We start from the raw sequence: 62,050 nt of genomic DNA, 5'->3' as shown, positions 1-62,050 counted from the left end.
GGATCTCCCCGTCAGTCCAAGCAGCCATCTGAGGTTTCACACCCCCAAGATCTCTTGATTGTTGCCACAGCGCAGCCTGTGTGTGAAACCGAAACAAAGTCCCAGCAGCCTCTTGCTCTGGCCCCTGTCTCCCTGAGTGCTGTCCTGTGAGACGCGGGGTGATCTGTTGTTCATTCTCTCCCTGTGGGGAGCTGCCTGAGATGCAGGCATCCCCACCCCACCCCCCACCCCCACCCCGGTACTCACGTTGGAGACGGAGCTTCAGAAGGTGAAGGAACTTGTCCCCGCTTCCGTGGCTCGGGAGTGGCAACTCGTACTGGGCCTTCTGCATCAGGCTTTGTGGCCACTCCCCACCTGCCTTAAAAAGCCATGCCCCCGACTTGCACGTTCATACAGTGATTCCCCATCATGGCCTTCGAACTCGGGCTCCATCCCTGCTACATACACACTCCCTTGTCATCAGCACCCACACCGTATCCGGGCTGCTCCTGTGTACCCAGCCCCGTGCAGGGGGCTGGAGGGGCGGGGGGCCGGGCGTCTGCCCTCCAGGGCGCACGTTGCTGCAGCAGATGGGATATGTGTGCAGGTGCAGGTGGCGGGGGTCAGGAGAAACCCAGGCTTGCTGTGACAAGGCCTGGGTGCCTGTCCCAGCTCTCTGCGGCCAGGTCCTCTGACCTGTGGCCCGACTGGGTGGAGCCTGCTTTCTCTCTCGTGAGCTGGACCTAATACCGTTCCACTTCTCTACTTCTGGAAGTTGTTCTGAAATGACGGCCAGGTAATGACCATGTAAGTGCTGTAACAAAATGCCACAGAGGGGGCCTTTATCACTCTCAGGTGACAGTCACTTACCTGGCTGCCCAAACCACCCAGGATAAAGCAAAAGAAAGCCCTGGCAGAGGCTGGGGTGTCCCAGGAAGGCTTCCTGCAGGAGGTGAGGCTCAGGCTGGGCCCAGTGAGGTCTGGAGACCTGAAGGTCTGAGTTATGGATGGCCTTGGGCAGGCCTGCTGGATCGTGAGGAAGTGGGTGGGTTTAATGGGCTTGCTAAATTTAAAATAGGGTGGGGCTGCCGCTGACAATAGAATGGATACATACATGGGTCCATTCATGCGATGCGCCACCACCCAGAAGGTCCCTTCGTTCAAGGGCCACCACTTAGAAACGAGGAGGGAGAATCCCTACTCACACTCAACCCCGAGGATGACCCCCACAAACACAGAGTTGTGTGAAAGAAGCCAGACGTGAAAGACACATACTTGTATAATTTCCTTTAGGGGAAGACGCCAGATGGGCAAAAGGTAATCCACATGGTTAGAAGTCAGGATAGCGTTCCTCTGCGGTGAGTAGTGGCTGGGAGGGGGCACGAGGAGGGGGTGTCTAGGTCCCAGCAATGTCTCGTTGCTCCCAGCGACGATTCCGGTGCTGGTTACACAAGTATGTTCAGTGTGTGAGAATTCACTGAAGGGTACGCCTAAAACGTGTGCGCTTTTCTGTAAGTTTATAATAGCCAGTGTTCTGGAAGTTGAACAGGAAGCATTTTGTTTATTTATTTATTTTTATATTTATTTATTTTTGAGAGAGAGAGAGAGAGAGAACAAGCGGGAAAGAGGCAGAGACAGAGGGAGACACAGAATCCGAAGCAGGCTCCAGGCTCCGAGCTGCCAGCACAGAGCCCGACGCTCAAACCCACGAGCCGTGAGATCATGACCTGAGCCGAAGTCGGACACTTAGCTGACCGAGCCACCCAGACGCCCCATAAGCAGTGTTTTAAAAAGGGCAAAGGGCTGGATTAATTGTGTCTGCTTGCCCTCCCCCTGGGGTGCCTCGACTAGGCCTAGGGGTGTACCCAGCTCTGACGCGGCACCGAGCCCTGGGCCAGCATGCCAGGTGCTCAGCAGGAGTCCTTAGTCCTTGTGGGTCCTGAGCTCACTGAATGCAGGGCCCTAGACTACAAGCTGTATGTGGTATACACTTTGCCCACCGGGGCGTGAATCTAATACCCCAAAGCAGCATGCCCCTGGACCTCATGCTCCCCAAAGGCAGGGACACGTCTGCCACGGGTGCACCCAGCCCAGGGCGCGACTCAGAGCATACCCTCAACACAGCATCATCAAGCGAGAAAACGGATGCTCTAGAAAGGCGGATCCCTCATGAGGTGCTGACTTCAGAGGCGGGGGGGGGGGGGGGGGTGGTATTCACGGTGGGAGACGTGGCTCCCAAGCCGGGCCCACCGGGTGGAGGGTGGAAGAGACAGAAAGCAGGTTGAGCAAAAGCGTAGCGGTGGGACCCTCAGAGCACATTTAGAACGAAGTGAGCTGGCAGCAGGGGAAAGGGGCAGCGGGGAAGAGAGGGCTGCAGGGTGCGTGGGCGCCCCATGAGCAGCAGGAGGCAATGTAGGTTCATGGCCCTGAAGCAAGGGGGCACAAAGCCGCATTTCAGGAAGAGCTCTGGGGCAGGGGCATCAGAGGGCAGAGGGCTGACCCAGATGGAAGTAAAGAGTAGAAGCTGAGGAAAGGGAGGCAGGGTGTGCAAACCACTCTGTGAGTATTTTAAGATGGGAGAACGCAACTGGGCGCCTGGGTGGCTCCACTGGTTAAGCGTCATGATCTCGCGGTTCGTGAGTTCGAGCCCCGCGTCGGGCTCTGGGTTGACAGCCTGGAGCCTGCTTTGGATTCTGGGTCTCCCTCTCTCTCTGCCCCTCCCCCCACTCACACTGTGTGTGTGTCTCTCTCTCTTTCTCAAAAATAAATAAACATTTAAAAAAATTTTTTTAAAAAGATGGGAGAACTCAAGCATGTGGATAGTTCAGTAGTTCCCAGGATCAGATGATTCAGGACCAGCTGGAAATTTCGAATGCCGTAGTAATATGCTTGGACTTTGTCTTCTAGGCTTTAGGGCACCGCTGAAGGTTTAAGGGGAAAGTATAAAATTATTTTATTCATTCATTTATTTAACAAATATTTCATTTAAGTTATGTAACCACATTCCCCGCCACCCCCGCTATGTGCTTGGCATTGTTCTAAGTACTTAAAACACATCAATAAATGAAATAAAAATGGCACCCCAGCAGGAAAAGATGAGAGAAAACACAATAAGCCAGTGACTTATATAGCATGTTAGAAGGTGACAGGTGCTATAAAGAAAAGGAAGATGGGGCGCCTGGGTGGCTCAGGCGGTTAAGCGACTGACTTTGGCTCAGGTCATGATCTCGCAGTTCATGGGTTCGAACCCCGCATTGGGCTCTGTGCTGACGGCTCAGAGTGAGGATCCTGCTTTGGATTCTGTGTCTTCCTCTCTCTCTCTGCCCCTTCCCCGCTTGCGCTCAAAAATAAACATTAAAAAAACAAAAAGAGCAGAGAAGGCAAGGAGAAGGTAAGGAGAGTCACTGGTGTGTAGAAGGAGCTGGATGGGCCCCCGGGACACTGCCATGCCAAGAGAGGGAACCGGCCAGGAGACTTAGAAGGAAAGACCAGGGAGGAAGGGAGAGGTCTGTCTGGGCAGGGATCTGGGCACCTAGGGGATGGAAGGGAAAAGATCAGAACCTTATGGAAATTACTCAGGGGGGAAGTGAGGGCCTGGACTAGTATGACAGCTGAGGAGCCAGAGGGGAGGGGGTTGGGGAGATGTTATTCCCAACATTACCTTCAAAGAAACCAAGGCCCAGAGAGGCAAAGGTTAAGCATGTTGCTCAACATCACACAGCTTGAAAAACATAGAGCCCACTGTAGTGGACCTTGACAGAGTCAAGTAAGTGTAAACTCTGAATATTTGTATGGCAAAAGCCATTCTATACTGGAAGGGTGAGGACACTCAAATGGGAAGGACAAGACAGGTGCAGCCTCATTATCAAATAATAATAAATCGAACAATAAAGGTAAGAACAAATTGCTTTAACATGTAGAAGTAGATAGAAGTTAGCATATTTGAACGTATTTGCCCCCAGAAAATGGAACTAGGGAGGCACTTGTGTGGCTCAGTCCACTAAGCATCCAACTTGCGCTCAGGTCATGATCTCGAAGTTCATGAGTTCAAGCCCTGCCGTTGGGCTCTGTGTTGACAGCTCTTTAAAAAAAAAGTTATGTGAAAGTATAACTTGGACAAAAACAAAAATGATCATTATTTAAATGGCCAGTTGGGAAGTAAGGAGTTTTATATCCTCTGGTGTTAGCAGTTGTCTCTAGATGGATGAGATTGGGGATGGGTTTTTTGGTTTTTGGTTTTTTGGTTTTTTTGTTACCTGCTTATATTTTCTGAGCTTTCTGGAAAGAACATCTAATGCTTTGTGGAGGTTGGAAGATCAGTTCATTTGTGGCCTTGGAAGAAACAGTCTCACTAAAATATGTGTTTGAATGTATTCCCCCACCTCTTTCCAAAAAGCTTGGTGGGTGGAGTTGTATTCAAAGACTGGACCCGGTCTTGTCGTGAGTCAGTGGCTCCCCACCAATACCAGACTTCTAGTGCTAGGACCGGGGCAGTCCCAAATGGGGATGGTTGGTCACCCAGGCTTTGTAACGTACAAAGGTGTCTCTTCATTCCCTTGCTCCTTTGAGCCTACCCAGTCAGTGAGGTAGGTGGGGTGATGGATCACTTTCCTGAATCCAAAGGAGAAGCAAATTAATCTCAGAGAAGCTCCCAGTCCCTTCCCTGGGAGAGGCATGGAGAGGAAGTGGGCTCTTCAACCACGCGCATATATCGCGTTGATAAAATAAAACACATGGAGCGCCTGGGTGACTCAGTGGCTCAGGTCATGATCTCGAGGTTCGTGAGTTCGAGCCCCGCCTCGGGCTCTGTGCTGACAGCTCAGAGCCTGGAGCCTGCTTCGGATTCTGTGTCTCCCTCACTCTCTGCCCCTCCCCCGCTCACACTCTGTCTCTCTGTCTCTCAAAAATGAATAAAAAATAAAACACTGATTTTTTTTTTTTTTAGAAGAGTGGAAATCTAGAATAGTGGAAAGGAGAGCAGTGGTTGCCTGCGAGGGATGGGCTGCAGAGGGGCCCAAGGGAGGTTGTGGAATGACGGAAATACCCTGTATCTTTCCCGCGGCAGTGGTTTTGCTGGTGTGTATGACAACCAAGCCCACTGGGTTGTGCACTTTGCACGGGCACAGTTTATCGTGCTTTAACGATACCTCAATTAGAGAGAGAGGGAAATGAGAAAAGAGGGGGCGACCATGGCCTCCTGGGAGAGCGCACACTCCTCCCGGGGCTTGCTCGCTTGCACGCCCACCTGGTGTCATCTCCACGTGCCCTCTGACGCCCGGAGCAGGTGGAGTGCCTCTCTGGCCCAGCCACCTTCCTCGAGGGGGAGCCCCGTTCTGCGGCAGGCCGCCACAGCACCGAATTGTTCCCTCTGCCCCCAGGACGCCAATCTGTCCGTGTACAGCGACGACCCGGACCTCACTCCCTGTTTCCAGAACTCCGTGCTGGCCTGGGTCCCCTGCATCTACCTGTAGGCCTCCCTGCCCTGCTACCTCTTCCATCTGCGGCACCATCACCGAGGCTATGTTATCCTCTCCCACCTCTCCAGGCTCAAGACGGTCAGGGGGTCAGGGATCTCTCGCGGGTGGGGCTGGGACCCGGAAGGTTCTGCTCATCACGATTCTCCCCCCCCTCCCATCCCCCACCCTCGGTGGCTGAACGCTTTCCCAGCTACACCTGCCCCGCAGCTCAGGCCACGACAGCCTGCCAGCTGAGTCTGCGGTCAAACGAGATAGTCCCTGCTTGCGAAAGTTCAAGAAAGTTCTCTGGCAACACTCTCCCCGCTCCCGGGGCGCTTCTGGCCAGTGCACCACCTAGCCTCCGGGGCCAGACCCTGGGTAGGATAAAAGGACATCCTCCAGGGGCGCCTGGGTGGTTTAGCCAGTTAAGCGCCAGACTTTGGCTCAGGTCATGAACTCACAGTCCATGGGTTCGAGCCCCGCATCGGGCTCTATACTGACAGCTCAGAGCCTAGAGCCTGCTTCAGGTTCCGTGTCTCCCTTTCTCACTCTCTGCCCCTCCCCTGCTTGTGTGTGCTCTCTGCCTCTGTCTCTGTCTCCCTCTCAAAAACAAAAAATAAACATAAAAAAAAAGATTGAAAAAAAAGGACATCCTCCAGTGGGAACCGTCCCTACTTTTGAAGGTGGGGTTTCCACCCTGTGCCCTGTTTGTAGGCCTTGGGCATCCTGCTGTGGTGCATCTCCTGGGCTGACCTCTTCTACGCCTTCCATGGCCTGGTCCACGGCTGGGCCCCCGCCCCCATCTTCTTTGTCACCCCGTTGCTGGTGGGGGTCACCGTGGTCAGTGCGGGGCCCTGGAAGTTGATGGGGGAGGGTCTCCAGTGAGTTGTGGGACCGTGATAGGGGAGCCATGGGCTCCTTGGAGAGGGCCGGACACCTTAGCAGTGGGAAGAGGAAGGAGTGACCCCCCAAAACATCTGGCCATGTGGGGTGGGGAGGACAGAGAAGGTCCAGATATCTGTGTACTCCGGCCCAGCCTTCCTTGCCCTCTCGGCACAGCTGCTGGCCACTCTGCTAATCCAGCATGAGCGGCTGCAAGGGGTACAGTCCCCAGGAGTCCTCATCATCTTCTGGTTCCCGTGCATGGTCTGTGCCATTGTCCCCTTCTGCTCCAAGATCCTGTCGGCTGTGGCAAAAGGGGAACCTGCCAGGTGCAGCCCTATCTAGGGGATGGCCTCAGGGCTCAAGGTCACCGCCGGGTCCCAAGCTGCCCCTCCCCTGCTCCCAGGACCTCCCCTGCTGTTCAGTCCTTTCTACGTTGTCCCCTACTTGCTGTATCTGTGCTGGGAAGCAGACCAGGGAGCCGGGGGAGAGGGCTGGTGTCACACAAGGGAATGAGGCGGGACACGGCCATTGTGGGGCGTTCACCGGATACAGGGGGCCGTTCTGCCGCCACCACGGGCACCGCCACGTGCAGGGTCTGCCAGGGGCCTGTCAGCGTCTGCGTATTGGACACGTGTGTGCGGACGCGCACGGGTAGTCTGTCCTACCAGGAAGTCCTGTTGTCCTGCTCTCCCCTTTTCTTCCCATCCCCCTCACTTCTCTGGTCTTCGTCTTGACCTTTCCTGCGGTGGTGGGGTGCAAGATTCCTCCGTTTCCAGGGTGGGGGGCAGTCGAACGTGGTAGTGAAAGTGCAGGCTCAGAACATTCTACTCGCCCTCTCTGTGATCCTGGGCCAGTTGCTTTGCGATCATTTCCTCGATTGCAAACTGGATATCCTGAGATTTCCTACCCTGTGGGGAGGGTCAGACAAGGTGACTTCGGTGGGGTGCTTGGCGAGCCCTCACCGAACAGCGGCCCCCTCGTGACCTCGCCCCATCTCTCGGAACCTTCTGGGTCCTGCATCCCACCCCGAGGGAGCCTGGCACCCCAAAGGACCCCGTGGGGGGGCAGGACTGCAGGTCCAGGGTTGCCTGTGTCTGACGTCCCTCCCCACTCTCCCCTGCAGGGCAAGACCTCAGACCCCTTCCGCTTCGCCACCTTCTACATCTACTTCGCCCTGGTGCTTTTCGCTCTCATCCTGTCCTGCTTCAGGGAGCAGCCGCCATTTTTCTCCCCAAAGAATGTCGACCCTGTGAGTCTGCTATGGAGGCTGGGTGGCCGTGGGGTTTCCACAGCCCACTCCTCAGCCCAGCCCTTACCAGCAGCTCCCGTCCCTTCCAGTTCCTTCCATCCCCATGTCGTCCTTCCCTCCAGGAAGGAACGAGGGCCCCTGCTCCCTCTGCTCCGCTTCGGGAGGGTGGTGGGCACGCCAGAGTCTTCCTCTCCTACCCTCTCATCTTCTAGAACCCCTCCCCAGAGGTCAGCGCTGGCTTCTTCTCCTGCCTGTCTTTCTGGTGGTTCACAAAGTGAGTCAGCTCTCCCTCCGTGCTGGGCCAGAGGGAGGAGGAGAGGGGAGGTGGGGAGGAAGGGGAGCGGGCCACAAGTTGAGCCGGCTTGTTTCCCTGCCCCAAACCCTGACCCCAGAGGGCATTCGGGGCAGGCGAGGGTGAGGAAACCTGTCCATTTGGACCATTTGGACTGGGGGCTGAGTGTAGAGGTCCAGCTGGCCCAGCTCCCATCCCAGCCCTGCATCTGGGCCTGTTCACAGGAACAGGCCCCGGGAGCTAGAGGGAAACTGTAATTACTTCCGAGCTCTTCCATCTGGGATAAGCTTACAGCTTGTCATTTCCTTGGCGGCCCCTCAGTGTGGCTTGAGCAGGATAATTGTGTCTGTGACCTGGGTGACAGCTCATTAACCACACCACACTGAGGAGGCACCTGGGTCTGGGACTCCATCCACCCGCACTTGTCCTCCCCCCGGGGCCACAGTCCGTGTGAATTTCATCACCAAGGCGCGAGGGTCAACATGGCATCTGGGGAAGAGGCGGAGACGGGGTGGGTAGGGATAGGAACTTGGGATGGGAGGCAGTGACCTCCAGGCTGTTCACTGTGGCCCGTGGCCATAGCCCTTCAGGGAGACTCTGGGGGCTCTGGAGACCCCGGTCCCTAGCTCTAGGCTGCTGAGCTCTGACCCTGCGTGGGCTTGCTGCCCGCCCCAGGACGGCCATCCTTGGCTACCGGCGCCCCCTGGAGGAGCAGGACCTCTGGACCCTGACCGAGGAGGACCGCTGGCAGGTGGTGGTGGACAGGCTGACGGAGGCATGGAAGAAGCAGCAGAAGCAGGCAGCGCGGTGAGGCCCTCCCTGGGTTCCCACATCCCAAGTCTCCTGCGGGGGAGGCGGGTAGCCCTGAGGCCGATCGCAGGGGTGGGGGTGGGGAGAAAAGCAGGTGCGGGCGGTCCTGAGGGGGGACCCCCGGGCCTGAGTGGGGCCAGCTCTCCCCAGCTCTTCTAATTCCAGGGAATAGCTGACACTTGCGTAGCACTTAGTCTGTCGCTACGTGGCCCTAAACACGTAGATTCACTCAATCTCTAACAGCCCTGCCGTGTGGGTTCTATTGTTTCCGTGTTACAAGTGGACGCTGAGGAGCGAGGGCCTAACAGGGCCCGCAAGGTCCCCGACTTGGTGGTGGCGGGGCTGGAACCCACCGGTGTCCGGACCCACTGCTCTCACCGCTGTGCTATCGTGCCCGTCCTGAAAGGTGTTTTCCGGGGACTTCCCTCAGAAGGGGAAGGGTCAGGGGAAGAAGGTTGAGGCCAGCCCCTCTTCTCAATCCCGCCTCCTCCTGTCTGGAGGAAGGGACCGAAGAATATGATCCTTGGACTGAAGGGCCTTCCCACTGGCAGTTTCCCATCAAAGACCCAGGGACCTGTCTGCCCAACCGCCCAACCAAGAGAGCTAGAGCTCCGAGTCCTCCTTCCCTACCCGTTTCTGACCCCAGGACTGAACCCCCTTCCCTCCCCCCCATAATTGGGGACCCAGGACCTCCGTGCCTTTTCAGCCCAGAGCCCCTGATTGGCAGCTGGCTGGTGGAGGAGCCAGGGACTTGGACTTAGTCTGTGGTGTCTCGGCTTCCTTAGTTCGGGGCCTCGGAGAAGACATACGGGCCCCCCAGTCTGCATGCTGCACCCCCTCTCTTCCCCTCCATGCCACCTTTACCCCCTCCCTGCCCAGCTCTTCAGTGACCAGGTCACTCGCCATCTCTCCCCTTGTCTCCCTTCCCTGTCGGCATCCTCCCTGGAGCCGTGCTGTGGAGGCAGGGAGAGGGCTGGAAATTGCTTGAGTTGTAGTCCTTGGGGGTAGTGGTTAAGGCAGCCCGTGCGATAGCCTCATACGCCCGCAGACAGAGTCACTTGGGGAGTTCTCACCCGGAAGGTCATGTCGTCTGTCCCTCTGCCAGTCCTAAGAGCCAAGAAAGCAGGTCCCTGCACCCCTGCTCCTCGCCAGGCCCCACTGGTGCTTGTCTCGTGGGGCGCATGTGACCCTTCCTACCCACTGCTCCTTCCTCCCTGGACCAGACACAGGGCCGCGGTGGCATCTGGGAAGACTGTGTCCGGTGAGGATGTGGTGCTGCTCGGGGGGCCGGCCCAGGCCCCGGGAGTCATCCTTCCCGCGGGCCGTGCTGGCCACCTGTGGTTCGGGCATCTTCACGAGCATCTGCTTCAAGTTGACCCAGGACCTGCTCTCCTTCGTCAATCCGCAGCTGCTCAGGTCTGACCACACTCACTCTTGCTGCCACCCTCCTGGGTAAGGGGCGCCGGCTGGCGTCCCTGAGGTCTGAGCGCAGAGGGACACCATGGGAAAGATCCCAGACCGGGACCGAAGGGGCTCTCCCCACTTGCTGTGTGGCCTTTGGCAAGTGACAATACCCCTGTGCCAGAGTTTCCCCAATTCACATCTAGCTCATCTTCATCGGGCACGTGCTATATGCCAGGCACCCTGGCGGGCGGATGAACAAACATCCTCTCTTCAACCCCCTGAACTCCAGCCAGGGGGTCCTCGCCAGTTGATAGGCTCTGTCGTCTGTCCCATGAGTGGCCTGGACCGGGGAAAGCTCTCAAATCGGGGGGTAAGAAGGAGGGCTACCCCGCCGCTGAGCCCCCCAACACCTTGTCCCTCCACGTGTGCATCCATGTATTCTCATTCAAAAAACAGCTGTTGAGCCCCCAGTGTACCAGAATGACGCTAGATACTAGGGATGCAGAGATCAAGAAAACACGGTGGGGGCACCTGGGTGGCTCAGTCGGTTAAGCGTCCGACTTCAGCTCAGGTCACGATCTCACGGTCCGTGAGTTTGAGCCCCGCGTCGGGCTCTGGGCTGATGGCTCGGAGCCTGGAGCCTGCTTCCGATTCTGTGTCTCCCTCTCTCTCTGCCCCTCCCCCGTTCATGCTCTGTCTCTCTCTGTCTCAAAAATAAATAAAAAAACGTTAAAAAAAATTAAAAAAAAAAAAAACACACAGTGGAAGACCAATGTGGGAATCCATTAGAGCACTGTGCAGACAGAGGTAGACTCGGGTGTCTGGAAATCCCTAGGAGGGACAAGGAGGCCAGGCTGGGAAGGAGCAACAGCGGGTGCACTTGCTTCCAGGAGAGGTCAGCAAGGTGAGAAGGACAGTCAGGTGTTGGTCGACTAGATGAGGAAGGAGGAGAAAGTTCAGCGCATGCAGAGTCACAAAGGCCTCCGCCGACATGACTCAAGAACTCCGGGTATTTCTGGAGGAAAGGGTGACCCGAGGGAGGGAGAGAGAGGGAGAGCCAAGGAAATCCTTGGAAGATTTGAAGCCGGGGGAGGGGCATCTGGTTTGCATTTCAGAAGGACCCCTCTGTCAGGGGATGTAGGGCCGGGTGGCGGGATGGAGGTGGGCCAACCAGGTCAGAGGAGAGTCCAGGCCAGGAATGAGATACGATTCAGGAGCTGCTGGGGAATTGGGTGTGTGCCAGGGAGAGGGAGGGGTCGTGGGCCACCTGGCTGTCGGATCTTTCTCTGAGATGATGAATGCAGCAGGAGGAGGGGGCTGGGCACCAGGCAAGGTGGTGAGTTGAGTCTTGGCTACGTTGGAGTCAAGGTGCTGGGGGACATTGTCCCAGGGGGACATTCCCAGCTAGCTGGAGACCACAGTTTCAGAGCCATCAGGTAGAGGCCCAGGGTCAAGTGTCTGTGGCTGGGCTCTCCCAGAGAACTCATGTCGGTGGCCCCAGACAGAGCCCTAGGGAACTGTGACAGGTAAGGGGTGAGCAGAAGGCTGGCTTGGAAGGGCGAGAGCTGGGGAAAGAGCCAGTCGTGGAGCAGAGCACAGAGAATGCTTCTGGCAGAAAGCATGGCCTCCAGTGCAGCAGGTTGGCCAGTGAAATAGAGCCTGAGGGAGACAACGTGGGGTTTGTTAGTGCCGAGAATAGAGGCTGAGAACGAGGGGAAGGACCTAGAGCAGTGGGTCTGCCTTGGAGAGCAGGGGCTAGGGAGGTCTAGAAAGTTCCCATAAGGAAAACACATTCATTTCCTATGGCTGCTGGGACAAATTGCCACAAACTAGGTGGGGAGGGGCCTTAAAACAACAGGAACTTACCGTCTCACAGTTCTGGAGGCCAGAAGTCTGAAATCAAGATGTTGGCAGGGTTGGCCCCTCCTAGAGGTTCTGAATGAGAATCTGTACTGTGCCTCCTAGCTTCTTGTGGTTGCTGGCAATCCTTGGCCTCCGCTTGTAGACACATCACTCCCATGTCGGCCTCCAGCATTCTCCCCAGTGTGTGTGTGTGTGTGTGTGTGTGTGTGTGTACACGTGCATGTGCACATATCTGTGTGTGCACTCACATCCGTGGGTCTCTGTGACTCTGTGTGCAAATCTCCTTCTCCTTCTCTTATAAAGACACCGGTCCCTGGATTAGAGCCCACCCGACTCCAGTATGACCTCATTCTAACTTGATTACATCCGTAGAGACCTTATTTTTGAATAAGGTCGAATTCGCAGGTACCGGAGGTTAGGACCGGAACATCTTTTTTGGGGGGAGACACAGTCAACACGCAGCAAAAGGAGAGGCCTGTCTACACCTCGGGAGGTAGCTCCATGAGGTCGAGGGGAGGTTTGTCCCAACATGGAAGAGACTTGGTCATGCCGGTGAGTGAAGGTACAGAGCCGCCAGCAGGGATGAAGATCTTGATGGTCCAGAAAGGGTGGCAATGAAGGAGCGTGTTGCTGAGCAGGTGGATGGGAGTCAGGGCTCAGCGGGGCAGGATCAGGCTCGGAAAGCCAGAAGAAAAAGAAGAGAGCAAGTGTTTGGAGGGAAGTCCGTGGTTGTCAGGGAGTTCTCAATGGGCGGTTAAGTGGTAAGACACGAGCGGGGCGGCTACTGAGTGGGGTGGGGAGTGGGGGCAGTGAGAAGGTTAGAGACAAGAGGTGCAGAGGGCCAGGGGACAAGAGGTAGATTAGCGCCCTGGAGAAGGTCACCAGCAGCACCGGGGGCCACTGATGTTGGAAAGGCTGGATTTGAGGGGGAGAGTCTGTGGGGTCGTGTGGTAGGTTCTAGAGCCTTCAGCAGCCAAGGAGAAGGTGCAGGAAAGTCTAAGCTATGGACCTGTGGCATTTCTTCCTGCCACGTGGTCCAAGAGGCAAGAAAGGCAGGCAGGCAGGCTCGCAGGGAGAGAGTGATAGAAGCAGTGGGCCGCAGCGCCATGGCAGGTGGGAAAAGAGGTGAGGGCAGAAGGGACAGAAGATGGGGGGGTCATGGTCTTAAGGTGGCATAGGGCTGAGCCGGGGTGTGGGGGTGGTCTGGGTGGGGGTGTGGAGGGCCAGCAGCCCCTGCCTGGGAGAGTGGAGGCTAAGGGTGGGAGGGGAGGGCGGCAGGAGAAGGAGTGGCCTGGGGGACCCCTCCCCGCTCTCATGCCTCTCTCCTCTCCTTGCAGCATCCTGATCAGGTTTATCTCAAACCCCGTGGCCCCCACCTGGTGGGGTTTCCCGGTGGCCGGGCTGATGTTTGCGTGCCCTGTGATGCAGACTCTGCTCTCACAACAGTATCTCCACTGTATCTATATGACGGTGTTGAGGCTTCGTTCGGCGATCACAGGTGTCATCTATAGGAAGGTCCGCTGGAACAGGGTGCCGGGGGGCCTGGGTGTGAGTCTGACTATCCTTGGCTGGCCGGCTGTAGTCGCCTTCCTGTGTGTCTGGACTCCTTCCTCTGTTTGCCTCTTTGTTCCTAGCTTTTGACATTGTCTGATGGCCGGGGGCTTCTGCACCTGTTTTCGTATTTGGCCTTTTTCCGTATGTTTGCTTCTCACTCTCTGTTGGGCTGACTACCATCTCTTGCTTCCTGCCCAGCTCCACGTTTCTGATCCATAGGCCTCTGTCCGTCTGTGGGGGTCTGTGCACATTCTTTAGGTATTTGTCTTATCGATCCACCCATGCCTCCTCAGAACCTGGGTCCTTCCATCTTGGCTGGGGTGGCTTTAATCGTCTTGCTGGTCCCACTCAACGGAGCTGTGGCTGTGGCCATGAAGATGCGTGCCTTACAGGTAGGCGCTATCACGGGTCTGCTGCTCCTGCCTGGAGCACCCGGCCAAGGTGCCTGGGGGAGGGCCTTCCCTAACCTGGGGCCCCTCAGTTGCCTTGCTTACTGAGGAAGGATGGCTATAAGCCGCTTCCACAAACCTTAGCTCACTGCAACCTCATGACAGCCCTGAGAGGGCTCTGGCCACATTCTCGTGTAGCAGCTGAGAAATCAAAGCCCAGAGAGATAAGGGCAGTCCAGAATCAGGGCGAGCCGGGCCTCAAACCTGCGTCCAGAATCAGGGCAAGCCGGGCCTCAAACCTGCGTCTTCCGGTCTTTTTTTTAATTTTTTTTTTTAACATTTATTTATTTTTGAGACAGAGAGAGACAGAGCATGAAGGGGGGGAGGGTCAGAGAGAGAGGGAGACACAGAATCGGAAACAGGCTCCAGGCTCCGAGCTGTCAGCACAGAGCCCGACGCGGGGCTCGAACTCACGGAGCGCGAGATCACGACCTGAGCTGAAGTCGGACGCTTAACCGACTGAGCCACCCAGGCGCCCCTGCGTCTTCCGGTCTAATGAGAGCCTTCTCCCACCACACTGTGCTCAGTGTAAATAGTCGTCCAAGCCTTCATTTTCAAATGTTTATTGAAGTCTTCAGTAGCCTCCCACTGTGCGTAGAATAAATGACAAACTCCCCATGACCACCCACCAGGCCCCTGCCCACCTGCAAGTCCTCACCCCCCAGGGCATGGCCAAGTGGCAGCCACTCTGGCCTTCTTTCTTTTCTCCAAAGCACCAAGCTACGCGTACCTCTGGGCCCCCCCACCCACTGTTCCCTGCCATGCGTCTCATCCCTTCCTTGCTTGCTCACTCCTCCCCATTGTTCCCCAGCATAAACTCTGAGTTCCCAGTCCCCGCCCCATTACTCTCCCACAGAGTCCCACGTACTGATTTACTAAGCATTTACTTAGTTAATGTTTGCTTCCTGTTTGCCTCCCCCGTCAGACTGTCAGCTTCATGATGGCCGGGGCCTCGCTTGAGTTGTTCATCATTATGTGCCGCATGTCTGACACGTGGCCTGGCACAGAGTAGGCATGCAACGAATAGGGCTGAATGGATAAATCAAGTCGGGCTGCCGTGCCCTGGGTTAGGGCCTGGGGAAACAAAGAGAAAGTTAAGCGGTCTGCACCCTCAGGAGGCCCCCAGTCTGACTGTGGAGTCCTGCGCGCGCAGGGATTTCCACGGGAACGAAAGAGAAGAACAACGTGGCTTAGAAACCCAGCAAAGGGGGCAGAGGATGCCGCCTGGGAGGGTCAGTGATGGAAGCACTGAGGCTGGAGTTGGACTCTGTGGGCGGAGGAGAGGGCGCAGCTGGGCTGAGGGGCAGCTCGGGCCACGCGGAAGGACGAGGGGGGGAATGGGAGCCGTCTGAATGGCTGCGGTGCGTGCCAGGGCACGGAAGGTAGGAACCCCAGTGGGGAGGGGTCTGGGGAGGAGAGCAGGGCGTGTCACTGCCACTCTTCCCACGGGCGGAGCAAATGAAGTTCAAGGACTCGTGCACCAAGCTGATGAGTGAGATCCTGGGTGGCTTCAAGGTGCTGAAGCTGTATGCCTGGGAACCCGTTTTCTTGGGGAGGGTGGAGGGCATCCGGGAGGACGAGCTCCGGATACTACGCCGGTCTGCCTACCTCCAAGCCATATCCACGTTCACCTGGGTCTGCACCCCCTTCCTGGTGAGGCTCTCCCCTGACCGGGGCTGGCCCCCCACCTCCCACCTGGCCAGCCCAGGCCTCTGGACTCAACAGATTCCATTCTGACACTCGCCCTCCACCCCTGCCCCGGTGACCCTGATTACCCTTGGGGTCTGTGTGTCCGTGGACCAGAACAACGTGCTAGATGCTGAGAAGGCCTTTGTGTCTGTGTCCCTGTTCAATATTTTAAAGACTCCCCGGAACCTGCGGCCCCAGATAATCAGCAGCCTGGTCCAGGTAACCCCGGGTAAGGCTGGGGGTTCTGCGGGAGGTAGGGCAGGCTGTTAGGGTCAGGGGACAATCCAGGAGAATTATTGGAATTGAGGGGGCGGGCAGTTGGCATGAGGTCATTAGAACCAGGGGTCATTTGGAGACAGAGGAAGAGAGGAAAGGTCCCTGGAAACATGGATTCTGAAGACAACCTCCTCGTACCAACCTAGACCCTATTCTTGGCAGTGGGTGCCAGAGAAGACTCAGTCGTAGGGTGGGGGGTGTCCAGCACCCCGTCTGGGTCTTTAGGGGGCCCTGCCTCTCCCAGGAAGTCCGGGCCAGGCAAGTGTGGGAGCGGGTGGGGGAAGGGAGAGCTTCCTGGGCTGACTCACTCTCCGGCAGATCAGTTTGTCTCTGAAAGGGATCCAGCATTTCCTGAGCCAAGATGAACTTGACCCCCACTGTGTGGAAAGAAAGACCATCACCCCAGGTCCAGACACCCTCTACCTGGGCTGCCCTTGCCCCAGACCCTGCTCCAGAAAATCTTCTGTTCCAAGCTTTTAACTTATCCGTTTCTTCTTCCTGTCTTCCCACCGGCCCCGCCTTCTCCCTCCCTTTGTGCAGTCCCTCCCCGGGCCTCCCCCACTTTTTTGTCCTTTCTTAGGCCTCCCTGCCCCTCCCCCCCCCCCCCCCCCCCCGCCAAGCTTCCCGGCCTTCTCACATTGGCCCCTCCCCCCAGGGCTCCCCCCACCTCTCCCTCCTCTCACCCCCCCCACCCCCAACTCCTTCCACTCCCATCTTTGGCCTGGAAACCAGAAAGAGCCTCAACTTGTCAAGGTGGTATCTGAAAGGGAGGAGGGCTTGAGTCTCTAGGTGAGAGGTTGGGGAAGGAAATCCCAATCCCTACCTCTGACCGGGTTCCTGGACTCCTTGCCCTCAGTCTAGACATCCAGGTGCCGAAAGGGGCACTGGTGGCCGTGGTGGGGCCTGTGGGCTGTGGGAAGTCCTCCCTGGTGTCTGCCCTGCTGGGAGAGATGGAGAAACTGGAAGGCACGGTGTGTGTGAAGGTGAGAGAGGGTACAACTCCCGGGAAGGGCCGCTTGGCCAGGCCCGGGGTACACCCTGAGGTAGCTTCTCCTCCGGCCAGGGCTCTGTGGCCTACGTGCCCCAGCAGGCATGGATCCAGAATTGCACTCTTCAGGAAGACATACTGTTTGGCCGAGCCCTGGACCCCAAGCGGTACCAACAGGCTCTGGAAGCCTGTGCCTTGCTAGCTGACCTGGAGATGCTGCCTGCCGGGGACCAGACAGAGATTGGAGAGAAGGTACAGGGTCCCCTCCCATCCTCTAGGGAGTCAGCACATACAGCTGCCCACCTTAGCCCAGCTCAGGTCCATAAATGCATCCAATCCTCCCTTCCTTCCTTCCTTCCTTCCTTCCTTCCTTCCTTCCTTCCTTCCTTCCCACATTCATGTAAATCACCCAGCTCTGTGCTTGGCAATGGGGGAACGGGTCTACGACTGGGGTAGGCTGACTTATGAACAGGTAGGGGGTGTAGAATGCGCTGGGGACCAGGCCGGAAGCTGGTGCAGGGGACAAGGAGGGAAGTGAGGGTGGGCAGAGCTGCATAAGGAAGGGTGTCACTTTTGAGCTGAATCTTAACAGCTGAGGAAAAAGAGCTCATCATCCGTTCATTCATTATCAGATTTTATTACATACCTACTGCATGCCAGACTGTCTTACATGGCAACGAATACCAGACTAAAATCTCTGCCCTTTATATCACTTATATTCTAGTGGGGGAAAGAGAGGATAAGCAAGATAAATATATATTATTTATTATAATATTAATATAATATTATATACTATTGTATTATATTAATATTATATTAAATTAATTCGGACTTATATTAATTAATATTAAGTCCTATATTAATATAATATAATATTATTTATAAAATATATATTAGATAAATGTTAACGGGAAAGAATGAAACAGGAAAGGGATATAGGAATATGTACAGGGCTGTATTGTTAGGATGCCTTGGGAAAGCCTCACTGAGAACAAAGTGAGGAAGTAGTCCATATCTGGGGGTGTGGAGCCCCATCTGGGGACATTTGAGGCAGAGAGAGCAGTAAGTGCAAAGGCCCTGAGGCCTTTGTGTTGAAGCAGTCAGGATCCACAAAGAGTCCGGTGTGGCTGGAGTGGAGCGAGCTGGGGTGAGGAGGAGTAGGTGAAGCCACTGAGGTATCCAGGCAGCCAGGTCATGTAAGGCCTTGTGGGCTTTTATCAAGAGTGATGGAAAGTCTTCGAAGGTGTGAGCCAAGGAACAGTGATGGGACCGGCATTCCGGGGCAGTTTGGTGCGAGTAGAGGTTTGGAAGAGGTGGGGAGGGTACAGGGCAAGGCAGAACCTTAAAAACCTTAGTGAAGGTTTTGGCCTATACCCTAAAAACCACGGGGCACCAGTGAAATTTTTAAAATTAATTTATTTTTAATTTTTGCCAAATTTACACACCATAAAATTTACCATCTTAGCCATTTTTAATGGTACAGGTCAGTCGCGGTAAGTATATTCACCTTGTTGGATAGCCAAGTGCAAAACTCTTTTCATCCTGCCCTGTGCCCATGTAAACAATTCCCCATGCACCCCGCTCCCCTCAGCCCCTGGCAACTGTCATTCTACTTCCTGTCCCTAGGAAGTTGACTACTCCAGGTACATCATATAAATGGAATCCTACAGCATGATACCTGCTTTTGTGTGTGTGTGTGTGTGTGTGTGTGTGTGTGTGTGACTGACTGGCTTATTTCACTTCGCATACTATCCTCAAGGTTCATTCATGTTGTTACCTGTGTCAGAATCTCTTTCCTTTTTAAGGTCAATATTTTATTATGCATATGGGTCACATTTTGCTTATCCATTCACCTGTCAGGGGACACTTGGATTGCTTCCACCTGTTAGCTATGGTGAATGCTACTACTCTGAACACGGGCATGCAAATATCTTTTGGAGACCCTACTTCCGATTCTTCTGAGTATGTACCCAGAAGTGGGATTGCTAAGTCACGAGGTAATTCTATTTTTTGAGCAAATGCCATGTCGTTCTCCGTCACGGCTGCACCATTTTATATTCCCACTAACCGTGCAGGAGGATTTCACCCTCTGCACATCCTGGCCAACGCTGTCGTTTTCTTGGGAGGAGCGGGTGTTTGGTTTTTGACAGCGGCCATTCTCATGGCTGCGAGATGGTATTTCATTGTGGTTTGGACTCGCGTTTCCCTAGTGATTAGTGATGCTGAGCATCTTGTGTTTCTTGCCATTTGAAGATTTTTCTTTGGAGGACTATCTATTCAAGTCCTTTGCTCATTAAAAAAAAATTTTTTTTTAATGTTTATTTATTTTTTTGAGAGAGAGACAGAGACAAAGCAAGGGAGGGGCAGAGAGAGAGGGAGACACAGAATCCCAAGCAGGCTCCAGGCTCTGAGCTGTCGGCACAGAGCCCGACGCGGGGCTCAAACCCATGCACCATGAGATCATGACCTGAGCCGAAGTCAGACGCTTAACTGACTGAGCCACCCAGGCATCTGCCCCAAGTCCTTTGCTCATTTTTAATCCAGTTGTTTGTCTTTCTGTTGTTGATGTGCAGGAGTTCCTTATGTAGACTGGATATTAACCCCTTATCAGGTTTATGAGTCACAAATATTTTCTTCTCTTCTGAAAGTTGCCTTTTCACTCCGTGGATCGTGTCCTTTGATGCGCAAAAGTTTTCAATTTTAATGTGATCCGATATATCTTGTTTTACTTTTACTGCCTGTGCTTTTAGTGTCATATCCAAAAAAAATCATTGCCAAACCTGATGAAACTCTCCTCCTATGCTTTCTTCTAAGAGTTTTACAGTTTCTGCTCAGGAGGTTTTTCACGCTGACGATTTTGGTATGTATTCCCTCAAAACAGACATTCCCTAACATAACTATACTTGAATTATCAAAATCAAGAAACTTAACATTGACACGAGACTATTATTTAATTTACTGTCTGTATTCACATGTTCTCATTTGTCCCCGTACATGTCTTTTTTAGCTGTTTTCTTTCCTGGGCGAGGATCCAGTCCAGGATCACGAGCTATAGTTAGTTGTCACATTTCTTTATTCTCTGTCAATCTGGAGAATTCCTCAGGCTTTGTCTTTCAGGACCTTGACAGTTTTGAAGACTGCAGGCCAGCTATTTTGTAGAATGTCTCTCAATTTGAACACAGTTGGGTTAGATTGTATGTTGGGGGGGGGGGGGGGGAAGTGTCAAAGAAGTAATATTATGTCCTTACTGGTGCATCATAGCAGGAGACACATGTCAGTTCGTACCTTATTGGCAATGCTAACTTTGATCGCTTGATTGAGGTCGTGTCTTTCATTGGTGATTTCATTTACAACATTCACTGATGATTTTTGCCTGAGTCAGCGTTTACTGTCATGTTTGCCAAATGGTGATTCCCTAACCCCATTCCTCCTACGGTTATTAGCTGCCATTCTAGTCTAAAAAAGAGCCTTCCCAGGGTGCCTGGGTGGCTCAGCCAGTTGGGCGTCCGACTTCGGCTCAGGTCACGATCTCGCTGCCCGTGAGTTCGAGCCCCGCGTTGGGCTCTGTGCTGACAGCTCAGAGCCCGGAGCCTGCTTCAGATTCTGTGTCCCCCTCTGTCTCTGTTCCTCCCCTGCCTGTGCTCTGTCTGTCTCTCTTTCTCAAATAAAAAAATATATATATAAAAAAATTAAAAAGAGCTTTCCCCTCCTTCCTCTTTTTTACTTATTAATCTCTTTATATCAATACGAGCTCAAGAATTCTTATTTGACTCAATGGATTATAATCCCCTACCATCATCACTTATCTTGATGTTCAACTTGTCCATGGAGGGTTTTAAGTAGGGACATGACCTGCATTTTGTAAAGCTGCCCTGACTGCAGTGTGAGGGGCCCAAAGGCACAGGAACCAGTGAGAGGCTCTCATGGTGGTCTGGGGGAAGCAATGAGGACCTGAGCCGGGCAGTGGGGATGGGAGTCTGAGGTTATAGGAAGCCAAAGGAGACCTCCTCATCTATGATGCAACCCCTCCTTCCCATCTCTCCTGGAGCCGCACTAACCTTGCGCACACACAAACCTAATTTAGCGCCCAGCACTTAGTAGGCACTCAAAAAAGACTGGTTCGTTGAATGCAGACATGCTCACATGCCTCAGTCACTTCAGCTGTGTGCCCACTCCCTGCTTCTCCCTGTATCCCGAGCTCCCATCCCACATTTGCCACTCCCCAACCCATTCTGGGTCCATTTCTCAGGGTACCTGAAAAAGCTGGGTCCTGTTCCAGAGGGAATGAAGGAAGCTGGAGGTGGGAAAGCAGACCACACCTCTGGGGTCTGCTTTCGGGGCCCAGCCCTGCTGCTATGTGCCTCGGTTTCCACATCATGGGTTTAAAGAGAAATCTTACCTCTCCTCTGGCTCCTGGACCATCCCAGGGTTAATGAATTCGGGGGCCGGAACCGGGTTTCCATTCTTGCTTCTGCTCTTGAGAGTTCAGGACCTTGGACAAAGTCATTAACATCTTGGGTTCTAATTTCTTCATCTAGAAGGTGGGGCTGATGACACCTCCCTGAAAGGACTGATATGAGGGTCAAATGGGATCCCCGTTATGAAAGCCATCTGCAAACTGTATGGGCGATGGCAGATTAAAAGGTCTATTAAGGACCTCCTGGGGGATTTCCAGCCTTTCAGAGTATACAGGCAGCAGCCAGGGAAACCAGCTGGGCAGGGTGGTGAAGCAGAGGGAGCAGATATCCTCACCTGCCCCGGGGGGACGCTTGAGGGCCACCACCTCTTCTCCTATGGCCTCAGAGCTTCACAGGGACAAGACCAGGCATATCAAATGAGAATTGAGAGGTCTGCTTTGTTGAATGACGGTGACAGGGCCCTTGTCCCCTTGTGCCTGTCTGACTCTCTTCTCCCCAGTACACACCTCCCACCTCTCTCCTCCATCCAGGGCATTAACCTGTCTGGGGGCCAGCGACAGCGGGTGAGTCTGGGCCGAGCTGTTTACAGGGAAGCTGACCTTTTTATGTTGGATGACCCACTGTCAGCTGTGGACTCCCATGTGGCCAAGCATCTCTTTGACCAAGTCATAGGGCCCGAAGGCGTGCTGGCAGGCAAGGTGAGGCCTCCAGGAGGTTGTGGGGGAGGCCCGGAGAGATCTAGGGCCTTAGGAGAGAAGCAGTGGGAGGCCAAGGGGTTTGGAGGAGACCTGGAGATATGGGAGGCCTGAGAAGCAGGAACGTCTGTTGGGTGGCAGGGGAAGCCCGGGGAGGGGGGACACACCCCAGGGGCACCGAGCCGGCTGCAGTGAGCCTGGGGTGAGGGATGTGAGATGACTTTCACCCCTGTGCCGACGCCAGGGGTGTGTGTGCTGAGGTCAGTGGAAATGATGGCCTGCTGTCTTCTCCCCAGACACGGGTGCTGGTGACACACAGCATCAACTTCCTGCCCCAGATGGACTTCATCATAGTGCTGGCTGACGGGCAGGTGTCTGAGGCGGGCCCCTACCCAGCCCTGCTGCAGCATAGCGGCTCCTTTGCCAACTTCCTCTGCAACTACGCACCTGACAAGCCCGAGAAGAACCTGAAAGAAGGCAGCAGGACCGGTAACCGTCCCTCACCCTCCACATTCCTGTGCCCTCCCGGCATCTCCCCTGTCTTGGGGTGTCTGTCGCTGGATGGGCCCAGTGTCACACAAGGGAGGTTCTGAGGAACTTCGACCATCTGCGTGACAATCAGACATCACCAAGAGGGAAACCGAACTGGACGTAGTCGAGTGCCTCTCCCTTCTCTTGCCTGTGTGACCTTATCAGCAGCTCAGGCCTCAGAGCCTTACTTTTCCCTTGTGTCCGAAGGGCATAAGGGCCCGGGCCCAGCCTGAACGTCAAGGCTATCTCACAGAGAAGTCATTTGATAAATCTGCAAGTGCTTGGAGAAGTCAGTTAGTTACCAGCAAAGATGGACTGAGTAATTACCAGGTCCTAGCACTACTCTGGGCACTGAGAGATGGCCGTGGCCAAATGGAAAATTCCCTGTCCTCGTGGAGCGTTTTGAAGTCTCTGAGCCCAGAAACCCCCCACCCCCTTTGTTGTCCGGTCCTGGCTCCCCAACACCAAACCCTGGGCTGGCCCACAGATCTTTTCCTGAGTTTTCTTGCCTACTGCTGTATAGACAGCTAACATGACTTGAACATTTACTAAGTGCTGGGCCCCTTGCTAAGCACTTGACACACATATCTTCCCTTTAATCCTCCCAGTCACAATGACACGATCAAGTGGGTACTATTATTATCCCCATTTTACTTGCCTGCCTAAAGTCAGGCAGGGAGGAAGTGACATTTAAGCTCAGCCAGTCTGCCTCCAGAGCCCAAGCCCCCGACCCTTATATTTGAGGCTCCTTCTCCATAGCCCCTGCAGGGAAGTTTTTCTCCGTATCTAACCTAAGTCTTTCTTGCTGCCTTACCCTCCCCCTCCCCCAGCCCAAAACTGATCGTTTACTTCCGTTCTTGTTCTTGGCTGCCCTTTCGTGTTCTCTCGTGCTTCTCGTGTTCTCTCATGCTGGTCCACTCGGGTCTCTTCTCTGGCGTGGGGATCGGGGAGCACTAGTGGCTTGCAGGGCGAGCTAGCCAGCCGCTTCTCCTTTCTCCCACCCTGCTGCAGCCTTGGAGGACACAGACGAGGAGGAGGTGCTGCTGATTGAGGACACGCTGAGCAATCACACAGGCCTGACGGATCATGAGCCAGTCATGTATGAGGTCCAGAGGCAGTTTTTGAGGTGAGCTCCTGAGAGCTCTCAGCGCCCTCCCTATGCCCGGTGGGGCCAGGTGGGGCACAGGTGGGCGTTCTCTCCCTGACGGCCACACCTGGGCCTCCGGCTACAGCCTGAACCCCCTGGGGCTCTGTCCTGTGGGTTTGTTGGAGATCGCCTCTCTGGGCCTGACCAGCTGCCTTCACAGACAGCTGAGTGTCATGTCCTCGGAAGGCGAGGGCCAGGGCCGGCCTGTGCCCCAGAGACGCCCAGGTTCAACAGAGAAGGTAGTGCAGGCAGCAGAGGTGAAGGCGAGCAGGGCACTGATCCAGGAGGAGAAGGCGGAGATAGGCACTGTGAGTAGGGTGGACAAGGAAGGCTGGAGAGGGCGGGCAGGCCCCCAGCAGTCCCGGGGCTCACGAGAGTCCTCTGTCCTTGACTGCCATGGCCTGCAGGTGAAGCTGAGTGTGTTCTGGGATTACGCCAAGGGCATGGGGCTCTATACCATAGTGGCCATCTGTCTTCTGTACCTGGGTCATAGTGCGGCTGCCATCGGGGCCAGCGTGTGGCTCAGTGCCTGGAGCGATGAGGCTATGGTGGATGGCCAACAGAATAATACCTCCGTGAGGCTGGGTGTCTATGCTGCCTTGGGAATTCTGCAAGGTGAGCGTGCAGAGACAGCCGGAGGTATTTTCCTCACGTTGGGGGTGCTGGATCCCTCAAACGATGCCCTTGACTCTGTGTTTTCTTCCATCATCCCAGCCATTGCCTGGCCCCAGTGCCTCCCTAAGCCACCCTAGCAGTCCACCTGCCTCTGGGCCTCTCCAGCTCATCCCAGCAGTGCTCTGTCTCTGAGCCTGCCAGCCACCGTGGCCACCCCCTACCTCCTAACCTTGCCCTGCATGCCCACCACCTGGCCAGTGAATAAGCACCCCTCCGGCTCCTCCAGCGGGGCTCCTGGTGATGGTGTCAGCCATCACGCTGATGGTGGGGAGTGTCCAGGATGCACGCTCGCTTCACCGGGTGCTGCTGCACAAGAGGCGCTCGCCACAGTCCTTCTTCCATACGACGCCCTCAGGCCGGATCCTCAACCGCTTCTCTAAGGACATCTAGGTCATCCATGAGGTTCTGGCCCCCACCATCCTCATGCCGCTGAATTCCTTCCACAACTCCATCTCGGCCTTCGTGGTCACCATAGCCAGCACGCCGCTCTTCACTGTGGTCACCCTGCCTCTGGCTGTCCTGTACATCACGTTGCAGGTCCGCAGCCAGAGAGGGGGCGTGGTTTTTGTGTAGGCGTGGCTCTCCGGAGGCGGTGGTGTGGGCGGGGCTCTCTGTGGGCGGGGCGCTGGTGTGGGCGGGGCTCTCGTTTGGACTGGCCACCAGGGTTGGGACCCAGGGACCTTGCAGTTGGATTTGGTTAGGGACTGTAGTCGGTTACTTTACTTCTTTGAAATTCATTTTCCTCGCCTGTAAAATAGAATCCTGGAACCTACCTCATAGGGTTGTTGTTAGGGTAAAATGAAATCCTTGTAAATTGTGACTGACCCTGAAACTGCTTCCTGCTGCCTATTTTTTCTTCGGAAGTTTTGAGACAGGGAGAGCAAGCAGGGGAGAGGCAGAGAGAGAGGGAGAGAGAGCATCCCAAGCAGGCCTCACACTGTCGGGGAGGATGGAGCCCGATTCAGGGCTCGAACTCAGGAACCGTGAGATCAAGACCTGAGCTGAAATCAAGCATAGGATGCTTTATGAGGCTGAGCCACCCAGGCGACGCCCCCACCCCGCCCCGCCGCTGCCTATTTTTAAATAAAATATTGTTAACCGTGCGAGACACATTATCCTTCCCTTCTTTTAGACATATTTAAACATATATGTGCATATATGTGTTTAACATAGATGATTTGGTAACATTCAGTTACAGCTGATTGTAGAAGTCCTTTGCGTTTCTGAGCCCCTGTCCTTCCATGAGTTTAATCAGTTGATGAAGGTAACCCACAAGGTGACTGGAAGCTCAGGCCCTTGTGGGGAGTCCCCGATCTGGGCTGTGTTCTGTGCAGGGACAGGAGACTCTCAGATACCCATCCTGTAAGGCCCTGGCCATCTTGGGGCCCACAGGATGGAAACTGGAGGCAGAAACATGTTTTTGTGGGGCTGAAGTTTTAGAAAACTGGAGTTGGGGTGGGGAAAAGCTCTTTACACAAAAGAATACAAAATGATCTTATTTTTGCAAATCTTGCGATATTCTGTGTGAGCACCTTGCTGGGACCCCTCGGTGGAGACAGGCACGTTCACTGATTTAGGAGGCCACGCAAGGTCTGTACTGCAGTCCAGGCCCCTACAGGGGGGTAGGGGGTCAGGAGCTGAGAGGGATTCAGGAAGGGCTTCGTGGAGGAAGTGGCCTGGAAGATTCAGCAGAGCTGACCAAAGGGAAAGGATGGAATGAGTTCATGGAGCCACATCAAGTAGCGAAAGGTAGCCAAGTCTTATGGGTAAGGGGGCTGGCCGGAAGAAGGCCCACATGGGTTCAGAAGGCATGCCGGACTGAGTCAGGGGTCCTACGGTGCTGACCCCAAGCACCTGAAGAGGCTGGACTCCATCAGCCGCTCGCCCATATACTCCCACTTTTCAGAGACGGTGACTGGCACCAGCGTCATTCGGGCCTATGGCCGCAGCCAGGACTTTAAGGCCATCAGTGATGCTAAGGTGGACACCAACATGAGGAGCTCCTACCCCTACGTTGCCTCCAACAGGTCACAAGCCTCTTCCCTCACCCCCTATTCCTCCAAGAGTTCCCACCAGGGTCTCTGCAGGACAGACCCTGGAGTTCTGGGTTCCGGCTCTCCCCCCTACACAGGAAACTGCCCCCTTCCTGTATCTGCCCCACTTCCTCCTTGTCTTGTTCCCACAGGTGGCTGTGGGTCCACGCGGAGTCCGTGGGGAACTGTGTTGTGTTCTTTGCTGCACTCTCTGCTGTGATTGGCAGAAACAGCCCGAGTCCGGGGCTGGTGGGCCTTTCTGTGTCCTACGCCCTACAGGTACGCAGGGGTCCGGGTCCCGGGGGGGGGGGGGCCACAACTGGGGCAGAGACAACACAGGTGTCACAAGCATCTCCCGAGCTTTCGCTCTGCCCAGTATGGGGACCAGCCACGGGTTCTGCTCACCAGGACCGTGAGCCCACAGTCAGGCATGGAGAGACACTCTCAACCAACAGGGGATTGTAATGCCGGGTGAACAGGTCTTTGTGGAGGAAGGAACAAAATGTGGTAAGACCCCGGAGGAGATTCTCTACCTTGGGTGTTGGCGTTGGAGAAATTATCTTGGCGCCAAAGGACAAACAGAGCTTGTCCTGCCTGTGCATGAGATTTAGAAGGTCAACAACCCTGACAGCAGTCCTGGGGCAGGGAAGCAGAGGGCTGGAAGATACCTCATTTCACAGGCCTGCAGAGAATATACACAGAGAAGGTGACTGGAGCCTGGAGTAGAGGGCGGGCTGGTCACCTGACATCAGCCTGTGTTATCAAAGGCTTAAATAACTACAAATGGTGGGGCGCCTGGCTGGCTCAGTCGGTGGAACGTGCGACTCTTGATCTCGGGGTCGTGAGTTCAAGCCCCACGTTGGGTGTAGAGATCACTTAAAAAATAAAATCTTAAATGACTGCAAATGGCATTTTTGTGACTTAGATCACATTTTCAATGCCTCAGAGGGCTCAAGCCTTGAATGCTTTGGTAAACAAAGGACAATCTAGACAAATGAGTCTTCTCAAGCTTTCCTGTGTTATGAATCACCTGGAATGTGGGTTCTGATACAGCAGGCCCAGGGTGGGGCTCAGGATTCTGCATGCCTATCAAGACTCCTTAGCACGCAGTGTGGTCCAGGGACCGGTTACATCAACATCACCATCTGACTCTTGGTTTCAGCTCAGGTCATGATCTCATGAACTGGGAGATCGAGCCCATGACGGGCTCTGTGCTGACAGCACAGAGCCTGCTTGGGATTCTCTCTTTCTCTGTCTCTCTCTGTCTCAAAATAAAATTTAAAAAAATACAAAATCTCAAGTCCCACCACGGACCTACTGAATCATAAGCCACGTTTTAACAAGATTCTCTGGGGAACCTTTCTTATACGTATTAAAGTTTGAGAAACACTGGGCTAGGTAGTCCTTGGTTAAGTCTGCAAGGTCACTGCCTGAGATACAGTTGTGATAGAGCCCCAGGTGGCACACCTATGGGCTTGCCCAGGCCCACCTGGGGCGTAGAGGCAAGGAGCATAATCAGGGAGTCGGAACTCCTCCCATAGCTATTGGGGGGAGGGGAGATCACCGTATCCATGACCCAGTCCCTTTGGCCAGATAACAATTAGTCTGATGTGGATGATCCAAATGATGTCAGACTTGGAGTCTAACATCGTGGCCGTGGAGAGAGTCAAGGAGTACTCCAAGATAGAGACTGAGGTGGGTCCTAGGATGAGCCTTGGGCAGGGCGATTCTGGAATAGCTGGGGAAGGGTGCTTGGTGGCCCATTGTCCCTACATCCCAAGACCAGCTCTTCATTTGGGGGATTCTTCATTCATTCATTCATTCATTCATTCATCCACTCAACCCTTATAGAGCATCAGCCAGAGGTCTATGCTAGGAGGTGAAGAGGGTCCAGAGTTGATCATGGTGGGTCTCTCTTCAGGCAGATTCTGATGTGGGAGAGGGAAGACAGGGCTCTGATAAGAGCCCTGGAGTGATGCACCCAAAGAGGGCGGACAAGAGGAAGGTCATTCAGCTGGGGTATTCAGGAGGGTCATGACTCCAGCCAGAGATTAGCCGGGTGGAAGGAGCAGGGGTGGGGCAGCATGGCCTTTATTGGGGAAAGGGAGTTGTCCCCTAATGGCGGCGGGGAGATGCAGACTCTTCTCCACTTACTTCTTCCTGTGGTCACACCCCAGACCTCCTCACACCCAGAAGCTGCACCATCTCTGAGATCTCAAGTCAAGCTTTTATTTAAAAAAAAAAAAAAAATTTTTTTTAACGTTTATTTATTTTTGAGACAGAGAGAGACAGAGCATGAACAGGGGAGGGGCAGAGAGAGAGGGAGACACAGAATCCGAAACAGGCTCCAGGCTCTGAGCTGTCAGCACAGAGCCCGACGCGGGGCTCAAACTCTCGGACCGTGAGATCATGACCTGAGCCGAAGCCGGACGCTTAACCGACTGAGCCACCTAGTTGCCCCTCAAGTCAAGCTTTTAAACCACCCTTCCCAGTCCTCCCAGCTCCTGTGCCCCAAACCTCTGCTGTCCCAGAACTTTGTCGTCGTTAGGACCCCCAACCCTGTGGCCTACCTTTGTCCCTCTGTCCCCCAGGTCGTCTAGCCTGGGTTCTGTGCTCCACCGGTGCCAATGCTCCCGGCTCCCTTGCCCTCCTTTCTGTCAGTGGTCCTCACCTACAAAACCCCTCCCCAGCCGAGCCCCTCTGTCTACCTTCTACATACTGACACTCAGCAGCTAAGACATCGCTGGAGAAAATCACTGATTTTACTTCCAGTTTGTGACCACACATCACTGCTGGGTATTTCTATTTTGCTTCCCCCAAAAGCATGTGATCCCACTTCCAGAAAGAGCCATTTGAACCTTCTTTCCTCGAACCCCCATATTTCCTCCCCTTGGCTCAGCCATGGACCTTGTGTGACTTACTTGCCCCTGAGAAAAATAGGGTAGGAGATGTGAACTCCCTCAACCTTCTCGCCTCCAGACTTTCCAACTGCCTGTGGTCCCTTCACCTCTTCCTTCCTCTTTTAGCAGGAAGTGTCCCTCCTGCTACCAAAGTCTACCCCTGCGGACTTCACCCCCCTCATTACACCCTCTGCTTCCTACAGCCTGCTCCCTCTGTTGGATGATTCCCATTCACTGGCAAGCATGAGCTATCATAGCATCCGTCCTGCACACCCACACCCACCTCCCCTCCCCTTACATCTCACGGCCCCGTCTCTCTGCTCTCCTTTGTCACGAAGCTCGTTTTAAAGCACACACGGGGAAGTGGGGAACCCCGTCACCCTGTAACACATCTGCCTCCCGCGGTCTGGTTTCTGGCCCTGTCACTCCACCAATGACCCGCCTGGTTCCAAACCTAGGGGACACTTTCTTGTTCTCATCTAATTCAATCTCTCAGTGACGTTCAGACAAAATGACCCCTGCCTTCTTCTTGGAAGGCCCTCCCTCATAGCGTCTGTGACCCAAGCTCTTGCCCTGTCAGTCTCCTTTGAGCCCCACCTCACCTGTTCCTCTCAGCCTGGCCTCTCTTGCCCCCGTGGCCCCCCCCCCCGGCCTCCCCCCTGCCTTCCCCAGACATCTCCTATCACCCCCCTCAATCCTCTGCTGGCAGGGATCTTTAAATTCTCCCTCTTCGTGTCTAACGTTCCCATTTCCCCCTGTCCATAGACACGATCTGTCTCCATAGCCTAAAAATCTTTGCCCCCAACCCTGTTGCCCAATCTTTTGACAACTCCTCGAGAGAATGGTCTATACTGGCTGCTTTGCTTTTTGACCGGTGACAGTCTGGCTTCTCCTGTCTCGAAGCAGGGTGGCTTTACGTGACCTGCAGAGTCACACGGGTCCCCGCGCTTAGAAGGAAGGGTCTTACATCTGCTTTAATGCTCTGTGCTGTCACCACGTGGACATTCTTAATAACTATCGAACAAGAGACCCCACATTTGCATTTTGCACTGAGCCTCCCAAGTTGTTGCTGGTCCTGTCTCAAAGCCACCATCATCTTATGCCCAATTTATTTTAAGAACCTCCCAACTAGCTTCCCTGTTTTCCATCATCCCCTCTCCTTCCCCTCATAGCAGCTAGAGGGATCCTTTAAAAACACATCAAATCGTGCCATTGCTCTGCACATGGCCCCTGATGGCTCTGCATCTTGGAGTGAAAAAAAAACAAAAACAAAAAAACAAAACCATGGTTCTTAAAATGGCTTGCAAAGCCCTTCATGAGGGAGCCACCCACTATCTGTCTCCTACCTCTCACTTTGTCACTAGGCTCCAGAACACATCTGGGGAGGTATTCACGCTTTCTGTGCCCTCTGCCTGGCATGCCCTTACCCCAGATATTTACTTGGCTTGTCACCTCCCCCACCCTGCTTTGGGTCTTTATTTGAATATCACCTCCTCCAGGAAGCCTTCCATGACCACTCTGTACTTCTACAACACCAAGCACTTCTCAGCACTCGGCACTTTGCTACATTGTGCAGATGTGCTTATTTGTTGATGGTGTGCCCCTCCATTGTGCGGTACCTTGTGACTTGTGACCCCGGTAGCTGTCACAGAGTGGCCACTCAGGGAGCTAGGGCAGGCAGGGAGAGGAGCTCAGGCTCCTAGGAGAGAGTGGGAGAGGGCCCGGCTGCGGAAGAGGGGCCACCCTGACGCAGACCCATCCTCCCCGCTGGGCCAGGCCCCCTGGGTGGTGGAGAGCGGCCGTCCTCCCGCGGGCTGGCCCCTGCGGGGTGAAGTGGAGTTCTGGAACTTCTCTGTGCGCTACCGGCTGGGCCTGGAGCTGGTGCTGAGGAACCTGAGTCTGCGCGTGCACGGTGGCGAGAAGGCACACGAGGGGTGGGTTTGTGCCGGGGACGCGGCCACAGCCTTTGGGAGAGCAGGTGCCGCAGCCCAGAAGCCCGGCGGCCCTGGAGATGCCCGCTGACTCCTCCCGCTCCTTGAAAGCCCCCCTCACTCCCTCCAGGTGGGGATCGTGAGCCGCACCGGGGCCGGCAAATCGTCCATGACCCTCTGCCCGTTCCACATCCTGGAGGCCGCGGAAGGTGAAATCCGCATCGACGGCCTCAACGTGGCAGATGTGGGACTCCACGACCTGCGTCCTCAGCTGACCGTCATCCCCCAGGTACAAGCCTGCCATGGACTGGCCGCACTGAGCAGCCCTGGGGGTTGGGGGGGCGGGCCCCACCCTGCTTTGTAGCTTGAGGTCCAGGCCCCGGACCTCCGTCTGAGAGGCTGGAGAGCCTGACAACAGGAGCAGAGCCACAGAGCAGCCACCTGTCATGGATCTGAAAGGGGTCGGACTATCCTGGCCCCATCAGACGCTGCCCTCCGGCCACCTGGGCTACCAGTTGAGACCAGGATCGCAGGACCCTTCAAGTACCCCATCCCCCTGAGACGCTCTGTCCTGGTCTGCCTGTTTCCCCACTCAGAATTGCATTTCACTTTTTCTAGCTCCTCTGGGGTGTTTTTTTCTGCTGACTGGACATTTTGGAGTCAGATTAGCGGTTCCCCTGTCTGCTTTGGTGGACAACTTTGACTGGCAAAGCTGGGGTTTATCGCTTCCCCACAGGCATTTATCTGCCCTTTGCCTCCCTCCTGGAGGGCTGGGGACAGAATAGGAAACGCTGCCCCAAATTCCTTTCTTTTTCTCTGGCCCTGGGACCCATGGCTCCTGAGGGGGCCTGAACGGCCCTCTTCCGAGACCTTGTTGTGTTGCCAGGACCCCATCCTGTTCTTCGCGTCCCTACGTATGAACCTGGACCCTTTTGGGTATTACTCGGAGGCAGATCTATGGTGAGCCTTGGAGCTTTCCCACCTGCACACCTTTGTGAGCTCATAGCCAGAGGGCCTGGACTTCCAGTGCTCCGAGGGAGGGGAGAATCTCAGGTAAAGGCTGGGGTTGGGTGGGTCAGAAACAGCAACCCGAGGGGTAGAAGACTTCGTATCAAATGACACAGAGTCCAGGCCACAGCCCCCTCCCCACTCCCGTCTCAGTCTGGGGGCGCTCAAGGGAGGGGGGGCGGGGCTGTTGTTTTGTATTGAACATATTCTGTGGGATCTCACTGACGCCTCACACAAGCTCCCGAGGTGGTGATGGTCCCCCTTTGCAGATGAGAAAACTGAGGCAGAGCCAAAGTCACCTAGCTAGGTGAAGGCATGCCTGGGATTGGAACTGGGAGATTCCAAAACCATAGTCAGTCCTGTCCTGCGAGGTTGTCAATTCTGTGCTTGGCCTGGGGAGGGGGTCTGTACTGAGCCCTTGGATCAGGTAAGAGCAAAACCTACAGTGCATTAGGTAGCTCACAGATATTTCCCAAGATGGCTCTGCAAGTCCTTCTGAAGTTTCCGAGTGAGCGAAGTGAGCTCTCCAAGCCCTTCTTTGCTTTCTTACCACCCCAGTGTTGTATCCACAGCCCCCGGGCTGTGCAGCAGGGAGGGCTGGGAGTCACTTCTTACTAAGTCTAAAGGCTTGCGATTGATTCCCACACCTGTGTTAGCTGTGTGATTTTGGGGCAAGTTGCTTAACCTCTCTGTTGTACCTCTTCCTTCCCTCTAAAAAGGGGGTAATAGCAGTCCCATACCTTTTTGCACCGTGCCGCCCACTAAAAAATATAATGTGAGCCACGTATGTGTAATTAAATTTTTTTCCAGTAGCCACATTAAAAAAAGAAAAAGGAGCAGGTAGAAAAGAAAAGAAATAGATGGAATACATTCGAAAAGTGTACTTCATTTATCCCAGTCTATCTAAAATGTTGCCATTTCAACAAGTAATTGATATAAAAATTATTAGGGATATTTTACATTTTTTTCACACTAAGTTTGAACCCCCCCCTCCCCTCGTGTGGACTTTTACCTTTACGGTACATCCCAATTTAGACCAGCCGCATTTCAAGTGCTCCATAGCCACACGTGGCCAGTGGCTATCATTTGGACAGAGCAGTCTTGAGGTCATTGGGATGAAACAGAAAGCACTTAGCCTGGATACACTCCTGAGATATTTAGCTATTTTATTCTTCTTCGTATTAGTCTGCTGGGTCCACACCCATGGACTCTCTCCAGACCTCAAAAACAAAAACAAAAACCTTTACATTTGCTCAGCACTTAATAGCGTTCAAAGAACGTTGGCATCCGCTATCTTGTTTAATCTTTACTGCAGTCCTGTGGGCCAGGAATGAGGCTCCAATGCATAAAATGATTGCCCAAAGCTTCTCAGCTAGCAAGAAGGGGGGGGCAGGGACTCAGGGAAACCAGGGCTTTTGCCCCAAACCCTTCATCGCTGTGTCACAGCCATGCGTGGGATGGCCCTGCCCCCCGCCCCCCACTTCCCCTGCTAGTCCCGGGAGATTGAATATGCCCTTCGACGGGATTTCATTTACGCAGCCGTGTTGGGGTGGCTGGTGGATAAGCACAAGCTTCCAGACCCTGCACCCAGAGCTGGCTTTGCTCCATTTTCCTACCTCTGCTTGCTGTCAGCACCTCTCCTGGAGCTTCCCCTCCATCCTCCCCGTCTGCCAGGGTCTGAGACAGGTCGGCTCCCCCCCCACCCCTCACTGAGATTGTAGCCGCTTTAATAAGGAGAACTTGCATCCTGTGCCAGTCCTACCATAAATCAGCCCTGAGTTCTAGCTGGAGGCTCACTCTGATGCCAGAACCTTCATTAGCTGCGGGAATGGGCCAGCGAGAGAGCCTGGCCTTCACTTGGGCTGCGGTGACTCACCCCTTTGGGAAAGGCTGAGGTATTTGTCCTTGGGTGTGGGGTTATAGCAGCCTCTGTGGTTGGGAACACAGCCTCGCTTTGTTCACTAGCTCTGGCTTCCAAGGCAAGAGGTTGAAGGTATGCGCCCCACCTCTCCTCCACCTCCCCAGTGACCAGACTCGGGAGTCCCCGTGTCCCTGACCCTTCTTGTCCTCACAACAGAGCCCTGGCCTGTATTCCCCCATGGGGCTGGGAGATGACTGTCTGAATTGTGTGACATTAGGCTCGGCAAGATGACAATGCGTGCAAATATCCGGGAAGAGCCATTTAGGTGTGTTCTTTCTAGAGTGTAAATGACGGATAGAAGCAGAGAAGCATCATGGCACTAGCTGAGGAGCGAGGACAGGGAAAAAGACACAGAAGGAGGAAGCCGGGGGTGCCAGAGACAGACCGGGATTTCACAGTGTTGAGCACTGCTCTACCCCAGACCCCTCATCAGCCCTGTGGGACCCAGATCTCCGTGACTCCGTGTTCCAGGAGGACTGGGCTGAGGCAGAAATGGGAGAAGTTAGACAGAAAGCCAGTCCTGGGCCTTTGGGAAGGAATGCAGACAGAAGCAGTTCAGGGAGTCCTGCCTGGGGGCAGGTGGGGGAACCCAGCTCGAGATGCCTGCCTTGCCCGTTCCCAGCGCCAGCTCGTGTGCCTGGCCCGAGCCGTGCTCCGCAGGAGCCGCATCCTGGTTTTAAATTTTTTTTTTTTTTTTTTACGTTTATTTATTTTTGAGACAGAGACAGAGCGTGAACGGGGGAGGGTCAGAGAGAGGGAGACACAGAATCCGAAACAGGCTCCAGGCTCTGAGCCATCAGCCCAGAGCCCGACGCGGGGCTCGAACTCACGGACCTCGAGATCATGACCTGAGCGGAAGTTGGCCGCTTAACCGACTGAGCCACCCAGGCGCCCCAACCGCATCCTGGTTTTAGACGAGGCCAGGCTGTCATGGACCTGGAGACTGACGACCTCATCCGGGCTACCATCCGCACCCAGTTTGAGAACTGCACGGTACTGACCGTCGCGCACCGGCTCGACACCATCGTAGACTGTACCAGGTGGGGCGCCAGAACCCAGCGCGGGGGGCGGTGGGGGGAACCTGGTGGGGTTATCTAGGTCACCAGGAAGAGGCATGCAGATTACCTGGACACGGGAGAGCTCGTGGGATTGTCTAGGGCATGAGGGACAGAGCAGGGCTTCCCAAGTTATAGATAAGGGGCAGGACAGAGTGGAGTCATCTACCCACGGTGGGCACAGTGATGTTTTCTGAGACATACGGGACACTTTGAGGTCACCAACGTGTAGGGAAGGGGCACACTGGGGCTCCCTAGGCATCGTGAATTGTGCCCACGCTGCCTCCCTGCCGCCCTCTGTTAATGCTATGAGCTGGAACCGGGTCCTTCATGACAAAACCCTCACTCCCTGAGCACCCTGCATCTTTAGAGGGCCCGCGTGGCCATCCCTTTGTTTGTACGTCGCTCCCACAATCCGAGCTGGGTGTACAGGTGGGGAAGCTGCTAAGAGAAGTGTATGATGCTAGAGTCCCTGCCTCAGAGGGCTGGACCCTGACAGCCTGGACCCTCAGGAGCAGACACCCTGTGGTGAGAGAGCGGAGGGCTGAGCCCCAGCCCCAGGAGCTGCTGACTGCTGTGTGACCTTGGGCAAGGTGCAGAACCTCTCTCTTGGGGTTGTTGTAAGGAGTCAACGAAATGAAGCGTTTCAAATGCAGGCGACCCTGGAAAGTGTTAGCTTCTCCCCCAGCCTCTTACCATAACCTCCTCTAAGGATTAGGGCAAGGGCCTTGCCCTGGGGAATCTCATGCCTTCCCTGGGGAGGCAGCCACTCAGCCAAAAGAAAAATCTGGGACCTATTCCCTCACTGTGTCCAACGTTAAGGTGTGATGCTGGAGGACAAGGTCAGGGGCAGGGGGATCAGGAGCCTCACGGAAGTGACGTGGCACTGGCCTGGCAGACTGGCCCCCTTGGAGATGTGGGAGCTCAGAAGGAGGAAGAGGAGGAAGCTGAGATAAATCTGTGTCGAAGGAGTGTGGCGGGAGTACATCAATAAGGCTTTATTCACAAAATAAACATCTCCAGGCACGGGGAGGTAGGGAGGATGCCATGGATAGGGCAATGGGCAGACCTTGTCCCTGCCTCAGAAGTGTCCCCACACAGCCCCCAGGGGCTTGGGAACCAAGCCGAGAATGCCCAACGCTACCGTCTGTCTGTTCCATCCCTACCCCACCCCTATCCAGGCCCCCACTGAGAGAAGAGAAGGCAGACAGAGGTGCCAGGCCTTGGGTCCAGACAAGGGACAGGGATGGGCTGAGAGGATCTGTTCTCAGGCCTAACTGAAGACGGCGGTCACTGGTAACCCTGAGGGCAGAAGGCTCAAACCAACCTTGGAGGTTGGGAGTTCATTCATTCTAGTGGGACTGGCAGAAATTAATCAAATACTCCTGCTATCAAACGTGTAAGGAGAGCCTGCGGGAAGGAAGCAGGGGTATGTGTATGTAGGGAAGAAAAAGCCAATCCACACAGGGCAGCCAGGACACTATCTTTCCTAAGGAAAGGAAGCACCAGCCAGGCCCTACAGGATGAGTAAGAGTTGGCGAGTGGGCGAGGAGATGGGGTACGGATACAAATTTCAGGCAAAGGTAGGAGGGCACATGAGGCAGGAGTGCAGAGGGGGAAGGGGGGAGTGGAGGCAAGATGAGGAGGAGAGAGGGACAGGCCCCACCATCCTGCACTTTGAGGACCCTGGGGAAGCAGTCGTTACCCTAGGGAACAGTGAGAAACCACTGAAGGGAGGAGGGGCATCTCCCGGGCTCATTTGGGCAGTGACCAGGCAGAGATGTGCACACACTCCTTCCCAGGACGTGTTTCCGGGAGCCCTGTAGGTAAGGGAACAGAGTGAGGCCCATCCCTTCCCATCCAGGAGCATCTCGCCGGGCTCAGGGGAGCCCTTTCGGCTCCTGCCTCACCCTGGGAGTCAGGCTGTTAGCCCTGCACCAGGTGCACCCCGTGCTTGATTGGCAGGGGATTCTAATCCCAGGCCCAGACCTGACTCTGTGTGTGTGTGTGTGTGTGTGTGTGTGTGTGTGTGTGTGTGTATCCATCCATCAGCAGCAACCAGATATGCAGCCAAAGTCCCAGATTCCAGTGTCAGGCCTCCGTGCAGCCCAGTTTCCTGCCGTGTGCCTTTGTGAGTTGGCACAAAGCAGGTAGGAGAGCACAGGGCCCAGCGCACAGGCCCGTGGCTCCCTGCGCACAGTCCTGTGACCCCGGTTGAGGGAAGGGCTCATTAGGGAAGGTTTTCAGAGGCCCGAAGAGCAGAGATGAATAGGAACCTTGTGTTTGATCCCAGAAACGGTCTCATCTGCTAGGAGAGCAAACGGAGTGGCTAAAATAACCAGCCTTGCGAGCGTGCACATGTGGCCTAGTGGCTGTGTTGGGTGGGTCTCCTGAAGCAGGAGGGTTGGCATGTCCCCGCAGGGCCTGAGCAGGACCCAGAAGGGCAGAGTTGGACGGTAAGGGCCAGGTCGAAACTGATGGAGACCTGACCACTTCTTTTCTTTGGCTAGGGTCCTTGTCCTGGACAGAGGGACAGTAGCTGAATTTGATTCTCCAGCCAACCTCATCGCAGCCAGAGGCATCTTCTACGGGATGGCCAGAGACGCTGGACTTGTCTAAAATATATTCCTGGGACTTGCTCCTGGCCATTGCTGGTTTTCATCAGGAGAAAAAAAGACACCAAGCACGTCTGCAGGATGGACTCGATGGCAAACACTGGAGGCATTTGCTAGATTCTTGCCCTGCAAAGTGCCTCACAGAATAATTGTGCTAAATGCTTTAGATGAGGAAGTGGGGCCCAAGAGGTGAACTACGGGCCCGAGGCCACAGCTAGTTTGAGGCAGAGCCCAGACTGGTGCCCGGGGTCTCCTGATTCCCAACCTAGTGTTCTTGCCACGCTGTGCTGTTTTCAGTCATTTCATGGAATGACCTCTCCACTCTGTCTGATTTTTTGTATTTTCTACTCAGAAGGATTTTTTTTTTTTTTTTTTTTTTTTTTTAAAGTAAAGCTTTTTCCTCCTGGAACAGCAGACTGCCGGGTCAGGGTGTCCTTAGGAACTGAGTCCTGTACTCTGGGGTGCTGGCCTGAATCCATTAAAAATGGAGCACTGATGAAATAAAGCGACATGGTCAACAATACGTATACCCCGATGCAGCCTTTCTCTGCCTGTTCATAAGGTTTGGGGGTTAGGGCCTTTGCAGGGGGCAGGGAGGGAGGGAGAGAGGTGGAGGCAGACTTTATGTACATCTACATGGCTGGGATTATCTGAAAACTTCAGTCTCCAGAGCTTTTGGCTAGAAATATTGTCTTTACAGCCAAAAGTCACTGGGTAATTGCCAATACTTCCTGCTCTGCTGTGCAGATACTGTGAAAAGGCGAGAAATAAAGCCCCTGAAATCGGACCCGAGGCCTCTTGGGAAGGCTGCTGTGAACGCCTCCCTCATGCCATCCCTCAGACCTCCAAGCCTGCTTCTCTAGGGGCTGGGATGTGCGTGGTGCCTTTTACTCCCTTGCTCCTTTAGTAGTCTATGCCAGGGGCACCTGGGTGGCTCAGTCGGTTAATTGTCTGACTCTTGATCTCCACTCAGGGTGTCATCTCCTGGTTTGTGAGTTCAAACCCCGCATCAAGCTTTGTGGCAACGGCGCGGAGCCTGCTTGGGATTCTGTCTCTCCCTGTCTCCCTGCCCCTCCCCACTCACTCTCTTCATCTGCCAATAAATAAACTGAAAAAAAAACAAAAAAACAAGTCTATTCCAGACAGGTCCTCGTAACCAGCGAGGCCTCAGAGCCATTCGTCTTCCTCAATGTGGCCAAAGCTGCACGTGAGAGCACAGAACAGCCCAGAGGCGCCCCTGGCCCTGACAGTCTCGGGCCAATAAGCAAGATGAGGGGCCGAATTAAATTTGGTTTTGAGCAAACCGACAGAGTGCTCATTTCCTGTGGGTCAGAGTCCACCTGGCACAAGGCGTATTTGGAAATTTGGAACGGATCTCTTCTCTTTGTTACCTTACTGAGTTTTCTGGTGTCTGACCCTCTCGTTTCCTCGACCTTTCTGCTTGGTATGATGTGACAGGTTGTAGGGGATAGTTTGTCTTTCTTCCCTAAATGGTTTGCAGTAGGTGCGGAGATGGCTCCTTTGATCTGGTTTTCCTGTATGTATCGGGTCAGCCTGTGCTGCAGGACCATTTGTTAAAGGTTAATCACATTTTTTTTGGCAGCCTGTTTCTGCCCAGGATGTTTATGAGTGTAGAGAAGAAGACTTCCATCCTTGTGATAAAGCGAGTATGAAAGCCCAAATGCCCAGATTATTCTGCCTCTCCTTGGTGCTAAGAAAAGGTCTCTGCTATGCTCCCTGATTTATTAGGCCAATTTGGCATGACGTCTGCTTTGTGAGGTTCTAGCTGCCCTAACCCAACAGAAACGCAGATTCATTCGGCATCACGCTCAGCTGAAGATCTGAAGGTGGGAGGCTGTTACTTCCTCTCCTGCCTTGGGAGTCTGTTTCTGAGCTCATGGAGGCCCTGACAGGTGCCGGCAGCCCAAAGGAGAGGCTCGGTTGCATAAGGTAAATAGGCTAATCGAAAAATGTGGTCACTAGAGGATGACCTCCATCTAGCCGGCTCACCTCCTCCGGGGAAAGGAAGCTGGCCGCTGAGAGCCGGGAGGAAAGGCGCTGCACAGTGTCTGCGGGTGCCACTGTCAGGCACGAGCCCCTTGGTGGCAGCAAGACAGAGGAGCCTCAGCTGGGCGAATGGTCCCTCCGATTTTTCCCCTAGAGCACCGTGTCCCCGGGACTGTCCAACAACTCGAACCCCCGGTGATTAGGAGTACAGTGCTGCTTAGGAGGCCCAAATGAAAGAATATGGGCTCGGTTCGTTAATATTTTAATTTTAGTAATACTGGTTATGTTTGAACAGTCGGCAATGCACAAAGAAAACAATCTTCGGTGAATGTTTACACACGGTGTGAACACATGCTTTAAATATGCAGTGGAGGGGGGGTGAATTCACAGTTAACAAAGCTAAAAAAAAAAATCCTTGTTATAAATTACACAAAGCATATAAAAATATTTCTCTGAATGCATAGATTAAGACTTTAAACTCACCTACCGGCAACTGTCAGTCTCATCCAACCGCCTTAGGCAGGAGTCAGGTGACCGCAGAGGACTTTACAAGGGAGAAGGGAGGACGGTGTCGGGCTCATCCCTCACCCGAGACACCATGCCTCTCCCTCGCCCTCGCCAGTTTCTGAACCAGGGGGGGAATGCCCTGCAGCCACTCGGTAGGCCACCTCCCGGCCGGGACCTCCACTGCTTCTGAGTCTCTAATTGATCAAAATGGTTGGAAGAGTTTTAACCCCAGTGATTTAGACATGAATTAATACCGGATTTATTTCTGCCAGGATAGAGCTAGCCTTAGTGTTATCAGTAAACTGTCACTTTTTCCAAAGGGAAGGAAAGAAGGTTAGTATGTCTCGGTAAACTAGCTTCCGATTGGTTGAACCACCAGGGCGGTTTCTTCTTTAAAGCACTTCAGGGAAGGGGTAATAAGTAACTTCCCTGCGGAGTCTGACTCTGCTGTGCGAACACCGTACAAGGGTGAGTGAGTCACCACCAGGAATCGGTGGGCTAAGGGGGACTCACTGAACGGAGTGATTCCACAAAGCCGGCCTTGAGGACGGCCTCGACCTCAGCTCAGCACTGAGGCGGCAACAGGAGGCCATTATCTCGGCCCAACATTCTCCTCCATTGACGTCGTCTGCATGCTCTCGCTCCGTCAGCAATCAGTCGCAGCGTTCCAACAAAATTAACACAGTTAGGAAGTTAAGTTTCTTTGGAAACTATTTAGGCACTATGGGGAAAAAGCTTCTTAAGACAGCAGGGATGCTCTTCGACAGCTGGCTTCGAACCCCTGCCCTCCTGTTCGTCTGAGTGTGCTCGTTCTTATTTCTAAAGTGAAGCTGTTGGTTTCGACACGACAGTGGCTCTTTTAACGTTAATGACACCGAAAGAAAGGAAGGGAACTCTTGAAGGCGTTCCTTACGATTCTCGTAGGCCTAGGCCGTGCTCAAGAGTGTAATCAGGTGTTTTCCAGAACAAAGCCTGGCAGGCTCACAAACCGCCTCTGTGAAGCGGATGGGTGGGTGGTGGTGGGGGAGGCCTAAGGGCAAACAATTTGTTTACAAAAGCAACAGATACCGGAGTTGTGTAAAAACCCTAGGAATTTCAAAATAACCTTTATCTTTGATACAAAAATAAAGACACTAACTCCTTTAGCTCAGTTTCCCACAATCACCTGGAAAACAGCAACAGATTCGGTTTCAAAAATTGCTTTTCGTGCCTAGTGGGGAACGCAAGTGGGGAACACGGGCCGGCAATGTTCGTGCTCTTCTCGGACGGTGCGGTTAAACACGGAGAGGCCAGGAATCACTTCAGAGGTTTAAAGAAAAGAAAAGAAAAGAAAAAAAGAAAAAGGAAAAAAAAAAAAAAAGCGGCTGCTCTTTTGGAAAGCATCAGAGAGCCCTCTAGTGACCACAGAGTCAATGCAGAGACGACTGTCCAGGCAAAGGTGGACACAGGAGACAGAGAAGCAGTCTTGAGTGTTGACAAAGGGCAAAGAGGGGGAGGGGCAGCTCTTTTGGTTAACAGCATATTTACAACTAGGTAACTGTAGTCTTAAATACTTTAAACCTGAGTAACATTGGTAAATATGTTATGTGAAACCTCACAGCCCCAAGTCGCGCTAGAAATCGTCTGTCCAGTGTGCTTTCCCCAATTTCCCCTCTAGCCGGTTCACACTTAGGAGAGCGGTGAGCGTGCAAGTCCCAAGAAAGCCCTGCAGGTGCACTGTCCTCTCCGCTTCTGCTGAGACGGCTCACTTAGCTTGGGCACGGGAAACAGGGGTTCAGAAGCGCCGGCTTCGGCCTCTCCAGCTTCTCCGCTGTTCACCGCTTCAAGCAGGAGGTTTATTGTGCACCAAGAGGCGTGGAAGAGTGGCACCGCTGCGGGGGGTCAGGGGCTCCCTACCATGGCAGAAACGATGTTAGTGTAGACGACGCAGTGGCACCGGGGCCCTCCTGGGCGCCCAAGACGGTTAGATCCATGGCTTGTCCTTGGCCCGGAGGTGACACGCACCGTCACAATACTCAGCGATAAAAGTCCCTGCTGAACTTAGTACGTCAGTTTAGAAGCTCTCCTGTTGTAGCAAGGTCTTTCAGTCAGTGTGGACGCAGCATTTCGGAACAGGAAATTGTTTTCGCTTATCATTAAAACCAGTTCCAGCTCCTGGAAATCTTGGAGTCGAGCAACGTCTTTGTCCTAAAACAAAATGGGTTAAGCCCATTAAGAGGAGCCACTTGTCGGGGCGCCTGGGTGGCTCAGTCGGTCAAGCATCCCACTCTTGATTTTGGCTCAGGTCATGATCTCATGTTCGTGGGGGAGAGCCCCGTGTCGGGCTCTGCACTGGGCATGGAGCCTGCTTCCCTCTCCCTGTTCCTTTGCTGCTCCCCCACTCATATCCTCTCTCTCTCTCTCTCTCTCTCTGCCCCTCCTCTGCTCACACTCTGTCTTTGTCTCTGTCTCAAAAATAAACAAACATTAAAAAAAAAAAAAAGAAAATCCCTGTGGCAGGCCATTGGTGACTGTGCCCATTGGTGACTGTGCGGGGAAGTCCCCGGGGGCGTGAGTTGGGCTGCCTGGAGGATGGGAGGGTGGCAGCCCTGAACGGCAGCTACTGCAGGATGAGCGCACCTTGGACTTGGAGGGAGAGGCCATTCAGACCAGTTTTCCCCAGGTGCCCCGAGATGCGATAGTGTAATCCTCACGTGTCACTACGCAAACAACCACACCAGGTACACGGGAACGGTAATTCAGAAAATTCTCTCTGCTATGCTACCGCCTTCAAAAATGTCATGTCCCTGTCGACCAGGAGAGGGAAAGAAAGCTCATCTGGAAAACCACCCTTTGCCCCTTTTCTATTCTCTTCTCAGTTCTCAACTATGACTCATCCAGCCAAGGAGGAAGCTGGGTATTTTCCAAATGCAAAAAGCAAGCAACTGCTCAGACCTCTCTTACCTTTCTTACCAGGGTATTGGGTAACTTTCTGATCTTCTCCACTTGATCTGGATTAACACCCAGCTCACAGCAACTCACTCTGAGCAACTCTTGATAGGTGAGCTCCTGTCGGTCCAGTTCAATTTCAATGAAATCATTTTCTCGAAGAGATGGGTTCTGAATCCTCACCTTGAGTACCAGCTCTAGGGCGGGGGGGCGGGAAACAGGGAGAAATGTCAATGAATGGTTCCTGCATAGTCAGTCGATGTAATTTAAGATCTTTTCCAGAAGCTGGTTATACATAATCATGCCCTGTGCCGGAGGCCCGCGCCACCCGATGAGAAAACTAAGCACCGTCAGCAGGGTTTTGCTCAGCCCCAGTTCTGGCTCTGGTGGCAGTTTTCTGCACTGTCTTCCCTACATCGAGAACTGTGGTTCACGAAGTAAAAGGGGTGTGTGTTCGGGGGGAGACAACCATCCAGTGTGTTGAAGGATAATTAACTTCTGCTGCTGGTGCTGAGTAGGTAAAGGCTTACGAACGGGTGTGGGTATCGAACCATACATAAGCAGGGGAAGGGGGGTGGAAAGAAGGCACAGGCAAGAGATGGGATACGAGTTACTCTAAAAGGATTTAATAATTGCGAATCTAAAGGTATTTGTGGAATATGAAATTACTGGGGCGCCTGGGTGGCTCAGTCGGTTGAGCGTCAGACTTTGGCTCAGGTCATGGTCTCACGGTTTGTGGGTTCGAGACCTGTGCCGGGCTCTGTGCTGGCAGCTCAGAGCCTGGAGCCTGTTTTGATTCTGTGTCTCCCTCTCCCTCTGTCCCTCCCCTGCTAACGCTCTTTCTCTCTAAGATACACATTTTAAAAATTAAAAAAAAAAAAAAAGAAATATGGAATTCCTCGCGATAAACACAGTAAAAGAGCAAAAAGACAAGCTATTAATAAAAATGACAGTCTATGATTTGAATGCAGCATGCCTCAACAAGGAAGGAGTCTGGGTGGGGAGTAAATAAGGACTATTACTTTAGGGTCAGGGATCTAAGCGGTCTGCCCTTAAATTCTGAGCCTGGCTGCCAAGATGGCCCAAGTCAAATACCTACGTGGGTTTGGTGGTTCTGTTTTGCTCCTTCTATAGGAATCTCTCAGAGCACCCCCAGGTCACTGTTATCAGCACATATAACAGCAGGTCCTCAAAACCAGAAAGTGAGGGAGTTACTTACACAGAAAAAGTAAAGGGGGGGGTGCCTGAGTGGCTCAGTCGGTTAAGCATTGACTTCGGTTCAGGTCATGATCTCAGGGTTCGTGAGTTCGAGCCCCGCGTCGGGCTCTGTGCTGTCAGCTGGGAGCCTGCAGCCCGCTTCAGATTCTGTGTCTCCCTCTCTCTCTGCCCTTCCCCCGCTCGCACTCTGTCTCTCTCTCTCTCTCTCTCTCAAAAATAAAGAAAACAATAAAAAAAAAAAAAAGTAAAGGTAAGACTAGACTGTGCCCCGGGGTGTCTGTCTGGAATGGGAGGGATCAGGATGAACTTGTTTTTAATATTTTTATAGAGAGAAATAGATACAGAAACATAGGAGGAAATGTAACTATGTATACGGGTATTTCTGTTTGCTCCTTCCTTCCTTCCTCCCCCCCTCCCCCCCTCCCTCTCTTTCTCTCTCTCTCTTTCTTTCTTTCTTTCTTTCTTTCTTTCTTTTCTTTTCTTTTCTTTCCTGGCTTTGTCCTCTGTGTAGGCCTGGAAGACATGACACCCCTGGAGCATAAGGGCACCTGGTATCCACATCCTAGTTTCTGAACACCATTCTCTGCCAGAAAGAACAAGGGCTCCTCGGAGAAATGGCTGCCTCCGGGGCAGGAGCAGGGAAAGTGACACTAGGAGCCTGGAGCCCTCTTGCTGCACCAAAAAGTAAGGAAATGCTCCAAGAATGAGGGCATGTGTCCAAGCGATGTGAGAACTGGCTCCAAGGGGCTCCTTCTCGACAGATCTGGTATAATGTGAACATCAAGATGATGACAGTAACAAAATTATAACCTAATAATAAAGAATCTACGAGTTCATACTGATCTAAATGGAGAAGGGAAGGACCTTCTTTACAACAGAATATCAAATAGTCCCTAGAGAAAGGTAATAGGAGATCGTATTCTTTTGTTTTAAGTTCATTTATTTATTTTTGAGAGAGAGAGAGTGCCCACGTGAGCTGGGGAGGGACAGAGAGTGAGAATCCCAAGCAGGCTCTGCACTGTCAGCACAAAGCCTGATGTGGGGCTCGATCCCACGAACTGTGAGATGGTGACCTGAGCAGAAATCAGGAGCCGGGCTTAACTGACTGAGCCACCCAGACGCCCAGATAGGAGATCATATTCTACACAGTACCTGGCCTGGACTCTTCAAAAAATACTGAGGTCCAAAATGATAGAGAAGGGCTGAGGAAGCTTCCAGGTGAAAGGAGAATGGAACAGTATGATAACCAAAGGCGACAGGTGACCCTGGGCAGAGGACAGGGGTGGAGGGAGCACAGAGAGCTGCAGAGGGCACCAACACTGAAACATGGCCTGAATTAGAGAACACAGGTGGCTTAGAGAATGGTATTATAGCAAGGTTACATTTCCTAAATGTGGTCACTGGACTGTGGTTATGTAACAGACTCTCCTTGCTCTTAGGAAATACACACTTTACCACTGCAGGTAAAAGGGCAAAATGTAAATAATATATGAGTCTGACTAAAGGGAGCTCCTTATAGTGGTCTTGCAAAACTTCTACAAGTTTACAATTAGGCTCTAAACACATAAATAAATACAGACATAAATCCCATCCTCCCAACCCCCCCCCAAAAAAAACCGGGGAGTGAAACGCTAGACCTCTGGGCGCCCTCCCCACCCCACCCCGCAGAGGCTGTCCCCTGAGGCGGGTTACCTTGCATGTTAAATGGAAATGCCCCCGTGAAGAAAAATGGCTGGAAGGCTGGCGCTGGCCCTGCGTATGTCCCATTTTGAGGCTCCAGAGACACTGGTGGCTTGGACGGGACAGAAGAGAACAGTGAGCGGCTCTGACTCACTGGTGGCTGACAGACAGGACCCGGTTTTGTGCTTTCTGGTGTTCGGAGTATGGCAGAGGGGGCAGACACATCTCGGTTCTGAACCAGGGCCAACGAGGCGTGGTCCCGTGGAAAGGCCCCGACCAGGGGAGGCTCCCCGGCAGGCAGCAGCGGAGGAGTGCTTTCCGCAGGGGGTGACGCAGGAGGTGTGGAGGGGCCCCCGTTCTGGAGCTGGGCCGCATCCTCTGCCGCCGCAGGGGTGTAGAGAAAAGGGAAGGCTGGGTTGGCCAAATAGTTGGGAACAAAGGGCAGTTCTGACTCCTTCTTCAGCTGGGGGAGGCTGTCATCACCATCATCTTCTTCCACTTACAAAGAAGAAAACGCATAACATTTACATAGCCCTTTAAAAATTACCAGGAAGAGAGTGTCTTGTGAAAGCTAGTGTCCTTTGGTATATGGCATATTTTGTTCCGTGTTTACTGCCTCTTCAAATCAGAAGACAAAAGAGTGTTTCATTAGGTTTATGATCACTGTTTTGATTGCCTTAAATTTAATAGACTAAAAAAAAAAACAAAAAAACTTATAATGCCTACCTATCTGGAAATGACATGGAATTACTATCGTGGCACAGTAGTATTACCTTGGCTTCTTTTTTTTTTTTTAATTTTTTTTTTTACATTTATTTATTTTTTGAGAGACAGAACACAAGTTGGGGAGGGACAGAGACAGAAGGAGACACAGAACCCGAAGCAGGCTCCAGGCTCTGAGCTGTCAGCTGTCAGCTGTCAGCACAGAGCCCAATGCGGGGCTCGAACTCACGAACCGTGAGATCATGACCTGAGCCGAAGTCGGACACCCAACCGACTGAGCCACCCAGGCACCCCTTACCTTTGCTTTTAAAAACAGATTTGTGAAAAAAAATATATTAAAAAAAAAAAAGGGGCGCCTGGGTGGCTCAGTCGGTTAAGTGGCCGACTTCGGCTCAGGTCATGATTTCGCCGTCCGTGAGTTCGAGCCCCGCGTCGGGCTCTGTGCTGACAGCTCAGAGCCTGGAGCCTGTTTCGGATTCTGTGTCTCTCTCTCTCTGACCTTCTCCCGTTCATGCTTTGTCTCTCTCTGTCTCAAAAATAAAGGTTAAAAAATAATAATAAAAATTAAAAAAAAAAACAAACAGATTTGTGGGGCGCCTGGTGTCTCAGTCGGTTAGCGTCCAACTTCGGCTCAGGCCATGATCTCACGGTTCGTGAGTTTGAGCCCTGCGTGTGGCTCTGTGCTGACAGCTCAGAGCCTGGAGCCTGCTTCGGATTCTGTGTCTCCCCCTCTCTCTTACCCCTCCTCTGTTCATGCTCTGTCTCTTGATAATAAATAAGCGTTAAAATTTTTTTTTTAAATAAATAAAAATAAAAACAGATTTGTGGTTCGACTGGCATCAAGAACACAGCCAATGAGACCACAAGTCTTAAATGAGTTTGACAAAATCAAAAGTTGCCCCCCAACCCAGACTCACCCCCCATGATCTTCCTGATTTCTCTCCTTGACGTCAATTGGACTGGCATTTCTCCTTTTGTCGTAAGAATCTCTTTGTCAGCTCCTGATTTTAATAAGTAAGAGACCACCTGACCATGATTGCGTTTACACGCCCAGTGTAAACAGGTCCTGTCCGAAGAAAAGGAGAAAAGAGTTAAAAACAGAAGAGGTGAGGTGGGATTTCAAATTCCAGGTGCTAGTCAATAAATGTATGCAAGCCTGTTAAGAGCTCAGCTAGAACCAGGAAACCGGGCAGGTAACCTCAACTTTTCTTTTCGGAAAGCAGATGATCAAAATATTTAGCATGCTTAAAACTTATTTTTGGGGCGCCTGGGTGGCTCAGTCGGTTAAGCGGCCGACTTTAGCTCGGGTCATGATCTCGCGGTCCGTTAGTTCGAGCCCCGCGTCGGGCTCTGTGCTGACAGCTCAGAGCCTGGAGCCTGTTTCAGATTCTGTGTCTCCCTCTCTCTGACCCTCCCCCGTTCATGCTCTGTCTCTCTCTGTCTCAAAAATAAATAAACGTTAAAAAAAATTAAAAAAAAAAAAACAAACTTATTTTTATTTTCATTTCTGACCCTTGGGAAAAACTAATTTATCCCAGGAGCTTTCATTTCGAGGAGTTCCAGGAGGCTGGCTGGTTAACTCTAATGGTATTGCTGAGAGGTCTTCTAGCACTAACGCTCGTTAGATTGTCCCAGTCTCTTTAAAATGTTTTTATGGTGTCACTTTTCCTTTTTAGGGACAATGGAAAGTTGCTTCATATGCATCAAATGACACACGAACATTAAATATTATCAGGGTAATAATCATCTACAGCTTGCTCTGCCACTGAAATTATTATTGCTACATAGACATTCCCGGCTGAATCTCAGTTGCTCATTCTTTTTCCTTTTCTTTCCTAGACACACACACACACACACACACACACACACACACACTTTAAATTTCCATTTTTAAAATACTTGGATCCTCTAGTTCTCTCCAGAAGGCTACAAACATACCCTCATCTGCTTAAATGTAAGGCACTGCGCACAGGCTTTAATTCCTAAGGCACTTGAAAAATGTACACCAACGACCAAAATTTTCAAGAACAAACTCTTCTAACATATTAGCCTCATTTAAGTAAAACTAATTATTTATTATTGTACACACAGGAAGGGATTATGCACACTCTGAAGGGCTATTATTTTAACACCGCGTAGAAATATAATTAGCATGCTGGTAAAAACTCCATCTTAAACAGAAATGAAGGGATTCGGAGTTGCTAAATTCATCCCTGGTTGCCAAAGCTGAATGATATTGTGGAAGGAAAATCCTTTCTCCCCTCTGTTCTGAAACGTCCTCACCAATTCTCTAATTGAATGGAGAAAATTTCTTCAGAGCTGCCAGCCAAGTACAGATAAGATAAAGAACAGAACAATAATGTTCGGTAGTGAGGATTAAGTTAGGTCACTAACCTGCAAAGTACAACTATCCATAAAGTTCATTTGGTTCCGGGGAGAAGGTGATGTGCCCTGGCCCCCTCAACATTTCAGGCTTGCAGAAAGCTAGCTTGTCCGGCTGGCTGGGACTCCATCAATCTTTCAGAGGGACATTCCATACTATTACCAATTAGAATTAGATTATCCGGGTACCTTTAAGGTGTCCTCTATAAAGAAAAGATTGCCAACTTGGGAAAAATAAGGGAAGAGGCTGCTTCTGCTTCTGAAATATGAGCTCATGGAGATAAGGAAGTGTCTGCTTGGACGTACAGGTACTTAATTGCTCAACAAGGGAACCAAGAACACGGTGGACACTGGTCCGGGCAGAAGGATCCAGTACATCCTTGATTGTGGGCAAACTGCAGCTGAGAGTGTTTGTGGATCTCTGTGGCATGGGCTTGAAAAGTGAATAATTATCATAAGTGAGCATTCAAAAATGAATGGAGCATGATGAGAAAAATATGTTCCCTTTTGGAAATAAAGTGCTCACTCGCTGGTAGTAAATCACTTGTTCATGACAAGCTTGAGACTGAAGAAGGTAATTTACTGCCAGTGGGTCTGAGACACTCTGGGAAAACCAACTAGCTAAAGCATCACCATGTAAAGTGGTGTTAAGGCCACACAGCACGATCCCCACAACCACGTGCCCTGAGTGGCCATCACTTACAGTCCAGACCTGTGTGGCTCTGGGCAGCCATAACTCAGAGCCATTGCAGCCAGGCAATATTTTCAGCTTTTTCATGAGCCATTATGCTTGTTGCTTAAAGCCAAGGGGTACGCATGACCCTTGAATTACAATTGATATGGGAACTCTATCTTTGAAATTTAACTCTTCAAGCTTTAAATATGCAGTCAGAATATCTGGTTAGTCCTGGGAAGTATGTCAGACCAGAGGGGCTGGGTATCCTTCATCAGTGCTGAAATTGTGGTTACTGACCAACTACAAAGTGAAAGCAGTAACCATTCGGCTTTTCTATGCTAGAGATTAAGTGTTCTATGCCAGCATGCTGCTTAATAATAAGAAAATAATAGTTAACAAAGATATAGTGCTTTTTACATGGGGGATGCTGTTCTAAAGGCTTCATATATATTAACTGAGTCAATCTTCTGAACAACCCTTGAGTTAAGTGCTGTTATCGACATTCCCTTCATTTTACAGAAGTGGAAACAGAAGCAGTCAGCAATAGGCAGAACAAACAGTATGCTTTGGTGATTCAATGTTACAGGGACAATAAAACAAGGGAAGGGACCAGGGAACGCCAGAGGCAGGGGAGGGGCATGGTGCCATTTTAAATCGAGGGCAAAGGAAAGCTCACCAAGGTGACATCTAAGCTAAGACCTGACAGAGGTGAGGGAGGAAAAGCATTTCAGACTTGGAAGAAAAAACATAAAGGCCTTGAATCAGGACTGTGCCTGGTGTTTCAGGAAAAGGGAGGAGGCCAGGGGAGCAGAATGAGGGGAGTGAGGGGGCAAATCCGGGGATGAGGCCTTGAGGTAGAGAGGGAGGACGATGGGGACTGGAAGCAGAAACTCGAGGACCCTCTGAGCTTTTACTCAGAGTGTGATGGGGGCCATTAGAGGGTTTTGAGCAGAGTGAAATGATGCGACTTTTGACTTGTTTTAGGTCAGGATCCCTCCGCTGTGCTGAGAAACGACTACAGCGTATGAGGGAAGCAAGACTAGTTGGGGGTGGGGGGGGGGGGAGTGGTGGTGGTGGCTACAGCAAGAATCCGGGCACCAGAATGGTGGCTGTGTAAACCAGAAGTGTTGAGGGAGAGTTAGTGAGAAGTGGTCAGATTCTGACTATAGCTGTAGGTGAAGCTGGCAGAATTAGCCGACACACTGGATGTGGAATGTGAGGGAAAGACAGGAGGCAAGGAGGGCATCGAGTGTTCTGGGCTGAACATGTCAGACGCTGAGCTGAGGAGGACTCAGAGGAACAGGCTTGGGGCAGTCTGGGGGATGAGGGGAGATCAGGAATTCAATCTTGAACCTCCGACATGAGGTGCCTTAATAGACATCTTCCCCGATAAATCTATGAGAAGCCTGTTCAGGTTGCTTCAGATTCAGCCTACATTTACTGAGCACCTACTACGTGGCAGGCGTCATGGTTAGGAAAGCAGGGTCTAGAATCAGATACGGGGCTCCTTCCTAGTAAATTCTATGACCTTGGGGAAATTACTTAATCTTTCTGGGCCTCAGTTTCCTCACCTGTAAAATGGAGAGAATAACAACAACTCTGTTCTTGAGTAGTTGTGAACGAGAGAGCCTGGCTTGTGTCACAGAGCAAACTCCAGGAATGTGAGCTATTTATACAATGCTTCATCTCCTTCAATGGTCACAACACTCTTCTCACATAACTGGAAAATGAAGTGACTCAGGAAGGTTGCATTAGCTAAGCAGGAATGGAGAGTCGGCGGGGAAAGACCAGGCTCCTTCCTCTATACAACACCGCCTCCCACTGCCAAAACAGTGAGTCACAGCTTGTGAACCACAGAGCCATGCTCAGAGAAGGTACACACCAAAGGGCAAGCTTGTTTGCAAACACTTTTAAAGAAAACAAAAGGCAGTAGTGTCTACTGTTTCCTGGCCTTCTGCACAGCTATCCAAGCTGTTTTCTATAAGAGGTAGATAACTTTGCAAGGGAGTCATGGAAACCATGGTTGGGGTCACAGCTGTGTGGTTATTCTCTGCCCTTGGACCCATCTCCAATGTCCCTCTCAGTTCCAAAATGTAGGATGCCACTTGAAAAAAATAAAATATTTCCAAACTCACTGTAACTCTAAGCTAGCAGAAACAGGCTGCTTAGGCATGACTTGGATCAAATCAAAATTTAAATTTAAATGTGAAGAGGGCAGAATAATACCACATCCAGTAAGTAACTTAACACTAAAAATCTGACCGGCACATCCTAAAATGTGACTCCTTATTTAATTGGGAAGGACTCAGTTTGCGGGCCGGCATCTGGAGTCTTGAATTCAAATTCTGCATTTAAAATTGCAGTAAGAAAACAAGGCAAAACACTCTATGGGATAAACGAGTAAGTCTTCCCTCAACAGGCAGCTGTAGGCAGCGGCATATCAAGGCTACAGTGAGGCAACAGAGAGGCAGAAGAGTGATGCAAAGTGATTTGGTTTTTTTGTTTTTGTTTTCCGGTCTTGGGAAAAGAAACGGTGCTAATTTATAAGATTCACATTCGCTCGGTTGCTTATGCTTTTTGCTCTGCACAGGTGTGTTCTCCAGAAGCTCCTAGGGCAAAATAATCGCACACGCGAAGTGGGGTGAGCTCCGTACGAGCGTGCGAATCAATCGAATCGTAGCCAGCAGGGCTCCGGCCCAGCGAGCCCGGGGGTGCGGGGCGGGGAGGGGGGGCCGGGGCTCAGGTGGGCGCTGCCCCGGGAGGACCACGTGGGCGGGGACTGGGGCAGGCCGCGCTCCCGACGGCACCGCGCGGGGCTGGGGGCGGGGGGGAGGGGGCCCGGGCAGGCCTCGCGAGCGCACGGCCTCGGAGGCCCAGACGCTGGGCCACGCCTTGGCGGGCGGCGGCAGCCTGCGCCGGGCCTCGGTCATGGGCGCCCGCCCCCACGCCCCGGCCCCGCCGGCTGCTCTGACCTAGGCCTCCCCCGCTCCCCCACTTACCAGCCGTTGACCTCATTTTGGGAGTTCACATCCACCCCGCTCTCCACCAGTTTCTGCACCTCCCGAATGTCCCCCAAGGCCGCGGCTTCCCGCAGCCTCTCCTGCTGCTCCTTCTGCTCTAGGAGAGCGCTCATCTTCCCCCTCGGGCCCAGGCCCCAGCCGGCCGCCCGCCCCGCCCCGGGCCCGTCAGCGCCGCCGCCGCCGCGGCCCGCTCCCCGCCATGGGGAGCGCGCGGGGCTTGCCCGCCCTGCTCGCGCCCGGCCCGGGGCTGCTGCGCCCGCCCGCCGCCGCCGCCGTCGCCGCCGCCGCGCCGCCCGCCGCTCCCCGGCTGCTCCCGGCCGCAGGCCCCAGCCTCCGCCCCGGCCGCGCCTCCCGCGGGCCGACTCCGGGGGACCCTATTCGGAGTGACAACCCTGACCCAGATCTTTTCCGTTCCTACCCTCGGCCCCGGCGCCCGGGCTGGCTGTTTATGTAACTGCTGCACAACATTATCTGCCGTGATTCATGGACTATTTTTAGACGTCCCCACCCCGCAGCTTCAGAGGAGGAGGACAGACACATGGAAAGAGAAGAAAGCATAGCTGAGAGCCAGAAAAGCCTTATCCTCTGGCGCAGGCTGTTTACCAGGCATCAGAAATAATTGGTGTTTCTTCACACCGCCCCCCCCCCCCCACCCCGCGCCCCAAGTGTGTGTTTGGCTCTTTTTCCTTATCTGAGCCAACTCTTGCCCAGCAGGATGGGGAAATGGGCTGAAAACGATCCTACTATTATATGCCCATAATTGCAGAGACAGATTACACTGTTCTTTCTTCTTTTGACAGTGCTTAGGACCAGCCAGTTGGAATATTTATTTCAGTCGCTGTTGTTTTACATCTCGTTTTAGACCGATTTCTTCTAACTTGGCTTTCAGGGAAAATATTTATATTGTGCCCAGAGTCTATAAACTGTAATTTATTTCTGATTATAAACCATAACTGATTACTCTTCATGAAAGCCATGTAAGGATAAAAGAAAGCAAAGAAGAACACCACAGAGACGGTGGCGTTATCTATCCTGGTGCTGATGCCAGGATCTCCCGGGAGAGCTATGGTGTGTATTATACACAGTGTTTTGCCTGACTCCTGCCTGATCAGTCTCATGAGGCTCAGAGCCTGGTTTGGCACCGGTTTACCACCTAGTAGGACAAAGCCAAAATATTGTTTTGCCCAGCCCAGGTGTCTTGGAGAGACAGATCTTCCAGTGTGGCACAGAATGGAACCTTGCAGATGCGGACGGGGGATGTTAAGGAAATAACCCTGTGATGGAAAGGAGGAAGACCTGAACAAAGAGAGGAGAGAAATAGGAAGGAATAACTTTAGCCATGGAGTTTTCATTTCCCTTTCTTGGGACTGCCCAGGGTCTGCACAGCAAGCATTTTTCTTGCCGCTGTTTAAGGAAGACCCAGGTTTGTTTATTATGACACAGTAATTCACACTGGGCTCAGTGCACACCAGGTGGTGCTGAATATAAACTGACTGCGCACTTAAATTGACCCCAAGGCAAATTGGAACTCAGCTTGAGCTTACATTTTTATTTGTCCCCCAATTTAAATTTTAATTCTCAGATCCAGCATGATGCTCCATCTGATGCTGACGTGCACAGCAGTGGAAGTGGGTCCTTTAACATAATTTGAATGACAGGGGAGTAGGTAGCATCCTTTTTTTTTAAAAAAAAAGCAGTTTTAAAACAGAGGGTTACTGGAGGGGTTGGGCGGGGGGGGGGGGAATGACCTAAATGGGTAAGCGGCATTAAGGAATGTACTCCTGAAATCATTGTTGCACTACATGCTAACTAACTTGGATGTAAATTTAAAAATAAATAATTAAAAAGCAGTTTTAAAAAATTGGTAGTGACTGCACGACAAAGTCTGTGAATCCTTCCTTAAGAGGATTAGAGCACGTGCCCTACAATAACCGTTAAATCAGTAGATAATATCTTCTTAAACTCAACCTTTGCTTATCTTTGACTCCAATCTGCTCCTTGTTATCCTCACATATTAAAAAAAAAACAAACAAACTTGGGGTGCTTGCGTGGCTCAGTCAGTTAAGCATCTGACTCTTAAAAAAAACTTTTTTTTTTAATGTTTATTTTTGAGAGAGACAAAGCATGAGTGGGGGAGGGGCAGAGCGAGAGAGGGACACAGAATCCGAAGCAGGCTTGATGCTGGGCTTGAACTCCCAAGCCATGAGATCATGACCCGAGCCGAAGCCGAATGCCCAACCGACTGGGCCACCCAGGCCCCCCTAAGCATCCGACTCTTGTTTTCGGCTCAGGTCACGATCTCACGGTTTATGGGGTTGAGCACCGAGTTGGGCTCTGCACCGACAGCATGGAGCCTGCCTGGGATTCTCTCCCTCTCTCTGCCTCTACTCCTCTTGCGCTCTCTCAAAATCAATAAATAAACTTAAAAAAAAAAGAAAAAAAGAAAAAAAACTTTCTCCACAAACAAAACCTTTAACCCTGGCCACAACTGAATGCAACCTGATGGCTATTCTTTTACTTCCATTTGTTTATACTTTGTCTCGTCTCTAACTCACCGGGTATACTAAGCATGCATTGTTTGCCAGGAACTATTCTAGTCACTGAAGGTATTGCTGCAAACAAATTAAGAGTCACTGGTTTCAAAGAACAGTCTAGCAGGGGAGACAAGGCAAACAATAGAATGCGAGAGGTATTACAATAGAAACAGTATGGCATATGGTGCAGTGTTTGTGAGTGGGGAGATTAAAACCAGCCTGCATGTATTTGCATCTGAGCTTTTGCCACTCGTATAATCTTAGATGAGTTACTTATCCTTTCTGTGCCTCAAATTCTGCATCTGCAAATGGGGCTGATCAGTCGATCATAGGTAGGTTATGACAAGGTTGAGTCAAGGAAGAGCCCCTGATAGAATGGGAGGGCAGTGGTGGTCAGGAAACAAGGATAAAACCCAGGTTTCTGGTTGGGGAGGTTATGGTGCCATTTACCAAGATTTGAGTCAAAGAAGGAAGAAAGGGTTTTAGGTATGATGAATTCACTTTTGAATCTCCTGAGTTGAGCTTTCTGAAGACCTTTAATTACTGCTTCTACCAACATTTACTTATTGCCAGGTACTACCCTAAGTGCTGTACGTGGATTCTCTCAGTTAATTCTCACAACAACTCCATAAAGGTAGATCCATCATAATTCTCTGATGCACAGAGAGGTAAGTAACTTGCCCAACGTGATACAGCTTAGTGATAGGGCAAGGCTTTGAACTCAAGCATTTTGATTCCAGAACCTGTGCTTTCTTTTTTGATTTTCTTTTTTTTCTTTTGAGAGAGAGAGAGAGAGAGAGAGAGCGAGCATGAGCAGGGGAGGGGCAGACAGAGAGGGAGAGAATCCCAAGCAGCTTCTGCACTGTCAGCACAAAGCTCGACTTGGGGTTCAATCTCAAGAACCTTGAGATCATGACCTGGGTTGAGATCAAGATGCTTAACGGACAGAGCCACGCAGGTGCCCGACTGTCATTTAAATAGTTACCCATAAGGAGTTGTGTATAGGGCTGTGACAGTGTGACATTTAGAAAGGAGTTCTAGGGGCAACCTGGGTGACTCAGTCGGTTAAATATCCGACTTCGGCTCAGGTCATGCACGATCTCACAACTGGTGAGTTTGAGCCCCGTGTCAGGCCCTGTGCTGACAGCTTGGAGCCTGGAGCCTATTTCAGGTTCTGTGTCTCCCTTTCTCTCTGCCCCTCCGCTGCTCACACTCTGTCTCTGCCTCTCTCTCTCAAAATAAATAAACATTAAATTTTTTTTTTTTTTTTTTATAAAGGAGTTCTGGGCTGGTGATTTGGATTTGGTAGCCACCAGTACAAGGTGCTGACCGAAATCATGGAAAAGGAAGAGATAGCCCCAACAGAGTGTGCTGAGTAGACAAAGACAGAACCCCAAAGAACACTCAACATTTTAATGATGGGCAGAAGAGAATCCACAAATGAGATGAAGAAGAGGAAAAAGCAAAGGAATGGGAAAATTTGGAGAAAAGAGAATGACCCACAGGGCCAAGTGCTGCAGATAGGGCAAGAAAGAAGGGACTGAAGTGTGGAATAGATTCAGCCACGAGGAGATTGCTGGAGAGCTTGGAGAAGGAAGTTTGCAGTCGAGTGGTAGGGAGGACAGCTGGGCTATCATGGAGTTAGAAGTAAACGGGAGCTACTTCCTACAGGTTATATCCTCTGTGGGAATCTGGGAATTACAGGGACAAGTAAGAAATGGTGTTGCCACCGAGAAGAACTTTCATTGATTTTATAGGGAGATTCATATTTGCCATATTGTGTGGCCAACCTCAAAATGTGCAGGTTTACGTACGGTAAAATCGTGGCACAAAAAAGATGGTGATCAGTTGTGTGTGGCAGGTGAAGAATGAGGGTCCAGGTTGGATTCATAGAGCTGGGGATGCTTGGGCTGTGACCTGAGAAAGATGGGCGGTAACTGCTGGAGGGAGGGAAGAGCATCCCCCGCCTGGAGCAGTGGAACACAGTATAACGTGGTAGGAAGCTGGGGTGTGGAGGGTGTGGGCCAGCAGTAGCAGATGAAGTTAGAGAGGCAGGTCAGATCACGGGTGACCTTGTGGTTTTTTGAGTGGGGGTGATGGGGAGCCATTGAAGAATTTTGAACAGGAAAGAGACAGGACCAGATTTACATTTATTAAGGTGACTGAGGCAGCAAAGCAGGTGGAGGACAGGGGCCTGGGGGCCACGCTGGAAACTGGGAAGCAGTTAGGAGACCTGTCATAACTGGTTTCCTTTCCACAGGAGGTCACTAGGGCCGCCATCACAAAATACCACAGATTGGGTGGTTTATTTATTTATTAATGTTTATTTATTTCTCAGACAGAGAGAGACAGAGCATGAGTGGGGGAGGGGCAGAGAGAGAGGGAGACACAGAACCGGAAGCAGGCTCCAGGCTCCGAGCCGTCAGCACAGAGCCTGATGCAAGGCTCGAACTCATAAACCGTGAGATCATGACCTGAGCCGAAGTCGGTCGCTCAACCGACCGAGCCACCCAGGCGCCCCTAGGGTGGTTTAAACAACAGGAATTTATTCTCATAGTCCTGGAGGTGAAAAGTCCAAGATTAAGGTGTCAGCAGGTTTGGTTTCTCCTGAGGCCTCTGTCCTTGGCTTGCAGATGGCCGTCTTCCCTCTGTGTGTGCGCCTCCCTAAGGTCTCTTTGTGTGTCCAAATCTCTTCTTATAAGGACACTAGTTATATCGGATTGCCCACCCGTCCATTCCCCAACAGTCTCATTTGAACTCAATCACCTCTTTATTTTTTATTTATTATTATTTTGATATATTTTTTGTTTATTTATTTTTGAGAGGGGGGGGTGGGGAGAAGCAGAGAGAAGGAGACACAGAATCTGAAGACGACTTCAGGCTTTGGGCTATCAGCACAGAACCCAATGAGGGGCTCGAACTCACAAACCACGAGATCATGACCTGAGCCAAAGCCAGACGCTTAACCGACTGAACCACCCAGGTGCCCCATTAACTTAATCACCTCTCTAAAGGTTCATCTCCAAACACAGTCACATTATGAGATATTGGAGATTAGAACTTCAACATATGAATTTAAGGAGGGGGGGAAGGGACACAATTCAGCCCATTAATACTTTCCATTAGTAGGATGTATGGAATGGGGTCTGGAGACCACTGGCTGTTAAGATTGTTTCCCTTCTCATCATTAGGAAATGACCAATTCATAAAATCTGTAGAAGCTAACGGTAAACTGGGCATTGTGATGTTAATAGACTACTTTTATTTCTGAGTCCCTGCTGCCTGGCAGAGTCTGAAGCAGACGATGCTGGTGCTGGTTGAATTATTGTAGGATAGATGAATGAAACAATTATCTGTACTTGTAATACACATGGAAGTGTCCGCCCTTAGAGTCTAGGGAAAGCAGGGTTGTAGTGTAAGACTTGCTGAGGGTGTGAATGGATAAAATCCAAACGCATTTAATATTTTCATTTCATTTCATTTCAAGTTATTGTTCCTTTTGGGGGGGGGGGGTCTTCCACTGATCAGGAGCTTTCTGGGAAAAGGGTTTTCTACAACTGTCTCAGCATTCCCAGCCATTAATCCAGTTCCTGGCACAGAGCACATGCTTCAGTAAAGCTTGTGGAATGAATGAGGGAATTCGATTTAAAAGTTTTAGTGAGCAGAAGCTGGAACTTTGCATTCAGGTTTTATTTTATTTTATTTATTTTTGTAACGTTTATTCATTTTTGAGACAGAGCGCAAGCAGTGGGGGGGGGGGGGTAGAGGCAGAGAGAGAGGGAGACACAAAATCTGAAGCAGGCTCTAGGCTCTGAGCCGTCAGCACAGAGCCAGACGTGGGGTTCGAACTCCCGAACCGCGAGATCATGACCTGAGCCAAAGTCGGTTGCTTAACCGACTGAGCCACCCAGGCGCCCCTGCATTCAGGTTTTATAAGAACTCTTTGTGGTTCAAGATCTATACTACCCCCTGTCCCCACTTTTGGTGGTAGTGGCAGTGGTGAACCTTCAAAAAGTGCTTCATTGAGCAAAGAGTAGCCATCAGCAGCTGAGAACTCTCTCATTTCACTGCTACATCTACAAACTGATGTCTTTTTTCTTGTTTCAGTGTAGAAAGGTCCTTTCCTGTAGCAAAGGCAATAAGCTACAAATATGTCCTGAAGCCTATACCACCATTATCTTCTCTTTAATTGAAAGATCTAATTGGCTTTATTAAATGACTCATGAGTTGGGCAGCATCCCACCTAGCAGAGATGAGCTCCACCACCACGTTTTTGTTTTTTTTTTTTTTAAGTTTATTTATTTATTTTGAGAGAGACAGAGAGCTCAAGTGGGGAGGGGCAGAGGGAGAGGGGAACAGAGGATCCGAAGCGGGGCTCTGTGCTGACAGCAGACAGCCCGACGCAGGGCACAAACCCACAAACCGTGAGATCCTGACCTGAGCCGAAGTCAGACTGAGCCACCCAGGCGCCACCTTAAGAACTTACAACTTTTATCTTCCACCTCTTGCTTTGACATTAAACATATTCTAATTTCCCATCTTAAAAAAGCCTCCCTTGGCCCATAGCTCCTTTCAGGTCTCTCCCCATTTCACCCCTTCCCTTCTTAAAATGAGTTGTCCAGGGGCGCCTGTGTGGCTCAGTCGGTTAAGCGTCTGACTTCAGCTCAGGTCACGATCTCAGTCTGTGAGTTTGAGCCCCGCGTCGGGCTCTGTGCTGACGGCTCAGAGCCTGGAGCCTGCTTCCGATTCTGTGTCTCCCTCTCTCTCTGCCCCTCCCCTGTTCATGCTCTGTCTCTCTCTGTCCCAAAAATAAACGTTAAAAAAAAAATTTTTTTTAAATGAGTTGTCCAATCATTTATCTTCCTAATTTCCCTTTCATTCTTCAATCCATTCCAATCTGGCTCCCAACTGTAAGATCCAATGGGTACTTTTTTTTTTTCTTTTCCTTTTCTTAAAGTTTTTTGAAAGACAGGGAGAGAGTTCCAGTGGGGCAGGAGAGAGGTGAGAGAATCCCAAGCAAGCTGAGCCTCTTCTCTCTTTTTCCTTTCCTTTTTTCTTTCTTCTTTTCCTTCCTTCCTTCCTTTCTCTTTCTTTTCTTCCTTCCTTTCCCCCTCCCTCTTTCTTTCTTTCTTTCTTTCTTTCTTTCTTTCTTTCTTCCTAAGAAGTAGGCTCAGGGCCCCTGGGTGCCTCAGTCAGTTAAGCATCTGGCTCTTGATTTCACCTCAGGCCATGACCTCCCAGGTTCTAGTCCCGAGGTGGGGGGCGGGGGGAGCTACCTGCTGGAGGCTCTGAGCCTGCTTGAGATTCTCTCTCCCTCTCTCTGCTCGCGCTCTCTCCCTCTCTCTCGAAAATAAAATTTAAAAAAAACTTCAAAAAGCAGTGTCTCAAATATTTGGCATCCTCAGGCCACCTAATGGGCACCCTGCATACCTAGAATCAGTTTTATGTATATTTGAAATAATGTGAACATTGTTTCATGACATGCTTTCATAATGCTACTCTCACTGCCTTGAATTCTTGTTCGTTCACTTTGCTTGGCTGGATCCTTATCTTTCAGGTTTTAAGTCATTTCCACAGAGAAGCCTCTCTCTTACTCTTTACAAGAACCCTGATTTTTCTCCCTCATCATATCAACTAATGATTAATTAAACTTAAAATGTGTTGGGCCTGTTCTACATGCCTTATATTGTATCAATTAATTTAATTTTCAGGAGAACAAACTGTGGGTAGGTAACTTAAAAAAAAACCCACAATATTCAACTAAGTGAACTTAAAGATCTAATTGGCTTTTTTGATAAAGATTCATGAATGGGGCAGCATCTCATCCAGCAAGCAGACAGGAAGAGCTCTGAGCTGCATAAAATGGAAGGATTTTATAAATAGAAGGAGGATATGAAAAGGAAGTCAAGAGTGGATTGTTTCAGGCAAGGTTACCTTCCTCTAGAGTAGAGTAAGGTGGGGAGTGCAGATCAGGAAATTCCAGATCTGTTCGTTTACATTCTACTCCTGGGAGAGGCTAAAGGTTACACATTCTTAGTGGGGTTTATCAACAGTGACTCCATTTTGGGGCCTGTTTTTTTTTTTTTTTTAACAGGAACACTATCATTCATCCCATTTTTCAGATGGGGAAAAGGTGGCACACAGTGGCATCGCTGGGATTACCAAATCAGGTTGATCTGGCTTCAGAGTCCATACCCTTGACTGTGATGGAGTACTTAGCACAATTTATATTGACAGATTTCATTTTATTTCTTTAGTGACTGTCTCCCTCAATAATCCTCAAGGTCTGGGGGAGCAAGGTCTGTGTCTGAAAGGTTCAGAGCTTAGCTTCAAGCTTCAAGAGCTTACCTGGCACACGGTAAATACTGTTGTTGAAGAGATGAATAATTTTAAAAAATTCGACTGGGAGGTCATCAGGTGCATGACTGAATCTCCACACTCTGCCTGATCAGGGGAATCGGGGTGGGAGGATCCCCAGGTGGAAGAGGAAGCGAGCGCAGTGACTAGGAACACCGCAGTCGGAACACGGAATCGGAGTGCAGATCTTCAGTT

At 51.9% G+C, this 62,050-nt stretch overlaps 2 protein-coding genes across 2 annotated transcripts; one reads left to right on the top strand and one right to left on the bottom strand.

Moving 5' to 3' along the window:
• Window positions 1-4,990: 4,990 nt before the first annotated feature.
• ABCC3 (ATP binding cassette subfamily C member 3) lies at window positions 4,991-38,204 on the top strand. The gene is given in 30 exon segments (XM_078437590.2): window positions 4,991-5,534; window positions 6,150-6,275; window positions 6,495-6,641; window positions 7,450-7,569; window positions 7,782-7,843; window positions 8,537-8,668; window positions 9,895-9,952; window positions 9,954-10,087; window positions 13,276-13,571; window positions 13,712-13,890; window positions 15,397-15,605; window positions 15,714-15,849; window positions 16,225-16,320; window positions 16,674-16,889; window positions 16,970-17,146; window positions 21,843-22,010; window positions 22,304-22,496; window positions 23,550-23,664; window positions 23,846-23,993; window positions 24,093-24,300; window positions 24,587-24,897; window positions 26,188-26,387; window positions 26,546-26,672; window positions 27,987-28,088; window positions 31,070-31,216; window positions 31,355-31,513; window positions 32,111-32,277; window positions 34,198-34,225; window positions 35,042-35,193; window positions 37,719-38,204. Coding segments are annotated over 30 exon segments (4,809 nt in total). The 5' UTR covers window positions 4,991-5,147; the 3' UTR covers window positions 37,828-38,204.
• Window positions 38,205-42,062: 3,858 nt separating this feature from the next.
• ANKRD40 (ankyrin repeat domain 40) lies at window positions 42,063-53,359 on the bottom strand. The gene is made up of 5 exons (XM_060646402.3): window positions 52,944-53,359; window positions 47,804-47,952; window positions 46,176-46,661; window positions 43,281-43,462; window positions 42,063-42,524 (listed from the first exon to the last, which is right to left on the bottom strand). The coding sequence occupies exons 1-5, from the start codon at window positions 53,075-53,077 to the stop codon at window positions 42,378-42,380; spliced, it is 1,098 nt and encodes a 365-aa protein (XP_060502385.1). The 5' UTR covers window positions 53,078-53,359; the 3' UTR covers window positions 42,063-42,377.
• Between the last annotated feature and the right edge of the window lie 8,691 nt (window positions 53,360-62,050).

This window comes from Panthera onca, chromosome E1, assembly GCF_046562875.1.
Source record: "Panthera onca isolate mPanOnc1 chromosome E1, mPanOnc1 haplotype 2, whole genome shotgun sequence".
Lineage (NCBI taxonomy): Eukaryota > Metazoa > Chordata > Mammalia > Carnivora > Felidae > Panthera > Panthera onca.
This window is presented reverse-complemented; position numbering and strand designations above follow the sequence as displayed.

Coding starts and splice junctions, on each gene's coding strand:
- ANKRD40 (XM_060646402.3), bottom strand. CDS start 53,077: ATGAGCGCTCTCCTAGAGCAGAAGGAGCAGCAGGAGAGGCTGCGGGAA. Junction 46,662..47,803: donor AATCAGGAAGATCATGGGGG/GTGAGTCTGGGT, acceptor CTTCTTTGTAAG/TGGAAGAAGATGATGGTGAT. Junction 42,525..43,280: donor CCAATACCCTGGTAAGAAAG/GTAAGAGAGGTC, acceptor ATTTTGTTTTAG/GACAAAGACGTTGCTCGACT.